The following is a 60,948-nucleotide window of genomic DNA, read 5'->3' as shown; positions in this document are numbered from 1 at the left end:
GTTAATTTTGTGTTCATAGTGCTTTTTTTCTCATTCAACAAAGTAGTTTTTTTTATTGATTTTTTTTTTCGTAATGGGGTTCCCAGTGAAAGCGGGGGTGGGGGATCCTCAATTTGAATATTGTGGGTATGAAGGCGGGGATGAGGAAAAATGCCTAATGGGGATGGGGATGAGATGTGAATGACATACCCACCCTTGATTGGGAGAAACACTTACATAAAACGGGGATAACACTATTTTACTATTCTTGGCCAATCATGATATGCCAAGCGTGATAACTTTTCCACATGACAGACTGTGATTTGCGAAAAATAGCAAAACAGTGCTATCCCCATTTTATACAAATTTTTCTACCTAATTGGAGCCAAAATCCCTTCATTTGTAGTACTAGCTTGTATTTTTTTAAAATTATAAATAAAAAAAAAAAAAAAAAAAAAGTGACCCGCGCTAAAAAAGAGTTGGCGGACCAATGATTCTCCCCAGTCTCCAATTATCAACCAACATACCGAGGTACATGTATAAATACATACATAAAGTTACTCTCTTTACTCAACCCTAATTCTTTAGCAACTTGCATGGTGAGGGACATGAGATGGCTTTCTTCTTTAGCTTCTAGGGCCTCACCTGCACTCAGAAACCTCCCCGAGCAAGCTCAGAGAGAATCCTCATCAAAAAACAAACCCAGAAAAGTTCTGAATCAGACACCTTCTGACAACATTGGAGCTCCTCTTAAAGGTAATTCTCCTAAACCCAACTTTGAGCCGCAAAATCCTAATTTAGTTTCCATTTCAACGAATCCCATTTCAGCTGTTAATCACAAATTTCGTGTTGATAATAAACGAATTGATCACCTATACATCGCTCAAATTCTTTCACGGAAGGACTGGTTTTTATTGCTGGACCACGAGTTGAAGGCCAAGAGGATTTTTTTAAATCCCCAGTTTGTTGCTAGTGTCTTGCAAAACCAAGAAATCCCATTACATTCTTTGAAGTTTTACATATGGGTTTCGAGTACCGACTCGTTATTCGCAAAGAATCAATCAGTTCGTGGTGTTTTAGCCAAGACCTTTTACCGGAAAGGCCCAGTTGTATTGTCTGTTGAATTGCTAAAAGATATTAAGAATTCAGGTTTTAAGGTCAGTGAAGACTTGCTTTGCATATTGATCAGCAGTTGGGGTAGGTTGGGTTTGGCAAAATATTGTGCTGAGGTTTTTGGGCAAATATCATTTTTGGGTCTTAGTCTTAGCACAAGATTGTACAATGCTGTGATCGATGCGTTAGTCAAGTCCAATTCACTTGACTTGGCTTATCTAAAATTCCAACAGATGCCCGCGGATAACTGCATTCCCGATAGGTTCACTTACAATACCCTCATTCATGGAGTTTGCAAGAATGGTATTGTGGATGAGGCACTTCGCTTACTCAAACAAATGGAGGGCTTGGGATATTTGCCTAATGTTTGTACGTATACTATCCTCATAGGTGGGTTTTGTAATTCAAAGAGGGTTGACGAAGCCTTCAGGGTTTTGGAGATAATGAAGGAGAAGAATGTGTCTCCTAATGAAGCTACTATCAGATCATTAGTTCATGGGGTATTTCGTTGCATGGTCCCTAGCAAGGCTTTTGAGTTGTTATTGACTTTTTTTGAAAGGGAGTCTGTATTTTTTAAAGTAGCTTGTGATACCATACTGTGTTGCCTTTCAAATTATAATATGGCAAAAGAGATTGCTCTGTTTTTGAAGAAATCTGGTGCAAGAGGTTATTTGCCTGACAGTTCGACATTCAACATCATAGTGGTTTGTTTGATAAAGGAATTAGCTAATCCTCAGAATGAGGTCCAGGAAATATTTGAAAGTTTTATACAGCGAGGAGTGAAACCAGGATTTAGTACTTATCTTCAATTGATTGAAGCTATGTACAAGGCAGGACAAGGTGATGAGGGGAATCGAATCTTTGATCAAATGATCAAAGAGGGACTTGTGTCAAATGCCTTCTCATACAACATGGTAATTGATTGCTTCTGCAAAGCCAAAATGATGGATAGGGCATCAAAGGCTTTTGGAGATATGCAGTGCAAAGGTATTCCCCCTACCCTTGTTACTTTCAATACACTTCTCACTGGATATTGCAAGGTTGGAGAGGTAGGTAAGGCACATGAACTATTGGCATTGCTCTTGGAACATGGGTTTAAGCCAGATATGTTCACTTTTAGTTCAATAATTGATGGTCTTTGTCGTGTGAACCGGATTGATGATGCTTTTGAATGTTTTGCTGAGATGGTTAGGTGGGGGGTCACTCCAAATGCCATCACATACAATATATTGATACGCGCTCTGTGTTTCATTGGAGATATTGCTAGATCGATGAGACTAATGAAAAGAATGGAGGCAGATGGAATAAAACCAGATGCTTACTCGTTCAATGCTCTTATTCAATGTCTTTGTAGGATGAACAAGGTTGAGAAAGCAGAGGAACTTTTTCTTGCTATGTTAACACTGGGTTTGAATCCCGACAATTATACATACAGTGCTTTTATCAAGGCATTGTGTGATTCAGGAAAACTTGATGTGGCGAAAGAGATATTTCTCTCTATGGAAGCATATGGTTGTTTTCCTGATTCTTCTATTTGTAATATAATTTTAGATTCACTGGTTTGGAATGCCCGTGTAGAAGAGGCCTGTAGTATAATAAAATGTTTTCACAGGAGGAAATAAATTCCTAATTTGTAGGGTAAGGCTATCGCCAGTCCATGTGTTTTATGCTGTTCTGTTGATATGTTTGCTCAGAAGACGAGGATGATGATTTGCGTAATGCATTTTGGAACCAACTGTATCCTGGGTATGTAGCAAGAGACTCCATTTCATCTCCTTTAAATATAGTTGTATTTCTCTTCTTAATAGAAAAACTAGTCTTGAAGATAAGTAGCATTATTTTTGGTGTATGCGCTCTCAATTGTTTCCTTGTCTTCAAGCAGAATTGTGCCCCATATTTATCTCAATTTTAAGTTGCATTAATGTATCCTGAAATCATTTCTTTTTTCTTATTTTATATTACTTGAATTTTGATAACATGTGTACTTTATGTGATTTTTTTACCAGGGAGATGGAAAGTCAGCAAAATTCAGATGTTTTGCCTGTTATCCATAGGAGGAGGCACTAGTACAGAACAGGGGCAAAGACAGATGATGCAGGACAGAGAAAATAATAGGAGGGAGGGGAAGAACAAAGATAAAAGAGAGGGTTTAGAAGAATGAGGATTGAGAATTAGAAGAATGAGGGGGTGTAGAGACAAGTAAACAATAGCCTATGTACAAGGCATCACTTGTGGACGTGGCAGTATTGCTGCTAAGTTTTTCTCCTCAACTTCAAACTTTTATCTGCCACCAAGAAAAAGCTTAAAATTGACAGAAATTCAAGTTGTGAGAACAGCAGGATGATTGAGTAGAATTTGGAAAGCTTGCCACAAGTTGTTTGGACCCGTCTTTCATTTTATTATGAAGTTGAATTGAAGAGGTTCTTGGCCATCCGGTGAAATGCTATTTATTTCATTGTGTTCCTACCCTAGCAAACCCAGATGATTACATGTTTCTAACAGTTTTTGACTTAGTATCAACCTCTGTTGTAGGTGCGACATTCGGGTTTAATCAACCTCTGTTGTAGGTATGTCAATCAGAATAAAAATAAATATATGCTCCTAAATTATTTCCACTTGTAGTCTTTGAGATGATTTGGGGGCTTAGGGGTCCTTTTGGACTCCCCTGACTTGGCACGCTAGTTGTCTTAAAGAGATGCTCCTGCATCAAATATTTATCGTCCTTGCATGTGACTTGAACTCTAATCTCCTCCAACTAAGTGGAGGCAAACCACTAGACCAAAGGCTACTTTGAAATTTGATTTGATCAAAGCTATTAATACAGAGACTGTTGTGTGATTTTAAGTTGTAATTTTCCTGTATTTTGGCATTAAAAAAATACAAATTTGAATTCCCATTTATCTTGGCCCGAGCCTTGCTTAGCATGCCAGTAACATATACAAACTTCAAATTAAGCATATCTTTAGGTTCAATCGTACACTGATCTTTTATGGGTATGAATGATATCCCAACAACTGCAACGTCCAATAATCTCACAGAAGAATAAAGACTTGAGAACCTGTTCATATTTATCATCAGCATTTACAACACCAGATGAACCTCTATATATGGCAAATCGAGGAAAAAATCAAACAATAATAACACAAAAAATGTAATCTTTGTCGTACATGCTATCTTGGTCAGAATTCTCTTAGAAGTCGGAGAAAACCCAGATAAATAATTTTACTAGTGACGCTTCATTTCTCGGAATATGTTTGCCACCTTGGGGGACAATCTTGGTAGGAATTTAAACAACTGCACCGCAAATACAATGATAGACAAACATTAACAACAATATTAAAATGTAAAGAAGCTACAAGCACGATACATGTAAACTTGAATATCATGTGCATGTTCTTACATATTCTAATAGATCCTTTCACAGGTTAAAGAAAGCACATATCACTTCAAACGGTTTTCATCAGAAACCATATAAATTGAATCAATATCCTAAATTTTATAACCACACCATTTGTGGTTCTCTATTTGTATTAATATTTTCTTACAGCATTGCACTTGTAAATGATATATACAAGTTCGTTCAGATCTCGCAGTTGAACAAATTAGAGTAGAAGGTTTTGCAATGCTCAAACTGGTTCATAAAAGTATTGACCAAAAAAAAAAAAAACAAAAAACTGGTTCATAAAAGAAACCTATAGACATCTTTGAGTGGAGAGACAAAGAGAGGGGATGCAGGTCTGAACAGTTTTGCAAGTCTTGGTAAGAACAGCCACGAAAAATATGATTTTTTACTGAAAACTGAAATCACTATAATGTAGAGTAGAACATACCCAAAGTTTCACACATGCATCCATGATAACTGGAATCAGGCAGATAAAAATGGTTATGGCAGACTGATCAACATCAATCCCGTAATGCTCAACAAAAATTTCTAACAATGTCTGCCAACCAGACTCAGAATGATACCTGCAGGTATGCAGTTTTATACATCAGAAAGATTGATATGCACACATTTTTGTCACACAAAGATGAGTAAGATGACGATCACAGATATGAAACTGAAGAAATTAACTAAAATAACTGAAGCCACCGGATGACTATCAAGAGAAATTTTTATATGTTCCGGGTACACCACGTGGCTGGTGTACCATCCAATAAATATAGAACATATGGAATTATTATCCAACTTACTGCATTTCTTTTTATGACATGTGGCGGGCTGCATTGGAAATATTCCATATTTCCTCCGTCTATTGAATGGTACACTAACCACGTGGTGTACTTGGAACACCCAAAAATTACCCGACTATCACACATGAAATAATAAATATCATCATCCCCAAAGCTTCCCTAAGTGACATCGTGCATCCGCAACATGCTGCAGGGGTTTCTGCTGCCCCTGCTAAGGTACAACCTCATTGCACAGCATTGCAAATGCAAGACATCCTGTAAGGGAACTTTCAATTGCAGCCCGTCCAACTACCAATTGCCTTGATCATGCGATTAAGTCAACTAGACCAACAACGTTGTGAGACGTTGTGCATTATTATTGGTAGGTTTGTGTTTTGGTTTAGTTTGTTCAAGCAATTTCTGATCAATTTTGGTAACCATGATTCACAATCCAAAAATCTGAAAAACCTTAAGCAAATATTCTTTCAATTTAATTCATAAAAAAGGATCCCTCATAAAAAGGGGTGTGTGTCTATATATATACATATTTTATATGAAGACGATCTAGTGAATGAAGAGTGCCTTAAACTTGAGACCTAGTACATTATAACTAATTAAATATGAGCGGTTCATATTCACGTTACTCAGTATGCATCTCAACCATTCATATTTAATCTAACAAATGATAGTCAAGTCTTCTATCTAAGTCCCAAACTTACTTAGACCTATGTAGTGTCTTTCTCAGTGCTTGACATCCAGTATTTATTTAAAGACCGGATTTGTAGCCCTGGGATTGATCCCGTGGCTGGGCAAAGTTGCTCTCAAAGTCAAACACCAAAATGCGTTCCGGCTGTAAAGAGCAAGAGTGAGAAAGGGTGAAAGATCCCTTCCCACGCCACAAAGATGCAGTCCAAAGGTTGTTTATCAAGCATGTGATTTTCTGTGGCATGGGAAGGGACAGCCTTTCTCTCTCTTGATCTTTACAGCTGGAACCAATTTTGGTGTTTGACTCTAAGAGCAACTCAGTCAGCCACAAGATCAATTCAAGGGCTGCAATACATGTCCAGTTTTTACCTAAAAACTCGATGTGCTGCACTGAGAAAGGCACTACCCATATATCATGTGTGTGTATATATATGCGGTAATATTCTCTTTGCCATATAACTGGAAAAGTTATGTCGCCAGACTGAATCTGGACTACACAATTTAACAAAAGCCCACCTAATCTGTAGTCCATATTGACAGCCTAGCAAACATAACATGCTAGGCTATCTGGCCAGAGAAAAATTGTGTGTATCTATATTAGCATCAAATCATTTCAAATGTGCCTTTACTTTTATAGATTTCATGGTAAGTCAATTTACATAAACTCTGCATGGTAAACGGAATATAGCAACGGAAAAACCACAGTAGTAAAGAGCAGATAGTATTACCCTAAAAAAATATCTGTGAGAAGTATAATAAGAAATGCCTTCCCGGTATCTGAAATATTATTTATTATCTTATAACCCGTAAATTTCAGCAAAGCTACCTGCAAAAGCAAGGGAAGAATTAAAGAAAATAAAATACAATCAATTTAACAACAGTTGAGTGCAGAATTTTAAAGCTAAAGCTAATCTTCGTACAAAATTTTTAAAGCAGAAACAAAAATATTCTCTATGAATCCAAGATTGCTATGTTTCTTGAGAAACTAGCTACATAGTGAATCTTAATGGTATTTCAAGAGGTTAAGCTATAATTTCATTGTCATACTACTATTTTTGTGTGACATAAGAAACAACACACATCAGCTTGAATTCAACTACTTAGATCTGATGTGTACTGTTTTTTATCTCACCATCTAGATGTCAAATGTTATAGTCTTCACCTAGATAAATATATATTCAGTCAATTTTTACTTTGATATTGATTGCTGTGAAAATTCTGGGCAAACAAAAGGTGTCATAATTGCATAATTTTGTCGACGAGTATTCAGCAAACAATAAGGGTGCATATTTATCAGCCTTAACCACACATATGACAAATTGGAAAGGGCAAAGAAAAAAAAAAGTATTGACAACGACAATCATAGCTAATAATGCAATTGCTGCTCATACTAACTATTTTTGTCTGAAGGATGATGACAATGGTTGTTAACTGTAAAGCGTTCCGAAGACATTCATTTTAAGCAATGTTTTTCACTATCATAGGTAAAAAAAAAAGTTCATACATGAAGGTATACTAAGGAAATAGAGCAATGGTAACTCACTTTACTCTGATTGCAGTATAAAAGAATGAATAATGAGACCCCGAATATCATATCTGACCATATGTTGGCAAATGCTTTACGATTCTCTAATCTCCATTCATCTCTTAGCTCTAATCTGTTGAAACCATAAGGAAAGTAATTGGACAACATTTGTCATTGAATTTATAGTCCAAAAAATCTAGCTTAAGAACATTAAAACATAAGGGCGAACTGTAATTATCAATATAAATAATAATCGCATATGTTTGACGCATAGGTGAATTTGAAGTCACCACTGACAAATGTGAATACTGGACGTTTTAAAAAAGAAATGTTCCATAGTTATCATTTCAGAGATCAATTTCCTAAATAATTTTGTTATGCAGATCCAAATGTATAAGTGCGGAATGAGAAAAGAGTTCAGGTATAGATTTAGACCAAAGAATCAAATGCAAGAAAACCTTAAATGAGATACCAAAATCAAGGCAGTGGAATATGTATGAAACAACACATATAAATTGGGCAATTTTGCTGAATTGTCCTTTCCTTAGAACTTAAAACTATTATATAATATCAAAGCACACACTTTTGAATCTGTTGTATTATATGGGTTCTTCTCTTCTTCTATACTATTTCTTTTACTTTAGAGACTAAAAAAGAAAATCAAACTCTCCATGCTCACTTTTCCAGAAGTATCTCCCTTCCTCCATCGATGTCAAGGTCAATTTTAAGGGCATATCATTAGAATTGTAAAGCTTTCATGGGACTGTGCAATTGTTCTTCCCTTTCCACTTTAAATTGCTCTAAGCATTTTTCTCCAGCTAAAATTTAATTGCGTTTGTATTTAGATCAGAGAAAAGGATATCACAGAGAGGGATTTTTTGTATTCAATTACTACACAGCCTGCTGGTTCCTAGAAATGCCATTATCTTTAGTAGGAACCCTGGCTTCTATATCTCTATATTTGCTCTAGAAAAAGGGAATTGGTATATCCACATCTTTTCCAGCCCTCCACTTTTAACTTCTAAGTACCAGTTTTGGTCACGCTCTGTAGACTTCTTCCGTATTTAATGCATCTCCTCTACCCTGTACCTTATTGTCAATCCCACTTAGACTGCTCGTAGAGTTTCTCTGGAGGAAAATGGTTCCACTATCCTCGTACTCATGTATGTCATGGCTTAGAGTGCTTAATTGCTTAAATCTCCACTCCAACTTTTTGCAGAATTTAAAGGTTTTTAGCAGCCTGAATGTAGTAAAAGATCATGGAGGTTTACACAATGGAACTCGTGATTGATGAAATTATGTAATTAAAAGGTTTAAGTGTTTGACTGTTTATGTAGTCATATGTTCTAGGGTCACAAATCATAAACTCAACTGCCCAAATCTCGGCATGTGTGGCTACTTTTAGCCTTCTTCCAGAACTTACTAATTCCTTGTAATTTACCCACTAATCTCAATTGTGACTTAATGAACCTAATCAACAAAATGGATAAAGATTAAATCAATAATGTTATGGTTTTCCAAAGGAGCACAAAAGAGTGTCAATCTTACGCTTTATGCCTCAATTCCCACCAAACCTCCTCATCAGAAAGCGGTGGAGATTTACCAATTTCCATCTCAAAATGAAATCTTGCTCTCTCAGTTTTTAATTCCTCAACCATTTGAAGCTTTTGATTTCTTCTGACGTCAAGCATTTCTGCAGCAAGTGGTACGGTCTTCACATATCTGTTCACAAAAAGTGGGTGCTCGGCCCATTATTTCATAATTTAGAGGTAAAACAATGGTTAAAAATAAATTTAATACCAATTCCAATGCAACAAAGCATAAAGATTGAACTTACAATCTTTTTCCTTTAGTTTATACATGCATATATAAGACACACAATTATGTATATAATTTTTGTCATAACCACTGCAATTTGAAACTTGGAAAATAGAACCAACCTACCTATAAAGTTATCAATTGTTTCCTTAGAAGAATGACCTACCTAACAAAAAAGTTTTAAGTTAAGGAGAGCAGAAAGGTTAGATTTAGAGAAGTATTATTTATACTATCAATTAATGTTAGATGCTTGTAGGTCTTATATTTGGCTGATCCGTTGAATAAGACACCAAATCTAGGACCTGCATTGATGATGTTGGGTTTTGACTCTTTTGATATAAAACTAAACCAGATTCCTTAACTAAAGATTATAAGTTCTCTTCCATATGCATCCCACATAAGTGTTAGAATTAGAGCATCTAACACTAACCAAATGGCAATGGATGGATACAAGGCTCAGAATTCCCAATGTGGGATTGTATATTCTCCACCACATAATTGCATACATGGCTTTCTTTAAAAGAAAAAATATAAATAGCAGCCACTAATTTCAACATATGCTTTTAATGCAGTCTTCTTTTCTTGCATTAACAGACATTAGCACATTAAGGTGGCATCCCCCAGAAACTTGCCGAAGTTTTTCCTTAAGCTACCCAAGTTAATATCTATAGAGGGGAGACTTAATTGAATATTGGTGATTAGACATGTCACTGGGAAATTCAGAAAGCCGTTGTTGGACAATAATTACAACAAGGCAACACTTTGTCAGTTAAATCTTTAGGATTCAGAGGGTATCAACTCAGTGCCTGAGGTCTCTTTCCTCTCAAAGCAATTTTTTTTCATGATGCACATGCCTTAAATCCCATCCTCTTTTTGAAATGTGTGTGTATGTCTTTCTATATCTGATAAGAAAAAGAGATAACGGTTACCTGTCTAAAAAAGGCATCAGAAGATAGTCGTGAACCACAAAATCCAAGGCCCAGGGTATAATTATTAACACCGCCAAAAATTTAGCCTGTAAAATGGATGAATTTTACTTACGAAATTAGACCTTTAACAAAAAGGAGAAGATCCAAATATGAGACAGAAAAATATCAATATCTGAAGGACAAACGCAGGCTGGCTGACAGAAAATTACACTCAAACCATGTACTGTAGTTTTGTTGCATGTTGGAGTAAGGTTGAAATCAGAAACACCAATGCAATATAAATTTCAATATTGCATGCTTTGATTTGATAGCTCCTATATTAAAGGTGGAATGTCTCATGTTCATACTGCACAAACATGGGTTCCGATATCACAAAAGCAAATGCAAAAAGAAAGAGAATCACAATTGCGTATTATTGTGATCACTATACTAGTGATTACAGTTTTGGACTCAGCCCTAATTGTAATTGTTATTGTACAGAGCAATCTTATCTTTTAGATAGGCTCTCTCCATTATCCTAGTGATTATTAGGAAAGAACTACATTTCTTCAACTAGATTGTTTCCTTTGAATACAATCAATGGAAAATATTTATTACCTTTTGGTTTCCACCATAATTTAATTATTTAAACTGACTTAACAGGAGAGTAATTATTGGAAGAGATGCTTTGATACATTGAAGAATTTTGTATACTCGAGCAAAGGAAATGAAAGGAAATAAAAATAAAAATAAAAACCCACAGTTGTGAAGTGAAGCAAAGAAAATGTATATTTTACTAAAATGAAGAATTTTGTTGACAGACATGAGCACTTACCGAATTGAGTGAGGCATAGCGGAAAACACGGTCTTCATAGAGCATGTCGTCGTCGTCGTCATCTTCCTTTCTAAGAACGAAATCAGTGAGAGAGTAAAGCAAGCCCTTTTCTTGAGTAGGATCCGACTGCACAGCTTCCCAGGAAGTAGAATTAGAATCCGCAAGCCAGTCCTCCCACTTGCGATTCTCCTCGTTCGTCATATCTTGCTGTGCTTCCCTCAGCTCCACGATTGCTTCAGCCCTCGTCTTCCACGCCTCAAATTTCTCACCTTCATCAGAGCCCTCCATCTCCAAGTCATCCTCCGCCTCCACCAGCATGTCATCCTCCTTCAAACCAAGCCAATTGCCATCCTCGTCGAAAAAGAATCTCTGCCACCAGCTCCTTTCCCTTTTTCGTTTCCCGGCATTTGGGATGAACCCGGCGGCAGACCTCCGTCTTGTATCGCCCAGTTGAGCCACTAATGTCGACGAATTTCTGTGCAGATAAAAGGAGCTCCGCCGCAGCTTCGGGTTATTAAAGATAAAGTTTTTGCATAAGACCATGGAGGACATGATTAGTATGAGCCCACATTTTTCAGCTTCTCAAAGCAGAAATGGAATTCAAACATGAACATAAGTGGAAGTAAATAAGAGAGAGCATGAAGAACAAGAGGTGTTGGTTGGTAAAGAGATATTGAGGGAAAGAGGATAACGGTTTAGTCATTCCTTTATTTATGAGTTCCGCGAATATTAACAATACAAATATTTTTATTTTTTCACTTTATTATTACTAGCCTCTCTACACGCGCTTCCGCGCCTGCGAGAGGATAAAGGTTTAGTCATTCCTTTATTTTTTCACTTGATTATTATTAATTTTTTTGGGTTGCCAAAATTAAGAAGAGAATGGGGAAAATCACAAACATAGGTGCTTAGAGGTTTGAATCCGAATCATTTGGGAGCACACCAAAGGTTTGAGCTAACCATTTAACATCCAATTGGTTATTTTTTCACTTTATTCAAACTAGCCCCTTGGCATGTGTTAATTGGTTTTATTTTTTTATTTTTTATTTTATTTTTAGAATTAAGAAAAGATAACATGGGTAGTTATGTTTTATAAAGTAGGACCTGTTATCTGATTTTGTTTTTAATTTTAATTTTTTTTAATATGAAAAAATGTAAATTTATTATATTATCCTTATTTAATTAATAATTTCAATTCTTAATGTTTAAATTAACCAATGACATTTTATGGTATTTTGAATGTTTCACCGTTCTCTACCTTTTGCTTTATATATATAGATTAATATAAAATGCTCATATATTGTTTTTAAATAAAAATAATATATAATATAACAATATTTCATTTTTTTGTTGTTGGAACAATATTTCTTATTAAAAAATATATATTGGTCTTATTTTTAAGAGGCACAATTAAACTCTTTTTTTGCCCTAGTTAGAAAGGAGAAGGGTGTTTTGTCAAGTATCGTGAGGTTCGAAACCAGAGATATTAAGACCCTTTTTTTTCCACTAGGCTAGATACCCAAATATAATTTCCCTTCCTTAATTCTAAAATGAAAAAAAATAAAAAATCATTCATGATAAAAACTTCCTACGGAAAATAATTGAAAACGTCGGATCGACCCGATTTTAACCCGAGAGTGAAATAGAGACGTTGAAAATGCAGTAGGGTTTGAGAGAGAGAGATGAAGGCGGTGGCGGGTATGGTGGTTTCCAATAAGATGCAGAAGTCGGTGGTGGTGGCGGTGGACAGGCTGTTCCATCACAAACTCTACAACCGATACGTGAAGAGGACCTCCAAATTCATGGCCCACGAAGAGCAGAATCATTGCAACATCGGTGACCGAGTATGTCCTTTCTCTTTCTTGTTCTCTCTGTTTCTTATTCAACAATAATTTAATTTCCTCATAAGCATATTACTTGATCAGGTCCGATTGGAGCCATCGAGGCCTTTGAGCAAGCGCAAGCATTGGGTTGTTGCCGAAATCATCACGAAAGCACGCATTTATGAGCCTATTTACCATTACCACCTTCACCTTATTCTACTTCTTAAGGCTTCCTCTTCAACTGCTATTATTATTCCACAATAAGTGACATTAGCTCCTCCTTTTTCTTTATTTTCTTCCTTATATATTTCATAGCTTAGTTAGTCCTAATGTAATCGTATCAGATTCATTAATTTAGCCATAAAATCTAACAATTGTGATGCCCGTTTTCCAAATCCTGATTTTTTTGTTATAAGCAGATTCCAACTCATTATTAATTTAGGCAACAAATTGATGTTTTGGCTGTAAATCTAAAATTAGTTAAGGATGCAATTCTTTTGCAAACCTCCTGAAAGATATAATAAGTTTGGTGCATTAATACTGTGTGTGCATTTCTTCTCAGAGCTAGAGCTAGATGCAATTTTTAAGTTATAAAAAATCATTGCTTCTCAAAGCTATTGGTTCAAATGCTATCTCTACTAGTCTTTGCACTTTATCTATTTGTCTTGTTTTGCATTTTTTTCTGGTTTAGTTCTCTTATCGTTGACTGCTAAAGTTGCTAGAAAATGTAACTGAACATGACATAAGCCAAGCATATGCGAGGAGAATATGAAAGCTTTCCAGCATGTAGAATCGTGATTTCACTTTCTTCTGGCAGGTGAAGCTTTTGTGTAGAGCATCTGAGAGGCCGACATGACCAGGTTTAGCCAAAGCAAGTTCTTTTAATTTCTCGAATATTTTGTTTGTATGGGTATGTACCTTTACTCTAAAACCTAATTATGAGGAATTTATATCTCCAATTCTGCACTGAATTTTCCCACTCGATACTTTTGATAAATTCTATATATATCAATGCTTCATTAAGTAAGGCATTGAGCTTTGTATTCTTCAGGAGATGCTTGGTTGATTTCTAGAAAATTTATATACATTTGTATATATTTATGTATGTATGTGTTTGTATATATCAGTGTATGTATATGTATGCATTTATGTATGTATCTTCTCCTTTAGAAAGAGGCTTAAACATAACAAGTGCATTGATTCGTGTCTTGCCAACTGCGGTTCTATGCATTTGGGAACTTCATGTCTATACCATGCTCACCCACGTGACGGTATCTCTGCTGCCACGTGCAACTTGTGACATCACGCCACAACCATGTCAGTTCCACCTGCTCACTGGAGACATGCTCTTAATTTTGGACCCTGTTCGCATCCCCATTCACATCCATTATCTTCCTTCATAAATGATCTCCTACAGTAGTTCTTTCCAGATCCTACTCTTCCGCTATCTTGAGAGTTTCTCTTGGTGAGTCTCCTTACCCATGGATTTGGGGACAACATCTACTTCCAAAAAGGTCCGGCGAGAGAGAACCCCAGGACGCTATAAGGGCGTTCGAATGAGGGCTTGGGGTAAGTGGGTTTCTGAAATCAGGCTTCCAAAGTCGGGAGACAGGATATGGTTGGGCTCTTATGATGCCCCAGACAAGGCAGCTCGGGCCCATGATGCTGCTGCGTATTGCATTCATGGTGAACGTGCAGAGTTCAATTTTCCAAAGAATAGAAGGCCAGTGTTCTCTAAGGGCTCGACAGTTTCCTTGTCCAAGAAGGATATACAGACTATTGCAACAGATTTTTCTTCAGCTGATGTATCAGAGTCTACTCCAGTGTCGTCTACAATGACAACCCAGGTTCCGTCTGATAAACCAGCTTCTCCAAATTTACTGGTTTCTAAGGGTATGGCAAGTGCATATGAAGTGGATAGTGGTTCATTTGCCCCAAGTTGCGCTACTGGAGAAGCTGTTGCTTCACTAGAAAATATACAATTGGATGATTTCCTCATGCTAGATACAGATTGGATAGCTGATTTTTATTAGGTATTTATGTGCATTTATATATGTATATCCAGTTATGTAGGCCAGTCGACAGACGTTGTCATTAATGTGATTATACTATAAAACTAGGACTTGGGAAATTCAACACGTGCGACATCCTCCAAAGAAGACAACCGTCTTCTTGTTTATCTCCTCATTGGTGTGTCTTGTGCAAAGTGTGTGAGGAAAGTGCGGATCACTTGTTCTTGCATTGTTCCTACTCTATAAGGCTGTGGTGGCTCTTGTTGAAGGAAACTGAGGCTGTCTGGGTTATTCCTAAAGGCTGTTTCGAGCTCCTTAGTTTTCAGTTTGTAGTCTAGGAAAAGGGAACCAAGCTTCAACCTTAAGGGGCTGTTTGGTGCAGTCTATGTTTTGGAATATTTGGCTGGAACGAATTAGAAGAACTTTTGAAGCTTATGATGGTGTGGACATGGACGCTCTGTGGCTTAGAGTGAAATTCTGGGCAGCATTGTGGGCTTCGGTAACTTTGGGGTTTTGGGACCATCCTTATCCTATTATTATGAGGGATCTTGTAGCTGTTGTGAAGTGATCTGCCTTTAGTGTTGGGTTTCTGGATTTTCTCGGGGAACTTGTTTCGTTTCTTTGTTTTTGCATGGGTTTGGTATTTTTGTTCCTTTTTTTGGCTCTGTTCGTGTTGGTTGTGGTGTGAGGATTTCTCATCCTCTTCTTTGTATATTCTACGTTGCTATTAAAAAAAAAGTATGCTTTGACACTAAATTACTAATTGTTTGGATTTGCTAGACATGTGCCTTTTCACCCTGAAATACTCGGGGTTTGTTGCATGTTTTTAGGAAGCACTTATAAGTGATTTTGCCAAAATTGTTTTTGTTGGAAGCAAGTTGAAATTTTAATTAAAAGTTTTAAGTGCTGTCGGAAAAAAGAACACTTGGAATTGCTTCCTGAAGATTTTCCATAAAACACTTTTAGTGCTTTTATAATACATAAGCACTTTTTCTGTCAAATGCTTTTGAACTCCCTTAAGTCTCTAAAAGCACTACTAAACATGCCCCAAAATTTAGCTGAAAAACGAGTAACGTTGGAGATGCTTGTCCAATCTAGATAAACCGTTTACTTTCCACCCTTTTATGGCATGTTTACGTACTTGGAATAAGTATAGGAATCATTTTAATTACTGATTTAGTTTGCTAGAAGCATGAAACTATTTGTTTGATAAACGGAATCTGATAACACTGGTTTTGGACTCTTGCATTAAGCGCTGGTTTACCAATAGAGGACTTGTATGACCGTATAAATGGAGATTAACAAGAGATTTTCTCCGCCTAAGGAAGTTCTGGTTGGTTCTGAATTACAAATATCCTGCTTTTTGTTCGTTGGTCCTTGCTTGGGCAGGAGTGAGTGGATTATAATGCAGAGGCTGGTCGTCCACTCTTCTGTTTTGTGTTGGATGCGTTGCAGAGTGTGGATATAATTCCTTTTTGCTACTTGTGCTTCCTGGCTGGAGTCTACAAGCCTTTTCAAAGTGCAAAGAACCATTGACTTAACACTTGAGGGTGAGTGTGGTCGTTGCTGAGTACTATGCTACAAGCCTTGTCATTATCTGGCTAAACTCGGCTGAATCCATAGCATTTCCTTAATCTTTGTATTCTCATGACTCTCCTCACCTCTTCCACCCCAAGCCAGTTGCCAGTTTCAGCATGAACCATGCTCAGTAAGGTATAGTTGGCAGCATTCCCAGGCTCCGTTGTAACAAGCTGATGTGCGAAAGATTCTGCTTTCTCTAATCTTCCATGAACCTTGCACGCTGTAACCAACGAACTCCAGATTTTAGTACTTGGTTTCATGGGCATTGATCTAACAAGCTCATAAGCATCTTCAAGCTTCCCTAATCTTCCAAGAAGATTAATATAGCAAGCATAATGCTCCACGCTTAATTGTATTTTATTGCCTTCTATCATACGCTTAAAGATCTTATTTCCCTCTTCCTCGAGGCCAGCATGGTTGCAAGCAGATAAAACAGAGAGGAAAGTGACTGCATCAGGCTCTATCCCTCTCTCTTGCATCTCATCAAGGAGTTGCAAAGCTTTCTTACAATGACCATGAAGGCCATAACTGCCAATCATTGTGCTCCACGAAACAGAATCTTTCCTTGGCATCTCCTTGAAAATTTGATGTGCATCCTTGATACAACCACACTTTGCATACATATTGATAAGTGCATTGCCAATGAAAATGTCAAAACTTAACCCAGATTTCAAGACATAGCTGTGGACTCCACATCCAAGGTTTAGTGAAGATAGAGAGGTGCAGGCAGAAATGATTGCCAACAGAGTTACAGAGTTTGGTTCAATTCCTTCAGCTCGCATCTGGCTAAAGAGTTTCAGAGCTTTTGCGTTATTGCCACATTGAGAATAGCTCCCAATAATCAGACTCCACACCACAACGTCTTTAACAGGTACCCTTTCGAAAATTAGCTTGGCAGGACGCAAAGCTTTCCCGTGTTTGCAATACATGTGTATGAGGGCTGCTGAGCAATGATGATCTGAATCAAACCCATTACGAAAAGTATATGCATGAATCGCTTTCCCATGTTCTATAAGTCCCAATTCGGCACAAGCCGGTAAAATGACAAGCACCGTCACTCTGTTTGGTTTCAATCCTTCAACCTGCATTGCCCGGAAGCATTCCATTGCCATGTCATAACTGTGATTAGCAATGCATCCCGAAATCAAGGCAGTCCAAGAAACTTCATTTTTAACTTCCATTTGATTAAAAACATGTAAAGCCATCAACGAGTCATGACACCTCATATACAAATCTACCAGAGCCGTTGACAAGAACACCGACTCCTTAATCGTTCCATCAACAATGACGAGTCCGTGAATCTCTCTGCCCAGTCTCAACTCTCTTGTCCTTGCGCAAACTGATACGATGCTGGCAATCAACTCCGCTTTTGGTATAAAACCATGAAGATACATTTGCTTAAGCACTTTTAGCCCCTCTTCGAGATGCCCATTTTGTACATAACAATTTATCAAGGAATTCCACGTGATGGTGTCTCTTTCAGGCATTTCATCAAACACCTGACGTGCAGCTTCAACAATTGTAAATTTCGCATACATAGAAATGAGAGAATTGGATACAACTGGGTCGGAGTCACAGCCTGACTTGAGAGACAAGCAGTGAAGTTGAAGCCCAAAGTGATGGGACATTGCATAGGAGCATGCTTTGATGATGGAAGGGAGAATAAAGGAGTTTGCATGGAGGCCAAAGGGATGGAGCTCTTGTTTGTATAGTCGAAGGATTTGGTCATATAATCCTTTGACAACCAAGTCTTTGATTTTAAAATTAAGGGCTGAAATTGTAAGTGCGGGGCTTAGACTTGAGGTGAACCGCCTGATCACATGATAATGCATGATGGATAGTCTTTGATTTTCTGGACATATTATTGACTGCTATGGTAACCATTAGGTTTCTGCATTAATAGTCAGCGGGCATATAAACATTATATGCTAAGATGCAATGAGTTTAACAACATGGTTGCTTGCTTTAGGTGGTGACGAAATGCTTACTTAGGCTTATGAATTGTTTTAGGTTTTGTTGTCTTTTTTAGCTTGGTGTTTTGACTGTCCTCTAATGAAGTTTTCTATTTTGATAATATAAAAAATAATGCAATTAAAATAGATTTTTAATTTTTATCTAATGAAGTATTTTGCGCTTAATTCTATTATATATAAAAATAATTTTTATATAAGCTGCATTGGGGAAGGGGAAAAGCAAACTTATAATCCAATACATGAGTAAATACTATTAACTACTTGAGCTATAAGCTTCTCGCGTGCACAACTGAAGACATGAATATTGGCATTACATTTTGAAGCCTTTTATTAATTAAAAAGCCCAGCTTGGAAGAATGCACCGAAATCCAGAAGGGGAAGTAGGCTGCTCCCGGGCGGGGCAACATGATTTTGATAAAATTGATGTGGATGGTGGGGATGATGGCCACACCTCAGCTCTTCTCCCAGTCTTCCTCACTGCTTTTACAATCATTTTGCGATCCATAAATCCCAATACCGTGATCTTGTTGGATATCACATCTATTTCAACGCATCTTACTCCTGTGAAATTCATATAATTCAAATTAACCATGCATGCATACATACAGGATACATTATACATATGTTATGTATATATCATCAATGTCATGCACGTGTACCTTTGATTCTGCACAAGGCTTTGCGAACCGCCTTCTCACAGTCCCTGCAGTGTAGACGAACCTTTAACTCTACAACCTGAGTGTATCAACTGGGATCAATATTAACAGTACCATACATTACATAGAAATAAACACAAACTAAATTGAAGTGACTGAATGGACAGAGAGACATATAAAAACCTCCATAAATTATGAACACCAAGGCAGAGAGAGCAAAAACAGATCAATATCAAGTAACCAACCGTATGCCCGCCCGCGCTTTTGAGTTCGATGGATGATGAGTTGCTACTAAACAAATAGCTAGCAGAGCAGCGTGAGCTAAATGATTGCTAAATTTCATAATGATTACTAATTATAACAATCATGTACAGCAGCATGTGCGTGTGGGTGTGGCCATTCTTCCAAGAAAAAGAAAAACCGAAAAAACAAAAAGTACGTATTTTTTATCCAGAAGAAATTATTCAATGTCGATTGCATCATTACCTGGATATTGTGTGTAAGCGTCTATTATAAGCTTTCATAATCACATTGTGTTGTCTTGTTATAAAATTTGAGGTAAATTATTATGTTTATGTTGTCAAACTATGAATTATTATGGTGTTCTCTTGCCGAACAAATATTTATATTAAGAAAGCAAGACCACGCAAATGAATGATTAGAGTGTTGATAGCCACATTTTGGTCCTTTAATTTGCAAAATGGTTGTGGTGGTCCTTAAACTTCACTTTCGTTAGCAACCGAAGTCTTGTCGTCTCTTATGTTAGTTTCTTCATTAAATTTAGGGGTTAATGAGTATTTTTATGTTGGTTTTAGTTCCCATCATTCTAAAACTAGGGTTGGCATTTTAGACCGACCAAGCCAAATTGGACCAGACCGAATTGGCCGGTTCGACTCTTTTCCCTATTTTCTTGACACCAATGCCCGAATCAAATCAAACCGTTAGATTACGGTTGGGGAACGACTCCTGTATGCTTAAATCATCGGTTTTCGGTAAACTGACCGAAACCTAAAATATACATTAATCCTGGAGTTGGGGAGAGTCGACCCTTGACCTCCAAGGCTAAGAGGGGGTGTATCCAATTCAAACTTTTAATGACTTTTATAGAGTTTAAAAGTCCGAAGTTATTCAATTTAGATTTTTAAAGAGTTTATAAAAGTTTAGTGGTATTCAATTGTGACTTTTAAAAAGTAGTTAAAAGTATTTAAAAGTTTTGTGGTATCCAGTTGTGACTTTTAAAAGTCTTTAAAAGGGTTTAGGGTTTAGTTACTTTTTTTTAATAAATAGTACAGTCGCACAACTATACTGGGGTCTTGTTTTTCTTAATTTTTTTAAAAATAAATAGTATGGCCGCACAACTATACTTTTTAAATATAATATATTTAAAGAGTATAGCTGCGTGGCTATATCGTAGTGTTTTTTTTTTAAATTTAAATTTTTTTTAAAATAATATATTTAATCGGGTCCCTTTTTCTTAATTTTTTTTCTTAATAAATAGTATCGTTGCGATGCTATACTCTTTAAATATATACTTGGATTCTTTTTTTATAATTTTTTTTCCCCAGATTTTCGTTTTTCAATAAGAGCAATAAGAGTAGTTTAGAGCTTATCCACTACTATTAGGCCATTACTCGAGTATCTATTATCCCCTTTTGATTTTTTTTAATTTTTAAGAGTTATTACCCGTATAAAGAATTTAGCATTTTTCCGTTTAATACTCGTATTATACACATACGTATGTGTTTTTCAATAATACTTCCGTTTTCGACACACGTCTTAAAGACTCAGTAAAATACACGTTTAAAAAAAAAAAAAGCAAACATACAATACACGTATTGTACATGTATGTATGTATTTTTCATGTTTAATATACGTATGTTTTTACAAAATTTTCAATAATACACACAAAATTCACGTATTATACACATAATTTTCACATATTATTAAATTTAAATAATTAAATAAAATATATTAAAATATTATATAGTGGGGGAACTTTTCAGTTGTAACTTGCCAAAATTTTGCCGAATAAAATACGTACGTATTTTACTCGTATTTTTCCCGTTCTATATTTTACCAACTATGAAAGAATTTGAGAGGGTAAAATTATTTCTTACTTGTTGGAAGAAAAATGCAAGATGTTGATTTTTGCAATCTCTTTGCGAACTAGAACAACAATTTCATCCAAAGTTTTATGGGTATGGTAGTAAGAGAGTGGTAGTATTCTTTGTCTAAAGTGTTGTTTGAAAAGTGAAGCAATTATCAAGACCACTCCAACTCAACACGCAATTATCTATGACAAATAATGTGTGCAGTTACATAATTTAGTAGCACTAGAGAGAACGAGGTAGATCAAAGCCAAACATTCCCACGAAAAAAAGAAGAAGAAAAAAAATGAACTCTCATATTGATTTACTGTGAAATTTCTCTCTTTTCAATATTTGCTTTGCATATGTTGAAACTAGCAAATTAATAACTATAAAGTATAAACTAATGGAAGTAGGCCACAAAATTTCAAAATGGCTAGGGCACCATTCTTTGCAAACTCTCAAACTAAAAAGCTTATGTTTTGCTTTTAGTGTAACCTCTCTTTGTTAACTGTGTTTCCCGAGTATAAGGGTACTTGCAATACACTTATAGTGGGACCTAAGAAGGGCAAAGTAAAAGTTTATCAGCCTAATGATTTTCAAAATCACACAAATTTCGAGTAAAAATACCCTTGTATACCATGAGTCCTAAAACTCTAACAGCCAACGTTATTTCCAAAGGAACTGTCAAGGGCAGATCAGGTTGAGGAATGATGCTTTTCATCATGTTAGTTTTTACTGTTGAAATGTTAATAAATAGTATAGCCGCGCAGAGTAGGATAAAAGAGTGGAGAGCGGGTAGGGAAGCCGCTTGGGTTGGTGTTGCTGGGAAGAGTTAGGATTTGGGTAAGGTTTTTGTTTTATAAATTTTTAATTAATTTATTTAAAAAGCATAGAGAAGAAAGATTTTTTTAATTGTTAATTTTTCCATATATATACATATATATATATATATATATAATTAAACAAGTAATTACTTTATTTTATTATATATTTAATTCAATTTAAACAAAAGAGTGGGCCATTTACATGACACATCATCACTTGTTGTAAAAAGACTAAAATACCCATGACACGTCATTTGACAGGACCAACCCCGAATTCCTCGGAATCCGGGGCGAATCCTATAATATTTCCGATATCAACTGATGTCGGGCCCACTTACTAACGTCATAACCTCTTTTCCGAATTAGGGAAAAGAGGAACGAGACTTTCTGCTGAAATTTCGGCAGAGTCTCTCATGAAAAAGGGATTTTTCAACCTGTTAAAACACAATAATATAGTCCCAACAGCAGCATGAACAAGGTAATAACATGCAATTTACATAATAGGCCTCTAGCCTTACATTCAACCCTAACAAGGCGATAACAGAGTATGTTTGTGCTAAAACTAGACAGGTAGTAAATAGACCAACTTAAAGATGAGGTGAATGTTGAAGGTGAGGACCCTCGGTATGTGAAAGCATTCGGTAAGCAGGTAAACATGCATACGGAAGACAAATGTACGTGGTTCGCCCGAATAATGGACTACGTCCACAGAGAAGTATGTTCTCATTACGATAACGTGAGTATACATTGCACATAGGTTTAGACTCAAGGAGAAGAGGAAGAATACCGAAGGCCGAAGGCAGATGCCGAAGGCTGAGGATCTGGTATGATCTGTGGGTTTTTAAGTGGGCTCATGGGTAAGCCCATGAGGCCCCAGTAGCCTGCCCAAACTCCCCATTCTTTCTCCCTCTTCTTGAAGGAGAGGGATCTTCTTTTATAAGTGAGGAAGAGTCCCCTCTTCTTGTGTTTTGTCGATGTGGGACTTCCTTCCCTTTGCTTGCATTGGCTTGGGAATGCTTGGCCAGATATGGTACAAACAGAGTATATCTACGAAATTCAGTTACAAACGAGAATGAAGTTCAATGGAATAGAAATAAGTAGAAGTTTGCCCGACACAAGCTTGGGCTCGGAAGTTCACAACTTGGTACAACCGCTCGGTTCAAGACTATCTACTGCCTAGTGGACGCAAAACAGAAAACGTGTGAGTGGACAAAAACAAAGTTCCGTTATATTTGAAAACAACATATAATAACCCCACCGTTTGGAAATCGATGCAAAAAACATGCATTCAAAACCAACATAGATATACAACATAGATATATATATATATATATATATATATTTAAGTCAAAACCAAGGTGAAATCCATATCTCATAAAGATATACTAGCCGTCTAACCGGGGGACTGGGCTTACCATCACGTACAACATAATCCTTAATACTCATACATCTGTGACAAGTCCTACGCACGCATACTAACCCCGCTAAGGGTCTACGAAACACCTCGTCAAGGCTGCCCAGGTTCCGACTTATCCAAGTATCCCAACAGTTTCCAAGTATCCAATTCCAATATTCCAAATCCGAGGAGGTACGTAGGGTGGTGCTAATAGCACTCAAAACTAATATAAACCATAACCCAAATCTCATTCCATAATCTCATTCCAACAATCCCATGTACCCAAATCACATTTCCAAGTATAGATAATCACTCTCAAAAATAGCATATATCTATTCAAAATAATCACAATCCGCAAATATTCGAATATACTTCAAATACTTATGCATATTTTTCCATGCTTGAAAATAATGATTATAGTTTAAAACAAAGTCTACTCACAGATAATCCCACGCTGTTTGACCCTGAGAGGGTCCCGCCTATTGCGTACATTGGGTCGGAGTACCTATTTAAGAACACAATGGCTAGATTAAAATAAAATATTTTGAACGAGACTTTAAAATAAATTCCTATGTTTCCCGGGATTCAAAGTGTGTGAACGACGAACGAGAAGTTCCTAAGGTCCAACTACATGTTTTAAATGATGGAATAACCTCGGGAGACACTCGGTCAACCGAGTGGTCAAACTTTTCAAATTTGGTCAACCAAACCCGCAGGGCCCATGACCTTCGATTTCATATCTAAAAGTTCCAATAGTTCAACAAGGTTTATTATACATCTCCTATAAGTTTGGTCTGAATCGAACAGTCGGATCGCTCGCGATCGCACGACGGTTACTATTTTACGTAATCTTTGAATCATTGAATAGAAGCATCCGAGATTTCGATTCACGATCCACGAATTCCCACACGATTCTAGAGATACCTTGATCAACATATATGGAAATTGAGTTAATCCAATGGTATGAACATATCGAACCCGGATAACGTCTAATATGTGTAAATCAGATCGATAGTCAAACGATAACCAAATTCAAATTCGAGCATACCGTCGTGCTCGGGACGACATGAGGATCATTTTAGGACCAAATGGACCACCCAAACTTGGCCCATGCACCGCCACACGCGGTGGTAGCGCGTGGGTGGCTTGAGAAAATTCTAGCAACCTGAAAATTCTCAAATCACCCAACAATACCTAAACCTACGTGATTAGGACAACGAGTGGAGCAACTTTTGTTCTTGGACCATGGCCAAAAAGTGACTGAAACTTACCAGAATCTCGAGCCGAAAACTGGCCAAACTTTGGATTGTAAATCAAGTTTCAAAACTCAAAAATCAATCATAATCAACCCAACCATCAGCTAGAGCACATTGAAAGGGTGAGAAAGCATACCTAGATCGACAAAAATGGTGACCGGAATCGTCCGAACGAACGCCGGAAGTTTTGGATAAAAACCAGTCGATTTTTGCGACTTTGACGGCGGTAAAGGCAGCTGCTACGGCGGGGGAGGGGCGGGATGGAGAGAGGGAAGTGACCCGGTCATTTTGAGACTGGTCCCGATGCAAGTGGTGGCCGAATATGGCGGTGGTGGCCCAAAATAATGGTGGCTAAACAGTGTGGGGGGTTTGTTCATGAGAGAGAGAGAGAGAGAGAGAGAGAGAGAGAGAGAAATCTAATTTTTAAAAGGGAGATTCACTATTATACCCAATATAGGAGTCTAAATTAGAAAAAAAAAAAAAAAAAAAAAAACCCCCTTATATGAGATGGACTTTAGAAACATATCTAAAGCCCATCTACAACATAACAAATTTTTTTTAAACTTATTTTAAATTACAAAACTGCCATTGATTTCTTAAAACAAAACTAACCCCAAAACCTCATAAAAAGTCCAAAACACTTAATAGGACATCAAAGTAATTTTATAATCAAAATTAAATTCAATAGGGCCAACTGTTATTTTTTGGATGTTTTTTGGATTTCTTTATAGAAATTAAATGGTGTAGAGTTTATCTATAATATTAGTGCTAAGAATGGGTATATGACTAAATATCTCTTTTTAAAAACCCAACTTCGAAATATTTATAATTGTGTCATTGCACTTCCGTTGATTGTAACTTTTTCGTTATAGCTCCGATTTAAGCTCACTACGTGTCTACAAACTCGTATCGATGCGATCTACGTCATGGTGTCAGTCAATTCCCCAAAATCTTACCTGATTAAAAAGTGACTAAAATAACCCTATCCCCGAGGGCAAAATTGTAATTTCATAATTTAATTCATTAATTAATTAAAACGAATAATTAAAATTGGGTCGGGGTGTCACATCATCAAAATTGACAGAGTTATTAATGGAGATAACAGTAGGGGTAAAGTGGAACACAAAATCACGGTCAAGGGGGTTAAATGGGTCACTTTAACTTTAGGGGGGTAAAGTAAGATTTGACCGAAATTTCAAGGAGCACTACAGTAAATAAGCATTTTATATATATAGAATAGACGAACCTCTTGGGGAGAGCTTTCCTTAACCCACGCCTGGCTCGGAGAGGTGACACTCCCGCCACCTTTTTCTTCCTAAAAAAAAATGTAATAAAATCCTAACATAATAGACGATATGACTTCTTTTACTAACCACCTTAACCATTTTGGAAATTGAAGTACCAAAATGAGAATCGTGTCAAAGTTCAGGGACTATTGCACCTATAAATTATACTCCAAAACTTTAAATAGTGGGTTAGCCCAAGCCAAGTGTCCTGATCGTATGGGTGGATCTGGTTTGCAATATGTGACCCATGGTACAAACTCACATGGCTGGTCCTGAGATTTTGAGGGCTCTATGCAAAACTTAAATTGGAGCCCTCACATAATCTAATATGAAAATACTAAAAAAAAAATTCGCCATACTTAATGTCGTAAAATAATTTTTATAACTAAAATTCATCATCAATTAGCATGTAATAACAATCTCAAAATCAAAGTCATAAATTTTTTTAATGTTTTCATTTGATAAAGTTAAATATTAGTACGTTGGGTAAAAAAAATAAGGGGCCGTTCGATATTGTTTTCACAGCCCCATTTTCGTTTTCCGATTTCAATTTTCACAGAACACCCATTCGGTGCAGTGTTTTCCCAAAACACTAAATCTGTTTTCTGAAAACAAATCCAACCTCATGTACAAAAAATGAAAACGAAAAGAAGTCGTTTTTAGTGTTTTCTTTTTCATTATTTTTTGAAGACATGGGAATGCATCCCATCAACTACTCCAACTCTCTCTCTTGACAACTGAGAAAACCACCACCAGGGACAACACCCATCTTTTCCAACCCTAAATCACACAAATATGCAAATTCAAAAAAAAAACTGAGAGAGGAAGAAGAAGAGAAAGAATCAGAGAGAGAGGAAGAAGAAGAACCACCACATACCCAACTCAACCACCATCACCACCCAATCGAACCACCACAACCACTAATTAGTGGAACCAGAGAGAAAGAGCGAAAGATGGGTGGGTTGATGGGATTCATGTCATGGAAGGAAGGAGCAGTGGGTGCAGAAGAAACAAGGAAGAAACAGGCCTGGGAAGGAAAGGAAGAAGAAAAGAGGAAGAAAGAAAGAAAAGGAGAAAAAGAAGAAAAAATAAAGGAGATAATATTGTTTTAGGGCCTTTAAAAAGTATCAGAATTTTTTTTGTAGAACAGAAATTAACAAAAATAACTCATATATTATTATTCTCAAATTGTATTATGGGACACGTTTTCACTGTTTTTATTTTATGAATTTGTTTTTCAATTAATCTACCATACACATATTTTCGAATTCTGAAAATGCAAATTCGTTTTCTCGTTTTCATCCTCTGAAAACATTCTCAGAAAACATTCTCCGAAAATGTTACTAGACAGCCCCTAAGAGTTCAAGAGAAAGAAGAAGGCATGATTTTTTTGTTTTGAATGGAAGAAAGTACTTTGTTTTGTTTGGGCCGCCCCTGCAAACTCATAACCAAAGCTGCGTTGGCCGAGTAGCCTTTGGGCCTTGGGCATCAAAATATAGTTAGAATAAGAGCAATATTTTTTTTTGGTTAACAAGGGACCAAAGAGAACATTTGAGCAAGGTGAACAACAAACCCCATCAATGTCGTAAAGCAAAGATAGATGCGTCTCATGCAAGTTAGAGAAGAGATGACTAAAACACAAGGCCTAGGATACATACTAAGCAGTTAGTGTCATGTCGTATTGATAATGTGTAGATAGATATTATTATCAAATAATAACAACAGATGCTATCGATACATTATTGACAATATCGATAGAGATGGACGTCTTTACAGAAAGTTTTTGACCAACTGAGACCCAAGTGTTTACGACTCAAATTCAACATGCCATTCAATTCTCTAGGACGGTCAGAATTGATAGTAGTAAATGGTCATCAGTTATTGGATGAAGATTTCACATAAATTTCTCCCAGTTGGTGATGGAGAGCTAGACAAAACCATTCCCAGACGTACAACTTTAATTGGTGCTATGAACCACCTGCTCATACGCCCTCATGCACAAAGCGCCTACTTTCTGTTGCCAATCTTTACAATTTGCAATACCCTTAACGTAACTTGGGTGATTATTATATTGTTTTTCTACACTGTTATATATCTCTTCAGCTAATTCCACACCCCATGCATCCTTGAGATCCCGCACTTCTCATTTAATTAATTTGCATTGGTGGGGTTGTTATTAGATACTGATTTTCAGTGGCGATAGAAAATACATACATGTTCCATTCTCCAGCGGATTATATAACATAGCTATTTTCTTGAATATCATTGCAGAAAAGTAGTATAAACAATAAGAAAGTTCCAATGGCAAGAGAGCAGGAGCAATTTTCAGCAGAGATTGAAAACCGGGGCTCTGAGAATTTCGGTCCCAATGGTGGATCTTTCTTTGTGTCTGTAAAGGTACGGCAACACTTGCCGGATTTTCTTGGTTCAGTTAATCTGAAATATGTGAAGCTTGGTTATAGTTATCTCATCAGCCATAGGCTCTACTTCTTGATTGTACCGGTTCTCATAGTGCTCTGCAGTGCTGAAATAGGAAAGCTGAAAGATCTCTTTCCAAATCCAAAATGTGAACTTACAGATGCTCTCTTTATATTGGGATTATTGGGATTCATTCTATATATTTTTCTTGACTTGGCACCTCGCTCTACTTATTTAGTTGATTTTGCTTGTTATCGTCCACCAGATGAACTAAAGGTAATTCAATTTACATATATGCTATTACTATACTAGCTATATAGCTACACTAGTACATAATTTCTATATTTTGATCTTCAATACTAATAACTAATCTTGAAGTTTTTTCTGGTTTTTCATTTAATTTTCTGTATGTACGGGGCACCAAATTAAAGATCTCAAAGGAGGAATTCATTGAATTAGCAAGAAATTCAGGCAACTTCAATGATGCTGCCATAGATTTTCATAAACGAGTTCTCAAGAGTTCTGGCATAGGCCAAGAGACGTACATGCCCCGAGTAGTGTTTCGCCCTGATTACACAATAAGTCTAAAAGATGGAAGAGAAGAGGCAGCTATGGTGATGTTTGGGGCCATAAATGACCTTTTCAGAGCCACCAAAATCCGGCCAAAGGACATTAGAATCCTAGTGGTGAACTGTGGAGTTCTGAATACCACTCCATCGCTGTCATCAATGGTAATAAACCATTTTAAGCTGAGGCCTAACATTCAGAGCTTCAACCTCGGTGGAATGGGTTGTGCTGCAGGAATCATAGCCATTGATCTGGCAAAAGACCTTTTGAATGCTTATCCTGGCACATATGCACTGGTAGTGAGCACCGAGGCCGTGTGCTACACATGGTACAAAGGCAACGACTTGGACATGCTGCTTTCTAATTGCTTCTTTCGGATGGGGGCTGCAGCCATGTTGCTCTCTAGCTCCCGTCTCGACAGGTGGCGTGCCAAGTATGAACTCAAGCAGGTACATACCTACTACTTGCTTATAATTTTCTTTCGTTAAACTAATAATCTTATATAATGTGGGGAATATATATAATGCAGCTGGTTCGAACTCACAAAGGCATGGATGAGAGAAGCTTCGAAAGCATACATTTAAAGGAAGATGCAAAAGGAACACAAGGCGTGTCAGTGAGCAAAGATGTGGTTGAGGTTGGTGGGCATGCACTCAAGGCCAACATCACCACCCTTGGCCCCCTAGTTCTCCCCGTCTCCGAACAATTCCATTTCCTCACCAATTTGCTCTTCAGGAAGAAGAAAACTAATTACAAGCCATACATCCCTGACTATAAGCTCGCCTTCGAGCATGTGTGTGTATTAGCAACAAGCAACAAGGTGCTCGATGAAATACAGAAGAACCTGGAGCTTACAGAGGAGTACATGGAGGCATCCAGGAAAACCTTGGAGCGATTTGGAAACACTTCAAGTAGTAGCGTTTGGTATGAACTCGCTTATTTAGAGGCAACTTCCAAGATCAAGAGGGGTGATCGGGTTTGGCAACTAGCTTTCGGCTCAGGGTTCAAGTGTAACAGCGTCGTTTGGAAAGCTCTTAACAATGTTGGGAGGCCTAAGCAGAATCCATGGCTTGATGAGGACAAAGATGAGTGTTTGTAGTTGTTTGGAGAAGTAGACTTGATAACTTGCAATTGTTTATTAGCTCAAGTTTTCACACTCATTGTCCCATCATCCAAACAAAGTTTAGGGCGCATATATAAGGCTTTGGTATTTAGTAAATTACAATATCCCTCATACGTACCCTCAACTCAATCCTTCATCAGAATTTATTTTTTTTAAACCCATCCTCACCCCATCATCTTCTTAATCATTCAAAACGAATGCACCCTTTTATTTTTTATTCAACAACATGGTCTATGATATTTAAACTTAGGATCTCCTCCAATAAAATGGAGACTGAATGTCACTAAACCAAATGACAATTTATCTAACTATTTCTTAATTAGGGAGTGACGATTCAAACTTAGGACTATTTCAATAATATTATATCATTAGACCAACTAGTTGATGTCATCATGAGTTTGTTTGTTTCGACTCATAAAGTTTTTTGTTCATTATGTGCATACTAGAACGAGCCCAAAGATATAATGCGGAAAATCTTCCATAAAAGCTAAATGTTAAAATCGGTGACAATTATGAAATATGTGGATGCTTGAATATATATTAGAATTAAAAACACAGGTTGTTAGGACTCAAGATCCTACATTGTAAAAATATGAGTTCAAGATCCTACATTGTAAAAATATATCATAGAGTGATTTAAGAGCTTATGGGCACCCTTACCTTACAAGCCGGTTTTTTAGGGGCAAGTTCTACCCATGAGTTCTTACCATTTGGATTAAGATGATATCAAGTCATTGAATATTGGTAGTTGAGACAAGCCACCTCAAAGAAAGGAAAGGGCTACCACCGGGGCAGTGTCTTTGGACAGGAATTATCGATTTGCTGGTAAGTCAGCGTCTTTCGCTTGATGAGTTGATGCGCACAAAAGAAGCTGCATCTAGTTGATATATATTAACTCTATAAAAAAAAGATCGGGCTTTTCAGCTTCCTCTGCTACAGCGGACACCCCGGTAGCAGGGTGCAGCGGTTTGTTGTGGTGTTGATGGACTTTTAGCAAACATAGCAAAACAAGATACGCATACATACACATCAATTCTCTCTTCTATTACTCATTCAGCGTCAGAAATTCAATCAAATAGAAATCTCAAAAACCAAATATTTTTTAACACCACTTCCTTATCTATCTTACGAAAGAAATGAAACCTGATAAATACACAAGGCTACAATATAATTCCCTTCTCTCACCTCACCTCTTTCTCTCCTTTCCATTTCCTTTTTCCTCTTTATGTTATACATAACTGTTTTCTTTTCCATTATTTCTTCTGAGGTCAGTCCATTGTCATTGGTTGGGTAATGCAACACCTGAAGCGGGCCTTACGAACAGTTGTCATGATCTCAGTCTCTGCATTCTCAAGCATTCTCACAACTTCAGTGAAGGGTGGCCTGACATCAGGGTTGGCATCCCAGCATCTCGTCATGATCTCGCCAAGAACAGGTAAGCAGTCACTGGGAATGATAGGACGGACACCCTTATTCACAACTGCAAATGCAGCCTGCACCGCTGTCATGTTCTGGAATGGAAGCATCCCTGTAATAAGTTCCCAAAGAACAATCCCAAAGCTATAAACATCAACTTTCTGAGTGTATTTCCTATGCTGGATCATCTCCCTGCAGACAGCAATACAATCAAGCAATGCACTTAAGTAGCCCGCACTAAAACAAAAGTTTAACTTTAAGAAATAACCAATAAACAATCAGCAATGACGCTAGTCACAAGCATCTAAAGTTGTCACTACATGATGAAGGATCATTATCAATTTCATTGTGCAAAAAGTAAAAAGAGAGCAAACCTTTAAGTTCAATCCTCATTCTGTATACCAGGAAGCTAATTAATAAATTTCCCATTAGCAGTCCTCAAGAAAAACAAATTTCATGAAACAATATTGATATACAACCGAAAAGACACAAAAGTTAAAGACACAATACTGATGAATCTATTTGGTCATGCGACTAACAAGCTTTAATTAACTCAACGAGCCAATGCCACCTAAATGAGCCAGCTGCTAAACACATAACAACCAATAAATAAGAAACCCATGAGAGGGCATCATTCTTCGGGCATTGAAAGTGAAGGTTTCCAATTTCATTCAAATTATTAGATGAGAACAACACAGGTTTCTCACATGCAAATGAAGTGGAAATTGAAAATTATGCTAGTTTGATCGATACATAATAGCTAATACCAACATTTTCAAAGCCAAGGTATTTTCAGTCCCGCAAGGCAAGGTGTAAGCCTTTCGAACATGAGTTTTCTTGACTAAAAATATATAACTAATATAAAATATAAAAAAGAAGACCTGAAAAAGTTATAAGAATAAACCATTATGGATTTGGACACCATTTGTAGATTGCATCCTATGCAAAAACGAAACAGGATATCGATTGTATTTCACACGGTGCACATCACAACTTATCCGTGTAACTATAGGATCCAGAGTCAAATTACTTTCCAAATCCTTAGTTGAAAATGTAATCTGATCTGCTACCAACATTTGGAACCAAAACACCCCATCGAAATTTTATTGGGGATTAAAAAACAACTTTCAGTTCACACTATTGCTTACAGATACGGAGACTTCTGAGTTCATGGTCAAGAGGATCCAGGACCAATTCTAATTACACTACCGATCAAGTGTAGTCACCATCATATCTAAGTAACTGGTAATAGCGTGAGTGACCCCATAATTACATTGCATGCAAATAACTTTTGATTCTAATAACAATAACGGTAGGTATTGTCTAGCAATGTATAACCCTCTTAAAAATTTAAAGCGGGTCATTCATCAGACATATCATAAAGAATGGAACAACAAAGGAAATTTCCTCATGACCGATACAAGAAGAAAACCAGTATTTATTTTATCCATAGGCACAGCATTAATTAAGTCTGTATTTATTAACATTACAATTTAAGGTTTATTTAATATCATGATTTAGAGTTCTAATTATTAAGGATTGATTAGTATGCTATTCTAGAAAAAAGTTATTCTTTGGTTTTTCATTTTTTGTGTGTGACCGGGTGTGGGTGAAATGCAAAAAGGGCTTGAATACAATTTGAGTTATGTGTTACTATTTCGTTCACATTAACAACTGAAAGGAATGAATCATGGGCTGATTCAGACTCTCTTGGTTATTATCAAATACAGTGTTATTTAAATTGTATGCATTGTCACATTTCCTAAATTAGATCAAACCTCGTTATCGCATGATTAAGACCAAAGGGTTGTCGAAGGAAGTGATGTGGTACATGGATGTTTTATAATGTCTTTAAGATAGGTACTTTGGATGGGTATTTAGTTTTTCATTAATGAGCATTTCAGGTCCTACCCTAGGTTACTTTCGTCATAGAGAGCCTCTCAATTTGACGAGACTTTTATAGTTATCTAATTCTTGATTTTATTTCTCCATTCAATAAGAAACCCAGGATGATCCAATTGTTAAAATTTAGCTATTAATTAAGGGCTTAGATTGTTGAGAAAAATCCAAAAGCTATTAAAGAAAAAGATTCTCATGTATGGGGAAAAATATCTTTGTATATAATGGGTAGAGACATTTCTATTAAAAGAGAATCTTTGGAGGCAATGAGAACTACTGCCAAAGCTGAGAAGCTCAATTGGAGCAAGAACATTCCAAAATACGATGAAAAATAAAATAAAGAAAGTTTTGAAACAAGGACAAAAAATAAAAGAAAAGAACAAGGCCATGGTTGATCTGATGGCATGAGGAAATAAAGTGTGTAGAATCAAGAAAAATATGACATTGAAGACAAGAGTCGGTTGACCCAAAAAAAAGAAGACAAGAAAGTCGAAGCAACATTTCAAGTAGAAGCACACCATTGAGAGAGAGAAAAGTCGAGAAAGATAAAAGGCACCCATTAGTTGCCTTGAAAAGGATTCTCTGGTAAATCCTCTTCAAGGCAACTAATGGACAAATTTTCTCTTTCTCCATTTATTTCCCTCTCATATAATTTTGAAGGCTAAAGTACCTCCTGAGGTAAGGGTGATAGCATGGATAATCGTTCACAGGAGGTTAAATAGTTATGATATTCTTAGGAGACCCACCTTCTTGTCGGTCTCCTCATTGGTGTATAATGTGTAAAAGTGGTGCTGAGAGTTTGGACCACGTGCTTATTCACTGTTCAATTGCATTATCTTTGTGGTTACATTGTTTAGGGAGGCTTTTTTGAGTTGGGTGATTTCGGTCTTGTGCGCTGCTTTGTTGTGTGAGAGGTTTCTTTTTTTCATAGGGAAGAATAAGGGAGTGGTGCTAAGGGAGGTGTGCTGTGATGCTGTCTTTTAGGTAGTTTGGGTGGAAAGAAGTAGAAGGATATTTGACTATGTTAGGAGGGGAAGGTGCAAGGTTATAAATTAGGTATATCTTATGCTTTTTATTTAGTAAAACTAGAAATTAAGGTTTGATAATCGCCATAACATATGAATTTAAATATGAATTTCTTTAATTTACGTCTCACTCTCTCAGGGGACATTCATTTGGAGAATTATTCAGTTGAGTTTGCCTATTTTGCCTCTCTTTCTCTTCTCTCTTCTTCAACCTCTATTCTATCCTTCTCTCCATCTCTCTTGATTTCCCTCCCTCTCATTCCACAACAAACTCAAAAGAGATCATTCTTTCTTTTCCCCTCAGGCCCATCATTAAGAAGACAAAAAGGTTTCATATAGAAAAAATTAATACAAAAAATCACAAAATCTAGACAACAAAAGAAAGACATTAGAAATCAATAAATGTAATTCACATTTTAAACGTGAGAATAAATTTGAATGAAAAGAAGAATGTTATGCGTCATTCAAACCGGCACTGCAAGAAAATTCATTAACACAGACACAAACACATACAAGTCAATGTCTTTCATTTCAAAGACATCAATTTATTTTTTTACTTTTTAAAACAGAGAACTCTTAAGTATTGTGCGTTATGGATAAAAAGAGAAATACCTCATATATGACCGAAACTATTATAAACAGATATTGGAACATGGAAAATTCATTGAAATTTGTTTAACATTTTACAAATAATTCAGTATAAGTACATTTGAGAACTTCAAAGACACGGACACAGCTAAATCTCAAGCAAATGCAAGAAAAATATTAACTATTCACTCACATAAGAGGGAAGTCAAGATTGGATACCATTATAAAAACCACTTAGAAATAAAATTCCAACCCCCCCCCACGGCACATGTGTGACTTTGCTTGTTTCATGTAACATGAAATGATGTAAATATAAAAGTAAAAAAAAAGGGGATCATATGACAAAATAAAGTAAGAAAATAATGTGGGATAGTTTGTGGGGGTAAATTAAATAGGATACGGAAATAATGAAAGTATGGTAATGATTTTTTTTTTAATTCTTGAACTATGCCAAAAACACAAGATTATCCTCTAATAGAAGAGTATGTAATGTATAAGAGGATAGGGATAGTTGGGGGAAACACAAAATTGCAGACATCAAATGAATCCCTCATTATCATAGTGTATAGATGAGCGAAACCAACATCATGATAGATGAATGTATGAAAAACTTCATCTACCCAAATATTATCTTTTTAGCCCTTTTTAGTGGAAAACTACACATGCCACAAATGAGATTTGAACCCGTAACAGCATACTAATGATGTGAGGAGAGTTCCTAGCATGATGGTCATAGACAAACCATATCAGTCAATGTTAAAGAGACCAACCAAAAAATAAAACTAGAAGCATAATCAGATACAGGGTAGGGTACACGTCTCCTAGCAAACAATGACAAAAGAAACAAAGTAGAGAAGAGACCAATTATCAGTACCAAACGCTAATAATCATTTATATCTGCCAAAAAAAAGTTATATTTAAAAAAACTCATACAACTTTAACATACTGAAATAAAAGTTCTATAACAGTTATAGAAGGCTATACTAGAATTGAGAAAGCATATTAAATAGAAGATGCTAAAGCATATAAAGGCCATGAAATGGGATCCCGAAAGTTAAAATAAAGTAGATAAGCCAATGATGGCAACAAAGGATAAGATATTTCAGCCCAAGAGTCAGAAGTCTTACGGAGCCATCCAGCGATATGTCCCAGTCTCTGGTGTCATTCCTTCTGTCTGCACCTCAATACGGGCAACCCCAAAATCAGCAATTTTTATTGATTTGTCTGAAGAAATCAACAGGTTGTCAGATTTTAAGTCCCTGTGAATCAGCCCAAGCCCATGAACATATTCAATCCCCCTCGCAACATCCAAAGCTTGCTTGACTGCTAATTTCAATGGAACTGATCGGCTCTGCCGCTTTGCTAAGAATTGCCTAACTGAACCCCCCTTAGCATACTCAGTTACAATGCACCAAACCATTGGTTTACGGCAGGCACCAATAAAACGAACTATGTTTGGATGCTTCAACGTAGCCAGCATCATCACTTCCTGTTGAAACTGTTGCTCCATCAGCTGAGCCTTTTCTGGGTCATTCTCTGGCCGCTCCAAGAGTTTGATAGCAACATCTTCGCCATTGTAAGTGCCTCTATATAGCTTCCCAAAAGCACCTTGTGCAAACGCTTCACCCATGTTTAGCTTTCTTAAGTCAATTGTCCAGTCCTCGTAATTCTCAAGCCCCTCTGTCGAGGAATGGATATCCATTAGAGCTCGAGCAAGTTGATCATCACTGAGAGCATGTGTGACTCTTCCTCGGCGGTTAACACTCTGTGCAACAGAGTAGTTATCCTTTGCACGTCGTCGCAGCCCTTGGTGGTTCAAGATGTGAGTTTTAGAATCATTAGTATTTGAAGCAACACTGCTGTTGTCTATAGACATGGCAACAGAGCCTCCGTCATTGCTAGTTTGCAAACTGTCGATGGACATGTTGGTACCCTCACCCTCATGGAGTTTGTGGTAAAAGCCTTGCGACAAATCATCAAAGTTGTTATCATGGTTGTTTAGACCAATTATTCCAGTGAATTTGGCACCGCTCTCCAACATTTCCTTCTCCCAGATAAAAGCAAAGCCTTCAAAATTTCCCTACTCCTTCAGCATACAAAATTTCAAATTTCAAACTCAACACACCCTTCTCTCTCAAAACCCTGAAAAGAGAAAAGAATTGACCCACGAAAATTTGTTAAGCATACCATTTTCGAAATTGAATCATATGACGAGCAACGACCAGCAAATACAGAACTCTACGATTACTATAATAGTGATATTTAAATTACTACCATATGTGGAAACTGTACAAAACAAGACACTCTAGGACTAGCATAATTCTGGCTGAAATTCCGAAGTTTAAAGGAACCGAGAAGGTATATTTTAACTTGATTCACACCACCAAATCAACTCAATCAAGAACGACAGTAAAGCAAATATATATGGAAATTTACTAATTCTTAAGAACAACACATGGGTCCTCACCAGCAAATAGGGAATCAAAGAACACACCCAAAACAAATATTAAGAACAAAAAAAAAACTGAAATTTAACAAAAAGAACAAAGAAATCGACAGTTCATTCCTATGAAGAGGAGTAAAAGGACATCACAGAATAGGAAAAGTCTTAAAAATGGGAAATTGATTCTGATCCCCTGAAACACAAGCTGCCAGCAAAATTCCAGCGAGCTACATGAAGAGAGCAGAGATGGAAACCTACTAATTAGATGTTTGCTCTGATTGAAGAGAGCTAAGACAAAACGTACCTCAGTCAATCCACCGTAGCAATCTCCGATTGAAGAAGATCGAATGGAATCGACGACACGGGAAACAAAGACCTCTTCTTCTCAGTCTCCCAAGTCGTCCCTTCTTCTATCTCTCACTTTCCTTTTCTTTTTTTTGTTTCTATAATTAATGTTTAATGTTTAATGTTTTTTTCTTTTTACATTTTATTACAGGAGGAAAGTCTTGCGTGTAATGAATCGCACCCTCTCTCTTCATTCAGGTAAACTTTTTTGTTGTGAAGAAATAATTTTTTACTTTTTATCGTTTCTGGAAAAAACTCAACTACAAAACACGCTTTCATTAATTTAATTTAATACTAGCATAAGCTAATGAAAGTGAAAGTGAATCTAGTGAAGGAGGTGAGGTATTAGTAATGAAGAATTATAAGAAGCTTTTGATAAGTTGTCCAAACAGTTGACTATTCTAAAGAATGAGAAAGTTTAGTGGTAAAAACGAAAATTCTTCTTTGTGTGTTCAATTGACTGAAATGTTGTGCTTAAACGTGAAAATTCTTCTTTGAGTGATAAATTTCATGCTAATGTTGTGATTGATAATTCGTGTTTGAATGACAAGATGAATGAGAAAGAACTTGAGTTGAGTAAATTGCACGAGAAAATTAGTTTTCTTGAGTTTAATTTGTTATTTATTTATTAAAGAGCAACTTCATTAAATAACATTCAACAATACAACGTAAACATCAACATGACATTTAAAGAATCATTTTCAAAAGGGCAACAAAACTAACATATTGAAAAGGCAAAACTAAAATGGACAAAAACCGCACAAATAATTACATAGCCCAAATCACTACGATTAAACATTATCTCAAGCAAAGCTCACAAAACCTAAAATAACCAAAACCCCAAAAGAGTCGAGTTAGGTTGAGATCACCGAACTTTGCGAAACTTTGCAAGATGGGAATAAAAAGCTCAAATTTGGTCTTGAAGAGTCTAAAGAAAAGATTAAAACTTTAACTATTGACTCCGAAAAAGTTGATAACATGAACATATTGGAGTAACAATTTATAAGTTTATCTTTTTTTTTTAGTGCTACTAAACGAACCCTAAAATTAATTGAGTACACCCTACTATCAAATTATTTATTGAATTACTAATTTACCCTAATATAAAATGACCAAAAAGGATATATTGAATTGTGTACCCCAATATGTACACCATCCTTAAGACTTGACGCATGTCCATTGTTATAACTATGGTCAACTCTTTAATTTTAATCTTTTAAAGTATTTAAAACCAAAAGATAAAATAAAATTTTAAAAAGAGAAAAAAAGCTCTCTCTCCTTCCCGACCCACCCCACTTTGAGACGAGTTGAGATATGCTGTCCCCAAATTCCCAATCTACCAAATCTCCCTAAATTAGATTGAAAACCCACACCTCTCTCGAAAGATTGAAGACAATATATTTAATTAAGAATTAAAATCTTTATTTTACTACTTGAGCTTTTGAACCCATGCCTTCAAACAAATTGACTTAATTTTTAACATACAACTCGGAATCCAGGAGAAGTGTATTGATCCCAGTTGATTTTTGTATGCATAAAACTTAAACAATCAATAACACAAACCAGGTGGTGGTGGTCGCACAAGAGAGAGATAAAAGAAGAAGAAGAAGAAGAAGCAGGAGAGAGAGAGAGAGAGAGAGAGAGTTTTGTTAAAATATTATTTTATTATTATTTTACTTTATTTGTTTATTTTAAATACTTTAAAAGATTAAAAATTAAAGAGGGTGTACCATGAGTATTTTTTGTAGTTAAATAGGGTGTACTCAGTTAATTTTACATTTTAATTTAAACATCAGGGTGTACTTAGATTGTATGGTGTACTCAGTTAATTTTAGGGTTCGTTTAGCAACACTTTTTTTTTTGTCACGTCGCATTTTTTATCAAAGTAGTTTGACTCATTTTCCACTTTGGTCATTGCCATTTTGAGGTTGGCAATTTTAATCATGTACTTTAATTTCCTTTGCAATCAAGTCCAAATCGTAAACTCCATCCCATCCCTCCAAAATTAAAATGACGAGAATCAAAGTAAAAAATAAGTCAAATTATGGGGACCAAAATGTAATTTGGCCTTGTTTATTATTTTTTTCAAATTTTAAAGAAACATGACCAAATTGTTACATGCCATAAAAGAGTGTAAAATGTTGGATGTGGGCATGGATAACAAACTTTCAAGAAATGATTTTTATTATTTTTTATTATTTTACAAAGCGATATTCAAACTACTTTAATATACGAGAAGGAGGATTGAGGTGCAAGGAGGACACACACAGCCTTGGTCAACTAGCTTAATGCACATATGGCTTTACAAAATGTAATTTGATGGTTAGTAGTCCAAATAAAATTTTAAATCTGAGCCACTCTTTTAATCCGACGGCTCACAAGAGTATCCGCATCTTATCCTCACATATAACAGGGCAAGAGAGATGTGCTTAATCGAAAGAGGCTGCCTCACTCCAACGCTAAAGGCCAACCATTCGGAAGAGTACTGTTACAAAGAAGAGAATCTGGTTCAACCTGCATTTGACTAGATTGTTCCCCCGAGACGAATTGCACTTTCGCTTGATTAATAGGATAGGGGGGGCGCAAAAGAAACCGCATTTTCTTGATAGATTATATAACTAAGGCAGAGGGTAAGTATAGAGCAACTCTTCTATTACTCATTCAAAGATAGAAATTCATTAAAATAGAGATCTGAAAACCAAATATTTTTTAATAACACTTCCTTTTCTATCTTGAGAAAGAAATAAAACCTGATAAATACACAAGGCTACAATACCTTCTCTCACTTCTTTTTCTTCTTTTCCATTTTTGTTTTTCTCTTTATGCTATAGATAACTGTTTAGTTTTCCAATTTTTATTCTGGGGTCAGTCCGCTGTCATTGGTTGCGTCATGCAACACCTGAAACGGGCCTTGCGGACATTCGTCATGATGTCAGTCTCTGCATGCTCAAGCATCCTCACAACTTCAGTGAAGGGTGGCCTGACATCAGGGTTGGCATCCCAGCATCTCGTCATGATCTCGCCAAGAAGAGGTAAGCAGTCACTGGGAATGATAGGTCGGACACCCTTATTGACAACTGCAAATGCCGCCTGCACTGCTGTCATGTTCTGGAAGGGAAGCATTCCAGTTATAAGCTCCCAAAGAACAATCCCAAAGCTATAAACGTCAACTTTCTGAGTGTAAGGCCTATGCTGGATCATCTCCCTGCAGATAGCCATACGATAAAGCAATGCACACAAAGTAACGCACACCAAAAAAGTATAAGAGTTCAAGAAATAACCAATGAACACCAGATGCTAGTAACATCTCTCTAAAGTTGTCATCATCAAAGATCATTACTGATTTACATTTCGAAAACAGTAAAAAGAGACAGGCAATCCATATACTGTACACCAGGAATTTAACTGAAAAAATTTCCACTAGCAGTTCTCAAGAAAAAACAAAGTTCACAAAACAATTGATTTACAATTTAAAATCTTAATCAGCAATTTCAGTTTTTCTGGTTCTCATTTACCCATTTCTACATGTAATTCTGTTCATGAATCTATTTGATCACACCACTAACAAGCCTCTGGTTAATTCAACTACACCAAGCAATGTATTTGGGGCAGGTGCCAAACACGTAGCAACTAATTTAGAAAACAACAAATAAGAAACCCAAGAGAGAGCATCATTCTTCACGCAATAAAAGTGAAAGTTCCCAATTTCATTCAAATTATTAGATGAGATAATGCAGGTTTCTCAATCTCCATGTTCATTTGCAGGCATATGTCTTCCCCAGGGAAGAGTAAATGGTTATTATGCTAAAGAGCTATGAATAATCCCTATAGTTCACCAATTTCCAACACTTGATCTGATACTAAAAAGAGACTTTACAAGTGGTTATTGTTTCCAAGTTGTTTTCCTCTAACGAATATTTTGCATGCGGAGAAGCAAATGCCCCTAGTTAAATTTTTTAACAATTTTTAACTTCCAGTCACATGTACTTTAACTATAACTTTTATTATACCCAGTATCTCATTTAAGATCTAATTTTTGTTAAATTTTACATACAGTACATGCTGATCCTCATACAGATAAAATTGGCCACAGTTAAAATGATACACTTTTTTCAGGGCATATAAAGGCAAAAACTGAATGAACTAGGAAGTGATTCTAAACTAGTTTATTTAATACCTAATGCATATAGAGTTTGTTTTTAATCGGAGCATGCAATGACACAACCAAACAACAGACAACAATAACTTAGATGCCTGAAATTCAGTTTTCAGTTTAATTCGCATGGTAACTGATATTTTCATAGTCGCATCGTATACAGAAGAAAACAATTGATATCTAGCGCACATATATCCATGTAACTATTGTCTCCAGATACAATATACTTTCTGAAGAGCTAGTTGAAAATGTATTTCATGTCTGCTATTCAATATTCTGTTCAGTTCACACTATTGCATACAGATGCAGACACCACTTATTCAGGGCAAAGAGCATCCAGGATTGATACACCGCTTATTCAGGGTAAAGAGGATCCAGGATTGATACTAATTAAACCAACAATGAATGGCGATCAGCACCTTATCTAAGCACCTAATAATGAAGATCTAGACTTTGATAATGCTCATTTAAAAATGTATGAATAAAAGGTTTAAATTAGAAAGGTTTAACTATTATGATATTTCAATTTCTTATTAGGGTTTTTTTTTAGTCATTACGGGATTGCCACATCAACAATCCGGACTGTAAACATGGTTTCAGAATTTAACATGATGACTTGAGAAGTATTGAATCGAGTTTACTCCATTTTGTCTTTCTTTCTTCTCTTTCTTTGACATCTATTTTATCTATGCCTTTCAGTTGTTTCCTAATCTCTCCCTGTTTAGCATCAAGTGGAACAGAACCCAACATCAAATGCACGTCACCTCGAGATCAGTCCATTCCAGATATCAATGTTGCTGCTGAAACAACCACACATGCATCACATGCGTCCCTGTCTCACAGTAAGTTTTTGCTTTTCCTTTAGCATTTGTTCTATGCTTTTTCTTTGATTTATTCAAACTAGCATATAAGATATAATGCTTACAGATTTTATTATTAAGGTTTAATTATTATTATGTTTCAATTTATTATGATAGAGTTTCTCAAATGTCATATTCATTTGAGAATTATCGAATTGAGTTTTCCTACTTGGCCTCTTCTCAAATGACTATCCTTCTCTCCATTCTCTCTCAGTTTCACTCCCTGTCATGCCATCAGGCCCAGCACTAAGAAAACATAAATTTGTCAAATTCAAGAAATCAGTAAGTAAATTTACGAAATCTAGTCAACACAATGAAAGACATTAAAGATCAACAACTGCAACTCACATTTGAAACACGAAAATAAATAGTCACAAAAGTTCCAAGGATGAACCGCTTATATATTAAAAAGAAAAAAGAAGAATTTACACCAGCGCCAGAAGGATAAAAAACTCTAAGAGATATCCCTTAAGAACACAGGAGCATCACTAACAGAGACAGAAACAGATAGTCAATGTCTCTCATTTCAATCATTTGGGCAAGTAATTTCCAATATAAGTAAATTTGGGAACTTGTCAGACATGGGCACACATGAATCTCAACCAAATGCAAGCCAAAATGAAATGTTTGTCCCCCAAGAAGAGGCAACTCAAGGTTGAAAACTTTTTTAAAACCATTACAAATCAAAATGATCCCTCCTACATGTGCGACTCTGCTTGTCTCTCGTATCAGGGAACGTAAAAGTTTAGTAATAAAAAGAAAGCGGATAATAAGACAAATAATGTGGGATTTTGTGAGGAAACTTAAATAGGGAGCTGAAGTAATTAAAGTACGGAAATGGGGTTTTTTTTTTAAAGTATGTCAAAAGAAGATTAACCTCACAATATAAGAGTTTGTAATGTATAAGAGGGATGGAGACGGTTTCGGTAAAGACAAGTTTCTAGACACCAAATGAGTCCCTCATTATTACAGTCCAGATGAACCAACACATGTAATGCAGATTAAACCAACATGATAATAGATGACAACATGAAGCAAAGCATCTACTTTTTTAAAAATGCTTTTCTTCCTTTTATATGGAAAATCTATTCATGCACCCAATGAGATTTGAGCCCAAGACATCATACTCATGATGTAAGGAAACATCATTTAACCCAAAGATCATTAAATCTAACTCTATCTTATAATAAAATATAAGTTAAAAAATAAGAAAAGGGGAAATGATAGCGTAAAAGGATAAGAAATCATAGATAAATAGTAAAAAAAAGTCTTACGGAGCCATCCAACGGTATGTCCCAGTCTCTGGTGTCATGCCTTCTGTCTGCACCTCAATGCGGGCAACCCCAAAATCAGCAATTTTTATTGATTTGTCTGAAAAAATCAACAGGTTGTCAGATTTTAAGTCGCGATGAATCAGCCCAAGAGCATGAACATATGCCATCCCCCTCGCAACATCCAAAGCTTGCTTGACTGCTAATTTCAACGGAACTGATCGGCTCTGCCGCTTCATCAAGAACTGCCTAACTGAACCGCCCTTAGCATACTCTGTTACAATACACCAAACCATTGGTTTACGGCAGCCACCAATAAAACGAACTATGTTTGGATGTTTCAATGCAGCCAGCATCTTGACTTCCTGTTGAAACTGCTGCTCCATGACCTGGGCCTTTTCTGGGTCATTTTCTGGCCGCTCCAGAATTTTAATAGCAACATCCTCACCATTGTAAGTACCTCTATATAGCTTCCCAAAAGCACCTTGTGCAAAAGCTTCACCCATGTTTAGCTTTGTTAAGTCAATTGTCCACTCTTCATAATTCTCAAGCCCCTGTGTCAAGGAATGGCTGTCCATTAGGGCTCGAGCAAGCTGATCATCGCTCAGAGCATGTGTGACTCTTCCTCGGCGGTTAACACTGGTTTGGACAGAGTAGTTGTCATTTGCACGTCGCCGTAACCCTTGGTGGTTCAAGATGCGAGTATGGGAATCGTTAGTATTTGAAGCAACGCTGCTGTTATCTATAGACATGGCAACAGAGCCTCCATCATTGCTCGTTTGCATACTGTCAATAGACATGTTGGTACCCTCACCCTCACCCTCATGGAGTTTGTGGTAAAAGCCTTGCGACAAATCATAATAGTTGTTGTCATGGTTGTTTAGACCTATAATTCCAGGGAATTTGGCACCACCCTCCAACATTTCCTTCTACCCAAGCAAAACTTTCAAAGTTGCCCTACTTCTTCAGCATCAGAATTTCAAATTTCAAAGTACTCGACTCCCCCCTTTTTTTTTCAAGCCCCTGAAATCAAAATGGAACCACAAGTTTTCTTCAGCATCTAGTTTTCTAAGATTGGATCATGCAACGAGCAAATACCAGCAGTGGTGGTTTTTTTTTCTTTTAGAAATAAAAATACAGATTTATGGTTACAAGAATATTAAGAACCGAATCTTTACCACATATGGAAACTGTAGAAGACAAGACTGTTTAGGAGTTGCATTAAGGCTGAATTCCGATGTTTAAGTGAGCCGAAAACGGCAAATTTAGGTAGGTTGATTCTTGCCAAATAATCTCAATCAAGAAGGGCAATTAAGCACATATTTATGGAAAATTTCAAATTATTAATTAATATATAGAAGCAATCATAACAATTTTCCGAAAAATAGTATAGCCTAAAACCAATTATAGGAAATGAAAGAAGGAAAGAAATTGGACAAAATCGAGAGCTAATTCTCGTAGTAGGAAATCAAGGAGAATACAAGTTGAAAAAATTGGAATTTGAATCTGATCCCCGGAAACACAAAGCTGAAGCTAAATTCCGAATAGCACAAACCACAGATGGAAAACCCACTAATTTGATAATTCCACCGATTATCTAAGACAAAGCGTACCTCAAGTCCGATTGAAGAGAGATCGAACAGCGCAGAGGAAGGAAGGAAGGAAGGAAGCAAAGACCTCTTGTTTCTTCTCAGTCTTGTTACAGTCTTGTTCTATCTCTCACTTTCCTTTTTCTATTTTCTAATAATATTTGATGATGTTATTGACATTTTATTGCACCAGGGACGGAGGGAAGTCTTGGGTGTTATCTATCGTATCCTACCCACTCTCTCACTGTTATTCTTATTCCATATGTACATGTATTTACACTATTTTATTTCATTTATAAAATAAATTAAAAAAACTGCAACGCGCTTTTTCATTCAATTAATTAAATCTCTTTCATATTAATTAGACCAGCCAAGCCAGCGCTTTGTCTGGAATGTGCTGCTTTATTTTTTGTTTTTTATTTTGTTTTTAAAAAGAAGTGTTTTTTTTTTGTTTTTTGTCAAACACTAGAGATATTGCATTTATAAATTACGCCATAAGCGCAGTACAAATACAAAAAAACAAATGCCACCGAAGGGCTACACCAAACACATAGGGATCTAATCATAGCAATAAACTTATATGATACACCTCCACTTAAAGCCACACAGACCAACTTAATGTCACACCTGGCAACAGATAATCAGACTTAATCGCCTCAAATATGTAATAACTAAGTACATCACTCATAATGCAACTTACAAACCCAAATTCTCCCAAAGAGAAACCACAACCACGCATCAAACTCAACAAAATTAATGTACTTATTGGACCAAAACATAAACTGAAAACCAACAACAGCCAACCCAGCTCATAACTATGGCTTGAAAGAAGGTAAACCTGAAAAGTTGAGTGGTGGTATTATCGTTCGAAAACCAAAACCTATTTTTCTCAATTTTCATTATTCTTAAGTTGTCTCGACTTCTTCAATTATTAGATTAAATTACTCTAATCTAATATTTACTAACGAAAGATGGCGGTTTTCTAGCGTTACATGCTGATTTACATGCAGTCATGCAATTACACCTAAAGCTTGTCATATCAGTTGTCTTTTGCATGGAAGATTGCACTTCTCATTCTTTTTTTTTTTATTCATTCACGTTTAAAATGCAAATCCATTGCAATAAAAGTATGTAATTGACCTTAGGTTTCTCGTAAAAATAAGTTGATAAAAATTATATGAAGAAAACGTAAAACCCTAGGAGGAAACTTGTGTGTAACATTCTTCTTCTTTTTTTGTCTGAAACCACGAGGTAGTCCTGGATGGGACCCAACTATGGGTGACACCTTTAAGCCTTAACCACAATCCAGACTAATCCCCGCTCACACCGGGTCGGCCCATAAGGGGTAAAGTCCTGGCCAAAGTTGTGACTCCATACGAGAGCAGGGATCGAACCCCTGACATCTCTTAAGGAATGAGAGTGCCGAACCACTCACACCAACCACCTTGGTTTGTAACATTCTTTTTCACTAGTCACATAATGAGAAAAAAGAAAAAGAAAAAAAAAGAGTAATATATTACTCGTCATTTAAAACTTGTGTATAACATTCTTTTTCTCTCTGTCAGACATGCATGAAGGTTTTTTTTTTCCAGACATTCCAATAAATGCCATGGCATCCACGGCAACCCTTTTAATGGTATTTTTTCTTAAATTATAATAAATAATAAAAATTAGGAGCTGATTTTCTCACGCATCTTTTGTCTACTTACACTACCTTGTATGTTATAGTAAAAGGTATTTAAAAAAACAAAAGGGAATATAAGTGGACAAAAGGAGAGTGGAAAAATAGCACCCTAAAAATTATAGACTTAAATGTTAAAATGGTCCCTATGTTTTATCTCATAGGCCAATTTAGTCCCTGTGTTATCAATTTGGCCAATTTGGTCATTGTGTTTGTATATGTTAGTCAATGTGGTCTATTTCCTTAAAAATATTAAATTGGCCGATAAGGTAAAACACAAAGACCATTTCGACATTGAACCTTGCTCACCGATTGAGTTGCTTCATTTTACTCCATGCAAATCTATTGTCTTGTTAATTATTTTTGGGTGTTTTTTTTTGTTTTATATATTTTTTTCCCCGAGTGAAGGAGGGAAACTCACACACATAGGTACCATAGGGGCTTCTTTTTTTTTTTTTTTTTTTGTTGGCTTGATAGACTTTTCATTAAAAAAAAATTACTAATAGATTAGACTAGGAACTTTTAGAATGTAGAACTTTCAGCACCCTCAATTTCATTCCATTAAAGAATTACTGGGTCACGAAAAACACACAATCCCATTAATAATCCCAGAAAAACACACTCCCATTAATAATCCCAGCTGAAGCGATAAGTTAAGACAAAACTTTCTTCATGGTAAAAATAATTCAAGGCAATTCAAGTTTCAAATATGCAAATTGCTGACAACTTGACTGTTTACCTTCCAAATTTCAAACACATGAACTGCAACTATGCCATGGTCAATTGCTCTTTACCTTCACTAGGTTATCCTACATGAAATGGAATGGTCTAGGTAACGTGGTTCCTCATGAATCCGAAGCCTTGGAATTCACACAACGGTTAGTGAAAAGAAAATGATAAGTGCAACCAGGCTTAGAGGCTTTTGGAGGCACCCGAATCTCCTTTCTGCACCGCCATAATATGGTTCGATCATTATCTCAAATCTGCAAGATCCAACTGATGGGTTTGTTTTGGTGATCATTGAAAGGTTTGGAAACTTGCAAGCTACATCAAGTTGATTGTTCCTCTGGTAGTAACTATTAACCGCATACGAAATGTTTCCTCGAGCATCCAAGCTGCCACAAGATGTTCCGTAACCAAGGCTGGTGCAATCGGCAAGTCCACAAGCATAACTCACACTCAGTGCTACTTGTGGGTCATCAAGGTTCGCTGATGGCTTCATCACACACCACTTGCGCTCCAAATAGTGCACACCTTTTGCTGGAACTAAGGACCCTGAATTTGTGCTGCCAAGGTTAAGCTGGTATTTTGCTATCCCATCAAAAGTAAATATTCCCCAGTGTCGTTCAAAATTTCCTGGATCAATGCTTTTAGCATCCTCGTCAATCAAACTGAATAGATAAGCATCAATTGGACCAGGTCTCATTGGGGTTCCTCTGCCACCCAATGTGTGGGACATGAAACCTTGGTTGAACCTCTGAGCATAAACTATGTTAGCATTCTGGTCTCCATCTGTTGGCCATCCAATCTCTCCAACTATGATTGGTAAGTTTCCAAAGCCATTCTTTTGCAGGGCCCACACAAGAGTATCATAATTTGCATCAAACATATTGTAGTAGGTTAAACTACCATCTGTAATAGGTGATGCATTGCCATCAAAGAAAGCATAATCAACAGGGAAGTTGGAGTCAATGTAAAGGCTTATAAAGGGGTAAATGTTCACGGTGAAGGGGGCACCATTGTCACTCAAGAACTTGACAATTTGAAGCATTAGCCCATGGATATCAGTTCGGAAGTCACCACCTGATGGAAGCCCATTTGAACTTGCATAGACATCAGCATTGAGGGGTACAGTCACCTTTACTTGGTTGCTAAGGCCAGCTTTTATCAGGGCAGACTGGACATTCTGCAGAGCAGGGAAGGTTGTTCTGAGGAAGCTGCCATTGTATGTTTCCAAGAAAGGTTCATTTCCAACTGCAACATACCTAGGATGAACACATGCAAAGATGTCAAGACTATGCAAAGCTTGCAATAAGTAGAAGAATAAAAGGTTCCTCTGCACATTATACAGCATAGTTAAGCATTGCACATGAAATTAATCAAGGAACATCATCAAAACAAATAAGTTCCTGGTTGTCCTTATGGAATTGCCAGAGAGGATATTTAATAATTTCATGACTCTATTCACTTAGCAAAAACCTCAATAAGTATGTGATGCATTGATATGTGAAAGAATCAGAATACACAAATAAAATCCAAATAAGTTCATGGTCATCCTTGCAGAATTGTTGGAGAAGGCTACTTATAATAGTAAAACATTAGGTTATCTTCATAAAACAAGCACATTATGGAGTATAATGCAATTCAAAGAAGATGCCAAGCCATGACTCATATCATACCATATATTAAGTGAGATAATTATCTTTAAGTTGCACCGAAGCTTTTTAAGATAAAACCCCACCATTGAATGCTTACAAGGTGGTCAAGTAGGAGAGTGCAGAAAATGTAAGTCCCCAAGAAGTCGTATTAGAGAATGGTTTGGCTGGAACGAATAGAAAACTTATAGTGTTGTCTTCCCTTTTACGATAAAACTCATACGCTAAAGCTTACAAGGTGGTTAAGTTGGGGATACTATCAGTACAAGATGGGGACCAAAAGATGTGGCCCCAGCCAATGTGCATAAGACTCTGACATCAAGTTGGGGATAATATGTTTGATTTTACTATATAATTAGTCATTATTGTACAGTCTCATTTAAACTTAAAACATTAAAGAATGAATAAAACATATGATGAGGAGAAGTAGTTAATTAAGAACAATGCATTGTCAATACAACCAATACCCAATACGAATCATCGTCAACAATGAAAATTATGCACAACTGAAATGCTCCACTCAGTTGTGAACAATTAATTTTCATAAGATATAAGCACCCGCAAAATAGCTAAAGGTAATCTTAGTTCTATATAGTACCAAACCAAAACCCAATACAAAATCTTCACCAAGAAGGAAAATTATACATAACTGAAATGCTTGCACCAATTTGGGAACAATTAATTTTCATGATATAAATATGCACAAGATAGCAAAAATTAACGTAGTGACAGTAGGGGCTAGGAGGGTATTTCTCAGTCTCCCTAGAAGGCTAAATCCCAAAGATAGCATGACTTTTTCTCTCATACCAGTTTGGTTCTTGTCAACGTGAAAGGATTAGAATTTGGGAACAGTGATGGTGGAATAATGTTCCTTTCTTGCTTTGGTTTTTGTACGAATTTTAGAATTTGATGCTCTGTATTCATCTCATTCGAGGTATACAAGGTTGTTACATGAAAGCATAAAAACCAAGTGAAATAAGAATTACAAAGTTGTAGCTCAGATCATATACATTTATCCTGTGAGCTCTAGCTTAAGTGGCATTGAGATGGATGGGAAAGTGGCAGGTCCTGGGTTCAGATCTTATTCTTTGTATATAAAACATATATATATATATATATATATATATATATACACACACATTAAGAGGGGCATGATGCATTTCCTGCTCGAGAAACAGGGCAATGATAAATTCTGAAAGTGTACAAGCAAGCATCAAGTAAACTTTGTAGAGTGTAGAAGAAATGAATGGGGGTGGGGAGGAAGGTTTACCTGATCTTGACATTACTGGAGGAGTGTGCTGAGACATTCTTGGAAACCCATTTCTCAGCAGCCTTAACGCTGGTGGCCAGAGATGCAAGCATATCATTAGGAATACCAACCATGACCTCAACCCCAGACTTGCCCAGGGTTCTCAATGTGTCATAATCCGCATCAAAAAGCTTAACCTTTCGAATCCCATTTTCTCTCAGCAGCCTAACTACAGTGTCTGGGGGAAGAGGGTGGGATGCCTGTGTGCCCCAGTTTGCACCAATGCCACTCACTGTGCACATCATTGAAACCAAACAAACTACCTTGATACCCACTGAAAACCACCTCATTTTCTCCTTCAAATAATTCAAAATTCAAACACACAAGTTGGCCAGGTTGAAGGTAAAGACAGCTAGTCTTGATGCAATGTGACGCAGGCAGAGTTAGCAGCAGCAAAGCAAATAAATGGCAAAAAAACGCAAAAGCAGAGAAGGTTGCTAAGTGAGTGGAGCACCCCAAGTCCCAAGTGAAGTGATGCAAGAAAATGAAATTAAGGTGATGAGGAGCGGATCTAGGAAGGAAGAGAAGCTAGAGTGTCTCCACATACATCAAAACAGAAAAAGGAATCGTACCCATGCCATGATTGAGCTGGAGTCTGGAGCTGATGATACACCTCAACAGATGACAGACGGCGTGATGAGTGAGAAAACAGCAACAGGAAGGAACAGCTCAAAGAAGAGCCTAACTAAAACTGCAGCACTACTAACTAATACACAGATTCTTGAAGGAAATATGAAATTATATATTCGGGTGTTTAACTAATTAGAGGAAAACCCAGATTTGAATGAAGTAGTAGCTACCGCTACTAGCTAGCTAGTGCAAGTTTACAATACAAATCCATAGAGAAAAGGCAAAATGGAAAAGGAGAAGATTTACTTTAGAGTAAGTAATTAAAAGGACTTGAACAAATTTAAGATTCTCCTCTCTTCTGCCGCTGTGGAGTAAGATTAATAGAAAGAAGGATAAGCTCGCTCAAGAATCTCTCTTCCAAAAAGGACCTCTACTTCCTAGAGAGAGAGAAGAGAGAGAGAGAGAGGAAAGTGAAAAGTTAGTAAAGGAAAGCTGCAAAAGATATCATATACAGATAGATACAGACGCAACGCAAGCACAGCAAACAATGTGCACGCACTTGCGTTGTGTTCTGTCTTGTTATTATAGAGAGAGGCAAACGCTTGTAGCATCTTTTGCGGTACACTGTACGCACTTGTGAAGTGGCAATTGTTATTTGCGGGCCATCAGGCAGTTCCTTTAACGGCGATATCACGTCGTTATGTGTATGCTGCTTCAGCTAACGTTTCTTAAACAGCCGTTGGTCGGTCAGCATTTGAATTCTGATCAGTCCTGCCTGACACTCGCGACTACAACTTACCATTCACGCATTCAATCTTTTCCGTCCTTTTCGTTCTTATTGGGCAACTCTATGTGTGCACCCAAGGAGTAACCAGTCGTCCACAACATTTATCTCATTTTCAAAAGGTTCAAGTCCCTTGAAATATTGGTCAATTCCTACTAAACTCCCTTAAAGTTGCAGTGATTCACTTTGCCTCCTTGACCGATATTTTGTGTCCTACTTTGCCCCTCACCGTCAAGTCTGTTAAAAATTATTACGTGGCACTAATGGGACCCACTATTTTGCTAAACTAAGTGCCATGTGTGAGGAAAAAAAATTAAAAATTAAAAATTGTCTTTTGACAAACTTAATTTAACTATTAAAAATAAAAATATTACTTTAAAACCAAAAAATACCCAATTCCCCTTCTCCAACCCCATTATCCCTTCCCAGCATCACTCGCTCTATATGTATCTCCCATCTCTCTTTCTTCTCCTCTGTCTTTCTCCATATATGGGAAGGGAAGCTATAAAACCCCAAACCCTAGAAATCACCCATCACCTACAACGTCACTACCACCTTAGATTCCTAACTGAAAATTTTCCTTTGTTGTTTCCCCTTTGCTTCTGCGTCCTAACGTTTCATGCCCTCACTTTCTCCCTCGATTTCTCTATTTAATCTCCATAACTATCGCCCTCTCTCATATTCGTATCTCATCGGTATAACCATGTCCTTCGCAGGCTTCATATGAAAACCAAACCCAGAAACCCAAAATTTTTTCTTTTTCAATTTACCTTGTTTTTACTTCTTCACTTTTAGTTTTTTTTTCTTCATCTTCATTTTACTTCAAACGTTCACTTTTTTGCTTGATGGCACAAAATATAATACGTGTGTAAAAATACAACTTATAGGAAGAAACTATGAAGAAGATTATGACTGATGAGCCAGTAAGTTGATGCATAGTCGAATTGTAATTCACATAAAAAGTTGGATTCAAAATTTTATTCAAAATGAGTCTCGAGTTTGTTAAGCGAGTCGGCCAAGACAATGTCTCCTTGTTCAAAATTTTATTCAATTTCTTGGAGGTCGTCTTGGATTGGGTCCTTTCTTAATTGGATTTCGGATTTAAGGGTTTTCAGGCGTTTGTTTGGGGAAGAAAAAGACGACATGTCTGTGTCACCCGCCATTGGCACATTCCAGAAGCAGATTCAAGAAAATGATATGCTCTGTATATTGATTTTTCAGAATGAATTACAATTGAGTGTCAACAGTGTCATATATCTCTATAACCGAGACTTAACAACCTAACTAATTACAGCTAATACTAACTAACAACACGTGAGCACACACGTGACTGCTTAACTGAATACAAACTAACTAACTAATATTTTTATCATTCGCCCTCAAACCCAACTCTGGATCCTGCTCTGGATTTCCAAGTCGCATACTAATACAGTGACTTAAGAAAATAGGACTATGCAGTCCTTTAGTAAACACATCTGCAATTTGCTCTTGAGTAGGAACATATTGAAGCACCAGATCATTCCTTTGAACCCTTTCACGAACAAAGTGAAAATCTGTATCCAAGTGTTTGATTCGTGAATGATAAACAGGATTACTACTAAGTGCCAAAGCAGATAGATTGTCACAAAAGATGGTAGGAGGTTGAGGTAAGCACACTTTCAAGTCTAGCAAAACCTGTCGAATCCAAGCCAAATCTGCAGCTGTATTAGCCAATGCCCTATACTCGGCCTCTGTTGAACTTCTGGATACAGACCCTTGCTTCTTAGACTGCCACGAGATAGGATTATGTCCAAGCAAAACCACAAAACCTGTAGTTGATCTCCTAGTATTTATGTCCCCTGCCCAGTCAGCATCACTATAAGCTTGTAATTGCCAAGGACCATGAGTAAATTGAATCCCATAATTCATAGTACCTTGAATGTATCTCAAAATTCTTTTGACCAGGTTGAAATGTATCTCAGTGGGAGCAGTCATATACTGACACACAGTATTGACAGCATAGGATAAGTCAGGTCTTGTGAAAGTTAAGTATTGCAAGGCACCAACAATACTTCTATAAAATGTAGGATCCTGCAGTTGTTCTCCTTCAGACATTAAAACTTGATTATGTGGTTTGCAAGGAGTAGAACAAGCCCTACAATTACTCAGACCAGCCTTTTTCAACAGATCTTTAGCATACTTGTGCTGATTTACAAAAATGTCACTTGTAGACTTGTAAGACATCTGAAGGCCAAGGAAATAGGTAAGTCGACCCATGTCCTTCATCTCAAACACAGCTCCTAAATCATCAATCACTGTCTGCACTAACTGTGCATTGGAACCTGTCAAGATGATATCATCAACATATAATAATAAAATGACAATAACAGTGCCTTCATGCTTGACAAATAAGCTGGGATCAGAATGAGATGATTTGAACCCTATAGCTGGCAAATATCCTGTAAATTTGGCATTCCATGCCCGTGGAGCTTGCTTAAGTCCATACAGAGACTTATTCAACTTACACACAAACTCAGGATGCTTGGCGTCTTCAAAACCTTGAGGTTGCCTCATAAAAACTTCTTCTTCAAGCTCCCCATGTAAGAACGCGTTCTTAACATCCAATTGTCTCAAAGACCACTTGTGCATAGCCGCGAGACTGAGAATTAATCTCATTGTTGTATGCCTTACAACAGGACTGAATGTTTCACTGAAGTCTAAGCCTGGTTCTTGACTAAACCCTTGAGCTACCAGTCGAGCCTTATACCTTGCAACAGAACCATTTTCATGTCTCTTGATTTTGTAAATCCATTTGCTACCAACTATGTTTTTCTGTTGAGGACAAGGGACCAAAGACCAAGTACCTTGCATCTGCAATGCATCAATCTCTTCTTGCATTGCTTGAAGCCAAGCAGGAGACTGAGATGCTACTTTATAAGAAAAGGGTTCAGTCTCTTCATGAATAACAGGTAAGCTTGTATAATAACAATGATAATCAATAAAAGCCTTTTGTTGACTAAGACCACTCTTAGCCTTAGTCTGCATAGGATGAACATTAGTAGATTGAGAAGTAGATGACAAACTAGATGCAGAAGAATTATCATCACTAGAAGAGGCAATAGGCAGAATAGCTTGTAATTGCTGATCAGTTAGAATATTAGAAACTACATATGTACCAATATCATGCTGCATGGAATCAATTGGACCAATATCCTGAGGCATTGAAGTCTCTTGAGACACGGAACTATGAGAATCACTAGAGACTAAAGAGGGCACAAAAATCACTAGTGGAGCTGTAGTAGATGAAGACATAGACGACGGCATGGAACTAGATTCTGTAAAACCTTGAGAAGGATGGCAGGTCTCATCATGGACTACATGTCTAGATATCACAAATTTTCCAGTATGAAGATTGTAACATATAACTCATTTATATCCTTGAGCATATCCAAGAAAAACACAAGGAGCAGTCCTAGGTTCAAGTTTATGTACATTGTAAGGTCTCAAATAAGGATATACTGCAGTCCCAAACATCTTAATATGTGTAATATCAGGAACACTACCATAAAGTCGATAATAAGGAGACTGAGAAGACAAGCTCTTACTAGGCATTCGATTTATTAAATAGGCAGCATGAGCAGTGGCATGAAACCAAAATGAACTAGAAAGATGTGCATCAGTTAAAAGGGTGATAGCAGTTTCAATCAAGTGCCTATTCTTTCTCTCAGCCAATCCATTTTGCTGAGGAGTATATGGACAAGAAAACTAATGTTCAATGCCCTTAGAAGCCAAAAAAATCAGTAAAAACCTTACTAACAAACTCTCCACCTCCATCACTTTGAAAACACTTGATATTGGCATTAAATCGATTACCAAGCAAGGCATAAAATTTGAGAAACATAGGGAATAGTTCTGATTTATGATAGAGTGGATATAACCACATATAACCAGTACACTCATCAACAAAGATTACATAGAATCTATAGCCATCCATAGACTTCACCCTAGACGGCCCCCACACATCGCTATGTATTTTATGAAAAGGGATAGAGACTCTTACATGAGTAGTAGGAAAAGGAAGTTTGTGCATTTTCCCATGAAGACAAGCAGGACAAACAAAAGACTGACAATCATCACTGTATGAGATGTTGTAATCCTTGAGCATAAGTTGCACCACTTCATTAGTTGGATGCCCCAACCGTTAATGCCATAGAGAAGACTTAACCCGCTGACCAAGAAAAGCTACGGATGAACTTGAACCAGATTTTGAATGCTTTGACTTCTGCAAAGACGACCTCACAGAATTAGGGATGAGATATAGACCGTGACTACTCTTGCCTTGGAAGAGGATTTGCTTGGTGAACTTGTCCTGTATATAAAATCCAGACACATCAAATACAACATTACAGTTGTTATCTTGGCATAATTGGTACACAGATAATAAATTGGCCTTGAGTTGAGGCACATGAAAGACAGAGGGAAGACGTAAAGAAGAATCAGCACAATGAAGTTTAGCATTGCCTATATGACTTATATGCAAACCTTCCCCATTGCCCACCGTAACATTCTCAGCAGAATCACAAGCAGTCACATTAGTCAGCTGATCCAAATTAGACACCATATGATGTGTAGCACCACTGTCTGTGATCCACACTTGATCTGGATTATAGGTTGTCTAAGTAGTCATAGCAGTCAAGGAGGGAGGAGGACGCTGACCTTGAAAGGCATAGTTAGACCGATGGAAACAGTCTAACGCTCCATGACCCTTTTTACCACAAATCTGACACTCAAGCACAGAAGCAGAGGCAGCATTGGATGGAGAAGAATTGCGAAAATAGCAATTAGCAGCTGTATGGCCACGCTTACTGCAGATTTGACACTCTGGAATAGCATATTTATTTGATGAAAAACCACCACGAAAACCATTTGAGGAGGAACCAGTTCTGCCATAGGCACCCTTACCACGACCATAATTGCCATTGAAATTAGAACGAGAACCAGAGAAGTTCGAAGGAGCACTCCCAATATAGCCAATTGGTCCTTGAACTGGTGTAGCAAGCAAACCTTGACTGGAATGAACAGAAGAGGAAGAAGCACCGCCATAGCTCACAGAAGCATATGCATTAGAAGCATTGGAAGCTTTTATTTTGATACGGAAGTCCTAACAGAAACAGGATTATCGAAGGTTTTTTTTCCTTGTTAAACTTTATGCGCCAAAATTTCTTTCCTTTTTAGAGGGCCTTTATTTTGGTGGAGAAATCAAAACAATTGGACTATGAAGGGATGATTCCAAATCTCCCTCTCTCACTTGACTAAGAAGGGATAATGGGGTTGAATGAGGGGAATTGGGGATTTTTTGGTTTTAAAGTATTATTTTTATTTTTAATAGTTACATTTTTAAAAGACATTTTTAATTTAAATTTTTAAAAGACATTTTTAATTTTTAATTTTTTTTTCTTCGCATATGACACTTAGTTTAGCAAAATAATGGGTCCCATTGGTGTCATGTCAGCATTTTTAAAGGGAATTTTTAATAGACTTGATGGTGAGGGGCAAAGTGAGACACAAAACATTGGTCAATGGGGTAAAGTGGGTCACTTTAACTTTAAGGGGGTTTAGTGAAAATTGACCAATATTTCAGGGGGCACTGTAGCACTTAAGCCTTTTCAAAAGGGGTTGATTTGCCCACTCTCCTTTTCTCACATTTTAAAAATATTTTAAAATATTTTATAATCAAATTTTTTTTCTCTTTCCTATTCTATCTTTAGTCTGCATTAATTTCCTTTTACTTCACTTTTATATTATTTTTTTTTCTTTATATTTAATTTTCCTTCTTAAATTCCATTTTCAATATATTTTTTCAACTGCTCCACCACTCTTCTTTCTCAACACCGCCCACCACTCTCTCTCTTCCCCGCCACCCACAAAGCCACCGCACCTACTTTCTTCTCTCTCGACAGCCCACCCTTCCATAGCCATCACTCTCACCACCTAAACCTTTATTCAAAAAAATACTCAAACCCCCCATGCCTCCACCCCTTCTCTTCTTCTGCCCTGCCACACCACCGCCTAGTGCCCCTTCATATCTGGCATCCCTCATCCCTGTGCCCCCAACTTCATCATCACTACCAACCCAACCTCAAACAAACCACAAGAATCGCAGTGACCACCCAAGCCTTAACCTACACAACCAAATCGTATCACAACATTGACACTCACAAAATCGAATTCACCCCCTCTTTCCCAGCACCTCATTAAGTCAAACTCACTCCTATTTCAAAAACTAATGAGTTTTTCTATTTAAACCCCACATTTCTCTTTGTTCACCCCATATTCTAAGCTCACCCTAACTTCTAATTCAAATTTTCACAATTTCTAAGAAAATCCCACTATCTTCCCTAGCTACCCCTAAATACTACGAGTGTTCTTATAATTTCAATTATCCTATTATTAGTGGCTATCTTAAGGATAATTTCAATATGTAGGCAATGCATCTATACATTTTCGCCAGTTAATGTATGTAGCCAATGCATCTATACATTTTCGCCAGTTAATGTATGTAGCCAATGCATCTCACTTACTGTACAAAGTCAGGAACTCAAAGAGACGCTGCAAAGCTTCTTTCTGGGTGTAGAATGTACTGGTCTCTTCTTGTTTACCCAAAATATTGTGGAATGAAATTTTTTATTCAGGCAGTCCAATTCTCACTCTCTTTTACTAATTATATTGGCACATCACATGGTTAGTTGTGATGTGCCAATATGAAGAGTGGTGGGGTGTGTGGGTGTGTATAAATGTACTAGGGTTAAGTATTAAGTGGGATGATTTTTTTGTCTTTTTTACACGATAATAAAATTTAATAGCTTATTGATTTAAGTATTGGGGTGAACAAAAAAAAGTATGGGGGTTTAAATAGAAAAACTCAAACTAATTATCTACTTTGTTTGCAAATTTAAAAGCAAAAAATTGAAAATAGAGAATGAATTTAATCCAGTACAAGAACTTTCTCTTTGTGCCTTAACTTGTATTTGGTTAAAGAGAGAGAAATAGGGATGATGGGATCTGGCTGGGGGTGGCGGTGGGCATCAGAGAGGAACATGAGCTTTGGAGTGGTTGTGGTGAGCTTGTGCTGTTGGGGTTGGGCATGTGAGTGGGGGAAGAAGGAAAGACATAAGAGAGAGAGGGAGACGAGGTGGGTGGTGGTGAGTGGTGGGTTATGTGTGATTAAGCCCAAGTGAGAGAGATCAAAGATCAATTGCTTAATATTACAAAAGCTCAAATTAAAATCACAAATTTTCTTTTTTATTTTTTATTTTATGTTAAATTCTCTTAATTTCAATTATTAAAAAAACCTTAATTCAGAATAAGGAGAGAATAGGAAAGAGAAAGAAAAAAAAAATTAAAAAGTATTGCAAAATATACAAATTTAGTTATATACCCAATCTTAGACATAATCTTATAAAGAAACCCTATATCATTTAAAAACTATAAACACACCGTCAATTTTTTCAATTTAATAGCTATTTTTTAGTTTATTTGTTTGTGTAAAATACCTATATTGCCCTTGTGCTATGGATTTGAGAGAGAAAAATCAGATCTGCCAACTGTTCATTTTGATATTAATATTAAATTACCAAAAAACCAAATAGGATTCATTTTCTTCTTCCTTGCTGGTGCTTTCTTGGTGTTGGAGCAAAAGGAGCTTCCATTGAAGCTCAGTCTCATGTCAAACTATGTTGGCACTAAAAACTGAATAGATGGAGATGAGTGCAACTTACAAGAGATGGACGATCGAGAGATTGATTGAATGTTGAATGCCGATTCTTTGTCCTTGGATGCTGATCCTGAATAGAAAGAAGTCGAGACTCGTAAGGTCTATGGAACCGGTGTGGAACCAGCCTAAGACCCTCCGATGCCGAAGTAAGTTTGTTGTTTTAAGAGCTCTTGCTGTTGACCATATAGAAGTATAAAAGTCAAGCTGAAAAGTCTTACCCCTGTATTGTAGTGGAGGGGCCTATTTATAGAGGGCATTTAGTATGCTCTTAGTGCTCATTTTCGATGTGGGACTCGTGGGAGGGCCTTCTGAGGTCAACACGAGTCCTTAGATATTTTGGGCGGGTACTTCGAGGTTGATTCTCTACAATCGGTAAGGGATGCCGATTGTAGACGAGTTGGGCTCGTAATGGCTGTTCGCAGCTTTGAGACAATGCCATCGGTGGCCGATGCCGATTGTCCGAGGCCTTGGGTACTTGGGCGAGTTTATAAGATCCACGTGTCGTTGTATGAGTGGAGGGTCAGATATGGTACAAACAAACTATATTATTCACCTTTGATATACAATTTTCAATATTTCACCTTTGATTTCTGTTCTAAAATCGTGCTTTTATTCATTTTTTTTTTCCAAATTGTTTGGAACCTCGAATGAACCTCGATCAGATGCTCCTAGCTCTAATCATCTTCGAGCTCTGATTTTCAAAATTTTTGCTTCAAATTCTCATTATGAAATCTTTCTTTTACTTAGATCGTTTGGATTTTTAGTTTGTTGCGAGTAAGTGAGATTTTTGCTTTTTGACAGCAACTTGTTGTCTTCAGTTGTGGAG

At 36.8% G+C, this 60,948-nt stretch overlaps 10 protein-coding genes across 11 annotated transcripts; 4 read left to right on the top strand and 6 right to left on the bottom strand.

Annotated features, from left to right (window-relative positions):
* Window positions 1-517: 517 nt before the first annotated feature.
* Window positions 518-3,911, top strand: PPR40 (pentatricopeptide (PPR) domain protein 40). The gene is made up of 2 exons (XM_021961038.2): window positions 518-2,838; window positions 3,099-3,911. Exon 1 carries the CDS (start codon window positions 576-578, stop codon window positions 2,712-2,714), a length of 2,139 nt encoding a protein of 712 aa, XP_021816730.1. The 5' UTR covers window positions 518-575; the 3' UTR covers window positions 2,715-2,838; window positions 3,099-3,911.
* A 184-nt stretch (window positions 3,912-4,095) lies between these two features.
* LOC110759036 (CemA-like proton extrusion protein-like protein) lies at window positions 4,096-11,746 on the bottom strand. The gene is made up of 7 exons (XM_088246511.1): window positions 11,054-11,746; window positions 10,240-10,325; window positions 9,041-9,214; window positions 7,511-7,625; window positions 6,696-6,793; window positions 4,923-5,058; window positions 4,096-4,386 (listed from the first exon to the last, which is right to left on the bottom strand). The coding sequence occupies exons 1-7, from the start codon at window positions 11,603-11,605 to the stop codon at window positions 4,318-4,320; spliced, it is 1,230 nt and encodes a 409-aa protein (XP_088102637.1). The 5' UTR covers window positions 11,606-11,746; the 3' UTR covers window positions 4,096-4,317.
* Window positions 11,747-12,541: 795 nt separating this feature from the next.
* LOC148297093 (uncharacterized) lies at window positions 12,542-13,828 on the top strand. 2 transcript variants are annotated; one of them, XM_088251210.1, is made up of 3 exons: window positions 12,542-12,897; window positions 12,979-13,140; window positions 13,694-13,828. In XM_088251210.1, the coding sequence occupies exons 1-2, from the start codon at window positions 12,736-12,738 to the stop codon at window positions 13,138-13,140; spliced, it is 324 nt and encodes a 107-aa protein (XP_088107336.1). In that variant the 5' UTR covers window positions 12,542-12,735; the 3' UTR covers window positions 13,694-13,828. The 2 variants fall into 2 exon arrangements, with proteins under 2 accessions (XP_088107336.1, XP_088107115.1); XM_088250989.1 differs by having other exon boundaries at window positions 12,546-12,897; window positions 12,979-13,828.
* A 231-nt stretch (window positions 13,829-14,059) lies between these two features.
* On the top strand, window positions 14,060-15,644 carry LOC110748566 (Integrase-type DNA-binding superfamily protein). The gene is made up of 2 exons (XM_021948532.2): window positions 14,060-14,909; window positions 14,997-15,644. The coding sequence occupies exon 1, from the start codon at window positions 14,358-14,360 to the stop codon at window positions 14,907-14,909; it is 552 nt and encodes a 183-aa protein (XP_021804224.1). The 5' UTR covers window positions 14,060-14,357; the 3' UTR covers window positions 14,997-15,644.
* Window positions 15,645-16,147: 503 nt separating this feature from the next.
* LOC110758915 (PPR superfamily protein) lies at window positions 16,148-18,477 on the bottom strand. Its single transcript, XM_021960892.2, has one exon. It carries the CDS (start codon window positions 18,299-18,301, stop codon window positions 16,490-16,492), a length of 1,812 nt encoding a protein of 603 aa, XP_021816584.1. The 5' UTR covers window positions 18,302-18,477; the 3' UTR covers window positions 16,148-16,489.
* A 128-nt stretch (window positions 18,478-18,605) lies between these two features.
* Window positions 18,606-19,388, bottom strand: LOC110758854 (heavy metal-associated isoprenylated plant protein 28-like). The gene is made up of 3 exons (XM_021960787.2): window positions 19,282-19,388; window positions 19,102-19,177; window positions 18,606-19,003 (listed from the first exon to the last, which is right to left on the bottom strand). Exons 1-3 carry the CDS (start codon window positions 19,285-19,287, stop codon window positions 18,777-18,779), a joined length of 309 nt encoding a protein of 102 aa, XP_021816479.1. The 5' UTR covers window positions 19,288-19,388; the 3' UTR covers window positions 18,606-18,776.
* An 8,665-nt stretch (window positions 19,389-28,053) lies between these two features.
* LOC110756495 (3-ketoacyl-CoA synthase 15) lies at window positions 28,054-30,182 on the top strand. Its single transcript, XM_021957934.2, has 3 exons — window positions 28,054-28,644; window positions 28,800-29,384; window positions 29,465-30,182. Exons 1-3 carry the CDS (start codon window positions 28,252-28,254, stop codon window positions 30,032-30,034), a joined length of 1,548 nt encoding a protein of 515 aa, XP_021813626.1. The 5' UTR covers window positions 28,054-28,251; the 3' UTR covers window positions 30,035-30,182.
* An 899-nt stretch (window positions 30,183-31,081) lies between these two features.
* Window positions 31,082-37,891, bottom strand: LOC110756501 (serine/threonine-protein kinase STY13). Its single transcript, XM_021957940.2, has 3 exons — window positions 37,734-37,891; window positions 36,114-37,128; window positions 31,082-31,666 (listed from the first exon to the last, which is right to left on the bottom strand). The coding sequence occupies exons 2-3, from the start codon at window positions 37,025-37,027 to the stop codon at window positions 31,327-31,329; spliced, it is 1,254 nt and encodes a 417-aa protein (XP_021813632.1). The 5' UTR covers window positions 37,028-37,128; window positions 37,734-37,891; the 3' UTR covers window positions 31,082-31,326.
* A 2,520-nt stretch (window positions 37,892-40,411) lies between these two features.
* LOC110756502 (serine/threonine-protein kinase STY13) lies at window positions 40,412-45,837 on the bottom strand. Its single transcript, XM_021957941.2, has 3 exons — window positions 45,675-45,837; window positions 44,065-45,084; window positions 40,412-40,979 (listed from the first exon to the last, which is right to left on the bottom strand). The coding sequence occupies exons 2-3, from the start codon at window positions 44,982-44,984 to the stop codon at window positions 40,640-40,642; spliced, it is 1,260 nt and encodes a 419-aa protein (XP_021813633.1). The 5' UTR covers window positions 44,985-45,084; window positions 45,675-45,837; the 3' UTR covers window positions 40,412-40,639.
* Window positions 45,838-47,934: 2,097 nt separating this feature from the next.
* On the bottom strand, window positions 47,935-52,143 carry LOC110756504 (O-Glycosyl hydrolases family 17 protein). Its single transcript, XM_021957944.2, has 2 exons — window positions 50,977-52,143; window positions 47,935-49,316 (listed from the first exon to the last, which is right to left on the bottom strand). The coding sequence occupies exons 1-2, from the start codon at window positions 51,303-51,305 to the stop codon at window positions 48,200-48,202; spliced, it is 1,446 nt and encodes a 481-aa protein (XP_021813636.1). The 5' UTR covers window positions 51,306-52,143; the 3' UTR covers window positions 47,935-48,199.
* Between the last annotated feature and the right edge of the window lie 8,805 nt (window positions 52,144-60,948).

Source organism: Prunus avium, chromosome 1, assembly GCF_965620075.1.
Source record: "Prunus avium chromosome 1, drPruAviu1.hap1.1, whole genome shotgun sequence".
In the NCBI taxonomy this organism is placed as follows: Eukaryota; Viridiplantae; Streptophyta; class Magnoliopsida; order Rosales; family Rosaceae; genus Prunus; species Prunus avium.
Note: the sequence above shows the minus strand (reverse complement) of the source record. Positions and strands in the feature narration are given on the sequence as shown.

Bases quoted from the DNA above. Each gene is read 5' to 3' on its own strand.
- LOC110759036 (XM_088246511.1), bottom strand. From the start codon at position 11,605: ATGTCCTCCATGGTCTTATGCAAAAACTTTATCTTTAATAACCCGAAG. The intron at 9,215-10,239 runs GTAACCGTTATC...TTTTGTGAACAG, and splicing joins CTGATGCCTTTTTTAGACAG to ATATGTGAAGACCGTACCAC. The intron at 6,794-7,510 runs GTGAGTTACCAT...TTGCTTTTGCAG, and splicing joins TATACTGCAATCAGAGTAAA to GTAGCTTTGCTGAAATTTAC.
- LOC148297093 (XM_088251210.1), top strand. From the start codon at position 12,736: ATGAAGGCGGTGGCGGGTATGGTGGTTTCCAATAAGATGCAGAAGTCG. The intron at 12,898-12,978 runs GTATGTCCTTTC...TTACTTGATCAG, and splicing joins ATTGCAACATCGGTGACCGA to GTCCGATTGGAGCCATCGAG.
- LOC110756504 (XM_021957944.2), bottom strand. From the start codon at position 51,305: ATGAGGTGGTTTTCAGTGGGTATCAAGGTAGTTTGTTTGGTTTCAATG. The intron at 49,317-50,976 runs GTAAACCTTCCT...TGTTCATCCTAG, and splicing joins TCCAGTAATGTCAAGATCAG to GTATGTTGCAGTTGGAAATG.
- LOC110756495 (XM_021957934.2), top strand. From the start codon at position 28,252: ATGGCAAGAGAGCAGGAGCAATTTTCAGCAGAGATTGAAAACCGGGGC. The intron at 28,645-28,799 runs GTAATTCAATTT...ACCAAATTAAAG, and splicing joins GTCCACCAGATGAACTAAAG to ATCTCAAAGGAGGAATTCAT. The intron at 29,385-29,464 runs GTACATACCTAC...TATATAATGCAG, and splicing joins CCAAGTATGAACTCAAGCAG to CTGGTTCGAACTCACAAAGG.
- LOC110748566 (XM_021948532.2), top strand. From the start codon at position 14,358: ATGGATTTGGGGACAACATCTACTTCCAAAAAGGTCCGGCGAGAGAGA.
- LOC110756502 (XM_021957941.2), bottom strand. From the start codon at position 44,984: ATGTTGGAGGGTGGTGCCAAATTCCCTGGAATTATAGGTCTAAACAAC. The intron at 40,980-44,064 runs GTAAGACTTTTT...GGCTATCTGCAG, and splicing joins ACATACCGTTGGATGGCTCC to GGAGATGATCCAGCATAGGC.
- PPR40 (XM_021961038.2), top strand. From the start codon at position 576: ATGGTGAGGGACATGAGATGGCTTTCTTCTTTAGCTTCTAGGGCCTCA.
- LOC110758854 (XM_021960787.2), bottom strand. The intron at 19,004-19,101 runs GTACACGTGCAT...TGAATTTCACAG, and splicing joins AGCCTTGTGCAGAATCAAAG to GAGTAAGATGCGTTGAAATA.
- LOC110758915 (XM_021960892.2), bottom strand. From the start codon at position 18,301: ATGCATTATCATGTGATCAGGCGGTTCACCTCAAGTCTAAGCCCCGCA.
- LOC110756501 (XM_021957940.2), bottom strand. From the start codon at position 37,027: ATGTTGGAGAGCGGTGCCAAATTCACTGGAATAATTGGTCTAAACAAC. The intron at 31,667-36,113 runs GTAAGACTTCTG...TGCTGTCTGCAG, and splicing joins ACATATCGCTGGATGGCTCC to GGAGATGATCCAGCATAGGA.